We start from the raw sequence: 60,948 nt of genomic DNA, 5'->3' as shown, positions 1-60,948 counted from the left end.
CTGCATCTCCCAAACTCCGCGAATCATGCCGAACATCAGAAACCTCTTTAATGACTCCAATGTTTATCCTTTTACCCATCTTATGTAATTCACTTTTATTAATAATAATGGCACGTTTATTTTGTTGCATTTTGCACATTACAGACGACGCAATTGAACTTATTTAAGCCTATATATCTTACGTAATGTATAGGCTACCAATATTAATAACACGGGTTATTGTTCAAACTTTAATTTCTTCAATGCCACTGATAACTAACTGCGTTAAATCTAAGTTTAGCATGAAAGGAAATATGGCAGCAATGTGATGCAAAAGGGGGATGTGAGATGTGTTCATTTGTTTAACGCATAGGCCTGTGTGTAGATGTGTTGAATATCCCCACTGGCTTACCGTTTCACACATTTTTCTTTCGACTTAAGCAACATATCTTAAGTGATTATGAACGTATACAGCCTCAATGCGCAATCTATGAACATGAAAATGAACGAACGCCTTAACTCAACAGATAAACGATTTGCGTCCCTATAGTGTGCTTCCATTCATCATCCTATTAATGTAAGATTAACAACTGCTACAGTAGCTTTAAACCCCGACTTGCATGAACTTGTGAAGCGCGTCACCTCGAAATAACAACGATTACGCAACATTTCAAGGATGTGTTTTACTTTGTCTTTTGTTCTTTTTAAGCTTGTTTTAATACAATAACGGTAGTCTTTACATCTTACAGCATGTATCCACATGTAGTCAACTCTAGGGGTAATCTGATTTTCTCTGTCCCTCACTCGCACGCCGTTGCTTTTTGCAGAAGAACCAGTACTCACGTTTATAATTTCCCCCACAGAGACGTAATCCCTTTGATTATATCTAATACCTGCCAAAACCCAGATGGCATGCCCACCCATCGCTCGGAGTGATAATGCCACATTGTGAAATCTAGCCATTAATATTAATTTTCAGCCTGCGAATGTGCCTGAACTGCTGAAGCTTAAAATTCCTTAAAGAAGGCAAGGCTTGACTTACCAGGGATTTTAAGAGCATTCCCATTTCGCCTCTCTCCGTCCTTTGAGGTAAAACTTGCATTCAGTGGGATATGTAGACTTAAGGTGGTCAAAGCCTTTCACAGCCGACACGACAAGGCCTATAATTAATCTGGGTCAGCCTGATATCTTGTGTCAAATATTCGTCTTTGCGACATAAGTGAAGAAATGTTGTTTGCACTGATGTCTTTTATGGAGGTTTCTGTGCTTTTTGTGCGAATTACACATGCTTTCGAAGAGAAAATAATTTCGTTAATAATGCTCAAATTTCCTATAGTGACATTTTACATGTTAATTACTCAGCAGCGATTCACAGAGACTGTCCCAGAGGAACGCGTAAGAGGATAATATCATGATGATTACAACCATATCTGAGAGATACATGCCATTTCATTTAGAACTATCAACGAGGCAAGAAAACCCGATTTATTTCCATCCATGTGGGTCAGTGCATGGCCTTCTTTCTTGATCTGTCTGTATCAGTCCAAACTATAAGACATCCACACAAATCTGTGTGAATTAAGAAATTGCCACATCTGGCTAACAAACGGGCAGATAAAGAGGCAAATAAATAATAGGGCAAATATTTTTTAGGTTACTTTTTATTGTAATGAGCCATTGTCTCTGTATCTGAATTAAAGCAGTAAAACGTGGCTTAGTAACATCTGCACTGTAGTCGCGTAAGAAAGTTTCCATAAGAGTATACATTACACTTTTTTTCATTAGAAAAGACATTGTGCAATAATAATACAAAACTTTGCACTTGATATAACAAAAATATCAATGAAAAAAATAATAAATACAATTGTATCGAGTACGTAATTCGCAAAACGTTATCTAAGAAAGCTGCACACTTTTTTTCTTCTTTTGCACATTAATTTGTTTAGCACTAAATAACACAAATTGGTGTTAGAACAAGTACTAGACGTGTTTGCAAGACACTTTATCTATAAAAAGGTTCAATAATAAGTGACAGCTTAGTTAAACATTAGAAAAGTTGTAATACATTTGGCAAGATAATGCATTGGAATAGTGATTGAAAGAGTCCCGTTTGCAGTTGGACCTATTTTTGTGATAATAAATAAATGACAACCAGAAAGACACATAATGAGCATATCTATCCTGAAAGGTCTTTACAGTTAGGCAAAGATAGATGAATACACTATAGCGCGCGCGCTCTCTCTCATATACGCACACAAACTGCACGCGACGGTTTTTACTCAGTGCTAATCTCTCTGGTAAACCAGAGATGCCAATAAAGCCCCTCTTTCAATATGACATCGGCGCTGGACAACAGTTGCAGGGAAAACAGATCTGCTGATGAATTGCCAGAGCTAGTGGGAAAATGAGAGGAGTGAAGCATGAACAGGGCGTTGGGCGTTGATTTATCGCATAAGCCCTCGGTCATGTCCATATATTAAAATGTGCCCAAGGGGCCAGTCAGTCAATTTCCTTGAGCCACTACCCGTGGAAGGCAAGCACATGGCCAAAAGAAATTTAACTGTCCTATGGACCAATAATCTTTTTTTTGTTGTCTTAAATAGTGAACACCTTTACCATTTACTAGAAGGTAGCATTTTAATAAAGTTATCTTATAGGTTTGGCAATCTGGTTTTTGTGTCATCCACAGGGCCTCGCGCACTGAGCTGAAACGTTATTTTAAGCACGAATCTGTCATCGCACTTTCCTCTCACTCTTATTTCCAATCGCTTCCTCTGTCACTCTCTCACACAAAAGCACTTTTTCTGTACGAGCGAGCGCGCCTGACCGTGCATTGGAGAGATGGATATTGCAATGCATTTAACGTCTGGCTGATTTATGATGGGATCAGTCGCATTGTCATTTACATATTGAGATTCTGTTTGTACGCGGCGTTTTGTTGCTGCCTGATAGCTTCCATTCCTGAAGGAGGTGTAAACGCTCCGTTTGCGCTGATCAATGTCCGCCTGGGAGCAGGGACAGACTTTCAAGAAAAGTAAAAATGTAAACAAAAAAAAAAAAGGCGCTCCGTCAGCCAGTGGCCTGAGTGGGCAGGTGCCATGGTTAGTGTTATTAAAGAATTTTTTCGAGCAGCACCAAAAGCTACACAACGACCGATCAGTTAAAAGTAAACGCTATTTCCATACGTTGCGCTCCAACCTCACCACCGACATTTGCTATTCACGCGCGGGGAAATATTTCCTCAGTTTCAGACTACATGCTATTTCTAGCCACAACTTTTAAGTTTATCCCGACACATTTATTTTTTGACGAAATATTTCGAGTGAGGTTTAACAATGCAATCCTTATGTGGGATGCATGACATTCAGAGCTCAATCCCTCTCGAGAGGACCTAAAGGAATCCGTGGTGCATTTCTGTCAATCACGCTGCATGATCGCAGAAATATTAGACCCTTAAATATAAAGGTCCTAGTTAGAAACAAAAAGTGTGTTACAGCTTGACTCCGCATTCTCATGTTACTTTTTATTATCCAGAAAACCGTCTATGCTGGTGTTTTAACCCCAATGCAATTCTCTCTAAGCTTTTATAATAAGCAATTATTAATATAGCCAACCCAACAACCCTACATATTCCTTTTCTTAAAACACATTATTGTTGTTATTTTTAATAATTACATGATTATCTACGCGCTGCACTCTTAAACTTGCTGTAAATGTAGCTATCTCTCTTTGTGCCTGCTGGAGAATAGTGCGCTGCACTGAAACTAAGGCTTTATATACACATTTCAGATCGATACGGTGCTTTTAATATGCACTTGTTGAGAACAATGACCTGAAAAGGCATCGGCACAGTCAGTGTGGCACAGTCGAGCGAATCCATTGGCATTCCCAGATAGCCTTCGCGCAGAGTTGACCTTTTTACCCAGCGCAAACCTGACTCAACTTTCGCGTAAAGATCTGACACCTCGCGCCGAGGAAAAAAAAACACACACACACGCACCAACACAGCGATCAGTCTTGGTCCAGAAACAAAGATGTCAGCGTACAAGCCTGCAAAGCAATTTCACTCACTCGCTCGCCCGCTCGCTCACGGGTCACGTATTATCTCCAGCATTCGATTTCAGTTCCGATCGGTTCCCTATTGAATTGTGCCTTTTCCCCGCAGACTGTCACTTGTTCACGCAGCCTCTGCTTTGAGTCTCTGGAGCAGTCGCTATAGTCTAGTCGTACTTCTACTAGTTCGCAGGGGTGTCTCTCTCTCTTCCTCCCACCTCATGCATTGAACTAGCTTGTCATCGTTCGGTTATACGCTTCATGTCTCTTTAATTTCAAATGCATCGGCGCTGTTTACAGCATCTTTATATTTCTAAATCCACGCGGTTTACCGACACCCCCTCCTCCCGCCCCAGTCGCCATTCTCTATAATCTGAACACATCTGAAAGTTATTACCCCGTCCCCTTTCTTTCTAGTGAGCTGCTCCCACAATCTATTCGTCAGTGTGTTGTTATATTTTTACAATTACACTCTTGTAGTATTTAAGTCCCACCTACATCGCTCGCAAAGCGCGCGAGCTAGTATCCTATCCCGCTCTACGTGATGTCCCTTAAGTTTCTCTGGGCTTCTGTTCTGGAGGAATGTGGCAGCGCACGCGGCGGTTGAACCCACATGCCCCGACTCGGAACCTGTCTGTCCTGTTCATGCAACCCGATCGTGTCTCGCCGAGAAGCAGCTCGCCTCGCGCGCTACCTCTGACTGTTTGACCAGGAGTTGAGTGACTGTGTTTGAAGCACCATCAGTGTCCACTACGAAACCTTATATGCGAGGTCCCTCTCCCCTCTCTTTGTATATATAGCATGTCCGGCCCCCTTGAATCTCCTGTCCATTGGCTTTTCGTGCTCTGTTTTCCTGCGTCCACCCCCAGCGCGCGCGCGCACGCACGCACACACACCGCAGCGCACATTGCTTTCATTAAGCATATCTCCCCCCTCTCTCTCTTTCTCTGTGTGTGCGTGTCTCTCGCTCTCTCTCTCTCGCCTCTTGTCCGGCCCCCTGATCTTTCTGTCCATTGGCTTCTTCGGGTCTATTTTTCATGTCCAGCCCCTAATGAGTGTCCATTGGTTTTGTTATTTCCACTCCCTCCTCCCACTCCACGGCTTTGCCCTGCCCATGTTCTGTATGTCTATGTCCATCCATCTCCTGACGTTCAAGTTCGCAGGGACGTCACGTCCGCACTTGAACTTGCAGCTCAGGGGGGCTTTTGCCATTTTTTCATCTCTCTCTCTCTCTCTTTTCAAAAAAGCCATGACGGCTATCCCACAATCCATCTTCCCTGCGCCATCTTTGTATTATTTCTAATTTATTTTGGATGTCAAAGGCATTGATGAAGATATTTTCTCTGGAGTCTCCCTTCTAACCCGGCTCTCCCGATGTGAACCGAGCTGAAAGCCACCACCAACCACCATGTCTCGCCGCAAGCAAGGCAAACCCCAGCACTTAAGCAAACGGGATTTTTCGCGTAAGTAAAGACAAATATATGTTTTGCCCGTTGCGTTTACCTGTTTTTGGCTCCGTTCTGTAGTGTTGAGTTGCTGGAGAGGAGCGTAATTCTCAGTGAAGACACACTGGACACTGGACAGCGCAGATCAAGTGGACTTTAGAGAAGAGAGCGCTCCCATCTCTGAAATGCCTTTACGCGCACCTTCGTCCGCCGAAATGCCAGAAAAGTTTGCTTTCCATCGCTATACTTGGAGAAGTTCATGCCGACTCTGTGTTTAGGCGCATATGTCTTGGCTCTCGTGCCCTAGCCGCTTTGACCACTTAACAGCAAGCGCTCACATATACCGGACTGTGGTGGGTATATGCACGCTTGCTTTCGCTCGCTTATTTACGCTCACATCTCGTGGAATGTCCCGTAACGCTGTCTGTCTGTGATTCTGGGCAGGATTTCCCCCCTCTCGCACTATTTTTGGAAGATTTTCAAAGAGTGGAAGTGAATTTTGATTGGGAAAAATCTCGTGTCCGACTGTTTACAAGCGCCGCGTGCGCGTACTACCTACTGCCAGCAAATAGAGCACGCATAGTCGCCTGTGTGAGACCAACATTGCAGAGAAACCCTTCTGCACATAAATTCTGATCGAATTTTAAACATAAGCTTTTCTTGCATTTGAAGAAGCAAAACGCGATTCTGATCTACTTGTATGGGCTTTCGCTAGCAAGGCAGTAGGAGACGATTTTACGCTACGCTCTTTGCCGTTTCGAGTGCATTTACAAGGATAAATTCAATTTCACGTAGGCCTGATTTTGTCTTAAATGTCGGTGGCAAAGGTAAGACGAAACCTAAATGTAATGCAACTATTTAGATACAAATGCATCGAGAAAACCAGTCAGCATTGCTCTTTGTATGCATACATTTGTAGCACTGCTAGGCTATTCTTAGAATTATCTTTAGAATGATTTATTTTACTCTAAACGTGTATTGAAGTTCTGTGGCAAGTTGCATTTGTGCAAATCGAGTGTGCTTTGTAGGCTATTTTATGGACCTGAAATGTTGTCAGGAAGACGACGAAACGAAAACGTTTTGGCTCCAGTCTTTTAGAGATTTACCGTTTGATATCTCAAATGTAAAGCTGCAAAAGCATCAGTCCGCGTTTTATTAGATAAACATGTTTGACACAAATCCCGAGTTGTTGTAACATTGTAAAGTATCGTGTAACATTATTGGGTTTCCACACACACACAGGCTGTGGGATCTCAGCGCGGGTTACTCCGTGTGCTCGCTGCTGTTCGTGTCAGAAATCCACCGCTAGGGGGCAGACGACGATCATAAACTACACTCGAACCCGATCAGTTTCACCGCTATCTTTATCTATATTTGACCATATGTTAGCAAGAGCGAAACGTATTGTATATGAACTGTTTTTTTTACCCCGTCCTGACCTGGCATGACATGTAGAATTTTTATACCTTGTATTTTTGTAATAGATCAAGCAAACTAACAAAGGAGGATTAGGCTACAAATAGACCAAATGTCAATCATGATAAACTTTGCCATCTAATTCATAATTACACAGAAGGCAGTTATTTTTAAAGTGAAAGAGACACTAAAACGAATGAGCTGTTATGACAAACGTATTTTTTTTTAAAATTCAAAACCAGCTTTAAATGTCCACGTTCATACACAAAGAGACAGTCTACTTTTCAGAGAACTATTTGAAAATATTATAATTTTTTTGGCATTAAGCTTCTTTTGATTTTAGGCACTTGAATTGATTTGAAATATCTAAATATATTCTCAGTAAAAAAAAAAGAAAATAAATATAGTTTTTTTTATTGCCATCGCAGTGTAGTGGAATTTAAAACAGTTGGGAAAACTCAATGTGATACACTTTTCCACAGTTTCCACACTTTCTGAGCCAACTTATTATATATTTTTTTAAATATCTAGATTGTCGAATATTCCTTTGCAACATATTTACAGAATCATTGTTTATTTATACAAGGCCAGCCGTTTAAATATTATATAATTCAATAATAGGCTATACATATGGCTACGGATATCTTTAGATTGCAGCTGCGATAGTAAAATAAGTATATAATTGTTGTAGCTAAATTAAGTGTTGAATATAGGCTGCTGTTTTATTGTGACGTTTTTTACAGAGATATATATTTTGTAACTTTATAATAGCATACTCGCCTCGGTATTATTATTAAATAATATCTGAAGTTTTGCATATATCGATTATCTGTGTTGTATCACAATCACACATAACTGAGCTAGTTCTACTGCTGTTATCATTACGAATTCATTACGAATCGATATCACTATGAGAATTAAAATGGTTTGAGTTCACTTTAGTTTTAATCGCAAAGTACTTTCTTTTAGCCTATTTATTTGTATGGTGAGCATTTAAACTTTTTTTTTTTTTAAATGGCGAAGAGCTCCATATAGAAGGGATAATTATCACACTTCGTCTTTATTTCATGTGCAAATGTCTCGGATATTTTTCCTCATAAGCACGTCTGAGGTAGGCTACTCCACATCTGCCCCTCAATAGCTGCCCCAGACTGTCCTGAAGTAAATTTATCCGACCTGCACATGATCCCGACACCTTTTTATCAAAATCTGTACCAATCATCACCCACTAAAATTAAAATCTATTTTTTGATTCTCTGTGGTTTTAGGTTCATTAAAGCATGAAATTGGCAGCTTATAAAGAAGGTCAAGATTCTTAACCGTTAGCAAGCTAGTGTAACCTCTGCGCAAACGATTTCACTAAACAATCCTTATACAATAACTGCATGTGTGTGTGTGTGTGTGTGTGTGAACCTTGAAGCTAACTTTATCGTGTAATGGAAAAAGCTAATAGTCCTTACGGTGTGAAGCATGTATTGCTGCAGCTGTGACTGTGTTGGGTTTGCTGGATATCTACACGTGTTGTCCATGCAGTCATTTCACGATCCAGATGTGTGTATGGTTGAGTGAAACAAAGAGTCAGACTGAGATGAATTCACTGTAGTTTTAGACACACCGAATACAGATATAACACGATTATGTTGCTTTTACAGTAATATCATAATAGCTAAATCAAATGTTAATACGATGTCATGCCCTTGCTATTAGTTTTAGGGATTTTATGTTTTTCTACTTGTTCATTGAAGTTCAACTGGCAATGACTAATTGTTTTTTTTTTGTATGTTAATAATTATTATAATTTGTATAACTTGTGTGAGGTAATTACATTTATGGAACTGAAATTATAAACGAAATAAAAAAGGTGGGAGTTTGATGTGGAGCATAAATGTTTTTTTTTCTTTTTTCTTTTTGTCCTGATATATATGTGCTCCCTCGTCTTGACTGCGTTCATTACAGCACCCAGTCTCTAATATTCCCTCTGCTTTTTCGTTCCCTCTGTGTCGCATATGGATTCTTCCTGTGTGCAGCCGAGCCCCTGTCAGCCGTGGTCTCGGAGGAGAGGCAGGAACAGCGCGGGCTGGTACAGGTATCTCCAGAGGGAGACCAGGACCTGCTCACCTGTGGCCAGTGTCAGATGAACTTCCCCTTGGGAGACATCCTTATTTTCATTGAGCACAAAAGGAAGCAGTGCAATGGCACTTTGTGCATGGACAAAGCAGTGGATAAGCCCCCCTCGCCCTCGCACGGTGAGCTGAGGAGAGCGTCCAACCCCGTGGAGGTGGGCGTCCAGGTCACGCCGGAGGATGATGACTGCTTATCGACGTCTTCTCGAGGAATCTGTCCCAAACAGGAAAACATTACAGGTAACCTCATCCCATGTGATATTTATTCATTTTTTGTGTCTGTGTGAGGAAAATCTGTGGTGGAGCCGAGTTGTTGTGTGGGCCACATATCGTAGACACATGTCCTTCCTCCGTGGGGCGTCTCGTTCGCAGCTCTGGAGACGTATCAGAGTGCTGAATATTTAAAAGCTGTGGGGCAGGAAGGGGAAGGGGGTATATTCAATCAAACCTCAGAGTGAGAAGCCATTACGAAGACCAAAAGAGGAACCGGCATTACTTCATAGAGTAGGCTACAAAGATAAAAAAAAACAACAACATTTAAAATCTGATTTATTATCCCAAGATCATCGCTGCTTGGAATCAAGGATCTCCTTCAGTTGGACTCTGTGGGATTTGGATAATTAAGCTCAGATTCGAACTGTAGATCACACATTCCCACACATTTGCACTTTGTGTTTTTGAAGTCCTTTTTCTCTTGTAACTTGTCGTTCACTCCCCATAGTGGCAGACTTTGACTTAAAAGTTGCAAGTTTTGTTACCGGCCGCCAAAGTAGAGTGCAGAGGGTGTGTTCTTAATGGCACGGCGGGCCGCTCATCCCTACAGGGAGAAAAAGAGGGATTGAGAGGGGGAGATTTTGGCACTGGAGGGGCGGTTCGAGGAGTCCTTGCTGTGACAAGAGAGGCCATCCCCCTCGGTGTGTGTCCACTGGCTCATGGGAAATGCCTCTCTGTGCTGCACAGCCTCTCTCATGTGGTCTCGACAGATGTATCTTGATTTCGTTGTGGGTTCTTGCACAGCCACATCTTATCCGTAGAAATGCACGCCTGCACATTTTCACTTTCTGTCAAAAAAGGAAAGGAAATGGAAGGCCGTTTGGTTATTTTGGTTTGTCAGGGAACAATAAAATGCTAATTATTTGTTTTAGTTTTGTGGATGTGCATTTTAATTAGAGGTTGACTTTATGCACTGTATAAAACAGAGAAAATACAGTCATAAAAAACAGCTAACAAGCTAGCTCCTCATTTCCACTGTAAACAACTTAAAATAAAGAAAACGCTGGAATCTTATAGCAGCATAAGTCTAATCTTCCTTAAGCTGAGCGTTAAGTGAAATTAAGTTGTCGGCGTGCTATTATGTGTCCATAAGTGTCTCGGGCTGGTGGGGCGATTTAGAGTGGCTGTTTTTTAAATGTAGAAAATGTGAGAGTGAGACTTTCCAGTCTGTTTTTCTGGCCTGGCTTTACGTTTGGCCATTCTCTGGTCTGCCTCAAAGATCAGGTTCCAGGAAGCGTCTGGGTCCGGTTAGCCCCATCAAGAGTCATTTGGACTTGACCCTTTGCTCTGGGCTAATTATCAGCGGTTGAGTTCAAGTATCAAGTTGTTTTCCAACAGTTCCCTCTTGCATATTTTGAGATACAGAAAATGCATCCGTATAGTTTGTGTGCGTGCAAAATGTATGCAATAATCTGCTGTGAAACACTGTGCTGTGCTAGAGTACGTTTAAATTTGATCAGATATGGAGGCTGAACGGGGTCATTTGTGCCTGCTTGCCCTCTTTGTTTTAAGCATGTTGATGCAGTTTCAGCACAAATTATACAACCTTTATGCGAGCCGGCTATCGCACACGTCTCTTGTTTCTGTCAGCCGCTAAACTGGGTTATTAAACTCATTTACATCATAATGTATCAGGGTTCAGCTGATAGCGTTGGGTCACTGGTATTATGTGTGCTTGTTATTATTATTTTTTTTAAACAATTTTGTGGGAAGGACCATAACAGCTTCTCAGCATGTTACTGAATCTGCTGCCATGGCAGGTCAGACAGGGAAGAGATATTAATTAGCCATATTATAGACGATTTCAGACATAACACATTCAAGGTTAGTTATGACTGCAGCTTACCAAGAATATGTAAACTGGAATTCTTTGTGAGAGTGTGCGTGTATCTGTACCTGAGGTGGGCTAGAACATCGCAAAACTGAATTTGAAAGGGTGAAGTGAAAGGTGATAGTTCAAAACACTTAAAAAAAACATTTATAATTTGTATTTTTTTTAACTTATATTCTATCCATTATTTATTTTGTTTTACATATTATTTTAAAGATTTTTCATTTTATTCTTTTATTAAATAACTTTTATTTGTTTAAATTATTTTTTATTATTGTTATTTTTATATATTTTATTATTTATTTGATCTATTTTAGGAGGGATCATTATGGTGTAGTTCAGACGACCAAATAAGGAAATTGTTATGTGTGATGTAACAACTCCATTTCCATATAGAGCTGCTCAGTGTGAGGAAAAGCAGTTCCTGCCACAGAGGAATGGACTTGCTGTGTGAGCATAGAAAGTGGCAATACACACACACACGTGTGTGGCTGTGTATTACCCCAAATAGCACAATGTATCCTGGCGAGATGGCATTAGTAAAGAAGACTGAGACCCTTCCCTCTACCATGCTGTGATTTTTATACAGACATAATGTTTTTATTAAATTTTTAATCTCTAAATGAAATTTTGGAACCTCCTATTCCCTGAAAATGGCAAAAACTAGATGGGTTGTCACAAAAGTGTCTAGTTGAATTAACGCTGCTCCCAGAGCTTTGAATACGCTCTCTTGATATAATCTGCAACGTGTCCTTTGCCTCACAATGTAAGACGTCTGATGAAATGTAAAAATTATGCAGAGCAACATCCTATGATCTTCTGTTTCGCAACGCGTTGTCCAAAAACATGTCGATGGAACAGATTGAATTCGCTTTGGCTCACGATATGGGGCCATTTGGAGCTCTGAACTTTTTTTTATTTTTATCAAACGCTTTTCAAGACTCTGTCTTTCGCTATGGCAGCCCTTCAGAAATTATGACTGCTCTCCAATAAATCGGCAGATTAGATCGGACTAACACTGCCGCCATGCAGAACGGACCTCAATACAGATAATTGTTTTTTAAATGGCCTTTGCTGGGTGGGTTTTTAATGCCTCTAACTCTCCCGCTCGCTCGCTCGCCCATTTTGTCACTCTCTCCCTCTCTGCTATGCATATGGCTGTAGCAGTCAATGTAAATCAGGGGCATCCAATTAATATTGAATCAATTACACTGTGTGCGATTGTCTGGCATGTGAGCTGCCTGCAATTTTCTGTGCCAAAATGTGACCCAAATGAGTGGCTTAACAAAGACCCCAGCAATTTAAGCTTTTTTTCCCTTATTGTTTTTTTTTTTCTTCTTCCTTTTTTAAATCACATATTATCTGGAGCTTGACGATCTGTCATGATCATAATTATCATCAAAGCGCCCTTCTGGAGTTCAGCTGCGAGTGTGCTGACACTGATCGTTTTTTAAGAGGACTTGTGAGGAGCAGCGTTAGCTGACGTTCGGTCATCAATGAGAGCCGAGGCTACCACGACAGTTGCTTTTATTTTCTAAACCGCCCCGTGCAGCATAGTAGTGTGTGTTTCTGACAGACGTAATACAGGCGCATGTGGAAAAATGCATGTATACAGAGGCAGCTCAGTGTCACAAGATCATTCTATTTGTGCAGGTGTGTGTGTGTGTGTGTGTGCGCGCTGTCACGGCTTAATATGGGGCAACACCCAAACCTTGCATGTCCTTTTTTTTTACAATCAGGAAAATGAATTATCAGGAAGCGACAAAGAGACATGTCTTACCCGAATGGCGATGATTCCTTGGAAGCGGCTCTTTATGAATATGTATTCGAATTTAGGGGGGTGGAGGGGGTCTAATTTTCCAAACCTTTTTATTTTCTTTTCACGACAGGATTTCTTCACACACAAGACCCGTCGCCCCCTTCAAAGAGTACCGTGCTGTTGTATGCCCATGTGTTTGTATCTAGTCCCTTCAAATGCGTACCATCTCATGTCTGATCTTGGAAAAATAGCATTACTGAATGTGTGAGTGTGTGTGTGTGTTTGTGTGTGAGCGAGGTGTGCAGCTTTTCCAGAGGGATGAGGTGTAATAATAGCACAGAATGATGTTTAATTCTCTTGGAGCTGTTTTGCTGCATGTGGAGATGTGTCTCGCAGCATCCCTCGCAGAAACATTGTGATATTCTGCATCCCTGGGCTTGATTTGCATGATACAGTCGGCTCGGTGCTGTGGGGGTGGACGGCTTCTTTTCATTCGCCATTCTCATCTAATGGGCTACAGCACACATTTTTGGTTGGGTTGGGAATTTTGTGTTGCCTGGGAAAAAATGAGAAACAGGAGTATTTTTTTTGTCATTCGTCCAATACCATTTTTTTAAATATCCGATTGAAATTGAGAGGTATTAAATGAGAAATGTATATTTGAAGTCTTAAAACCCTAAAAATCATGTCCGTTTTACCTGTTTTTTTGCGGCAAAGCTGGCGTGCAAGGAAACAAAGGTATTTAGCAGCCAGACGGGCACTGCCTGGCACGGTGCCACCCGCTCCGTCTCAGTTCTCCCACCCCCGCACCCCTTCATACGCTCTTAGCACCCAATGACGCTCTCATCCCCCCCACCCCATCCCTCCCTCCTGCAGACAATGGCATCGCCTCCTCCATCACAAGAGGAGAAATACCCAGCTCTCTCTCCTTTCTGTCTGTCCTCATCTCCATAATGCCACCTGATCACGCCGTCTTTCCTGCACTTCCTCGAGCGATCGCTTTGTCTTTCCGCCGGATGTTAAGATGAAAAATAAAAGCTTGATGTAAAAACGCTCAGTATCTGTTGTCGTTCGCAGTCACGTGCAGGTCTAGAAGGTGTAGGGTTTGATTTTAGGTTCGTGAGAAGTGTGATTATGGCTCTACCGAGAGATTTTGTGATATTCAAGCTCCGCTCTGGTTTGAGCTCCTCGTTTTATGTGTGCCAACATGTACGCGTGTTTTGTATGTGGGTGGACGCGCACAGACCCACTGGGTCCTGTCGTATTACAGCTCTCAAATTGTGTCAGATGTTTTAGAGGAACGTGTCCATAAAAATGTTTATGTACTACAAAGCATATTTATAAATCTCTGCGGATTACAGACAGCGTCTATAAACACAGATAGGAATGGTGCAGAATTACTAGGCCGTGTGTGTGTGTGTGGCTGCGAGGGGCCTGTGAGTTTGTTTGTGGTTTTCTGCAGCCGTGCATGCGAGGTGTGTGTGTGTGTGAGTTGGCACTAGTACTGCAGGACATCCCTCAGTGGCCAATGCCAAAGAGAAATTGGCACAGAGCAGGGCTGGAGGCATCGGGTGGGCTTCAGGAGGGGTGTCCTCCACTACTCTGTTTACCTTTTACACACACACGCTGTCAGACACATGCGATGGCCTCGTCACTGCTCCGGAGCTAGGCTAGTTCATTTTTTACTTCTGTCTTCTTTCCTTTTGCTCTATCCCTCCTGGTATTACCGGGCGGACACAACTCCACTATGAGGTCACCTTGACCAGCTTTGCCCCCGCGCCAGCCGGGTCGCTCAATACGATCAATTCATCTGGGCTCTAATGGTTACAGATGGCAGGACTTGAGTCTCTACAGACACCTTGAGCGCTCAGTGTTTTTTCTTTCTTCTCCCTTCCTGTCTGTTTTGTCGCTCCTTCTATCATTCTGTCTCTCCTAATCTCTTAAGGGAGGTCCGCTTTCCACCTGTAGGGAAGAGAAATCACAAATGAGATCGCTTCAGTTTCTCAAAAGTTGCTCAAAACGACAATGAGATTAAATCTAGATTTTTGCCAAAATCCTGTGCTTCTCCGATTTTTCTTTTCAGAAAAAGACCCAAGGAATCTCATAGAAGAAATTTCAGATTGTGCTCAGATTTGCCAAGTTCTTATCTGAGCTATATTTTTAATTTGGTTTTAATTTATCCACATTCAGTTTCTTGTTTGTATGTAAACAATTATCTAATTTGGGTTTTTATTTTTCCTTAGTAATTGTAGCAAAACATCTGAGTAAAGGTCAACTTTGTCTCAGATGTTCCTCCTAAAATTCTTTTATCCCCCTTCTTAAAGTTGTTACTTGAAACTGAGCTATAAAAGAGCAGATTTTTCTCCAGTTTAACTGTGCTCAGATTTGCCAAGGTTTGCAATCAAATGAGATCTCAGATGGAACTATTCTTCCATAACTTAACTGTAATTTTTATTTGATTTTAATTTATCCTACAACCCCCCCCCCCCCCCCCCCCCCCTCTTAAAGTTGTCACCTGAGCTATAAAAGAGAAATCTTTGAAAGCAATGACATTTTCCTCAGGGAAGTGCCCTCAGATTTCTCACACAGGTGAAGACAGGGGTGTTATACCCATTTTCTGATCCGGTTATGTAAAAAAAAAAACCAAGTCAGTCTTAAGCAGGACAGGCCGTCTCTTGCAGGCTGGTGGATCACCGTCAAATCCTTTCACTCAGACTTTTACTTGAAGCCACTCCACACCCCTCACCCATGTGAGGTCCTCCAGAACGTGCGTGCCACGACTGGAGCTGCTGTCCGTATCTCCCTCTCCGTGTTTGTGTGTGATTTGGGTGGATGCCTGCACTGCTCATGTTGGTATTGGGTGCCTGCCTAGTTTTAGTGGGTTGTAGTGTTTGTGTATGTGTGTGCGCACGCATTTGGATGTGTGTATGTGGTTTAAAACTCTGCAGCGGTGATGGTATGCAGACGTGTTTTGCGTGATGAGGGCTCAGATCTCTCATAGATTAATAAACAATATTTTTTTTTGTTTAAAATTTATATATGTTAAGTTAATCAGATGATATCAAAGGAACAGCACATCCAAAAATGCATGACCAAAAAAATACATAATGTGATGCTTTCGAACAAATCAGCTCTTCACTGGACTGATGAGCTGCTGATATGCTCGCTTTTTTTCTTACTTTGTTTAGCATTTTTAAATTAAGCAAATCAAACAGTTTAACAATAGATTGATTTGTTATGTTTATATGATTCTTCTTCTTTTGTTTGATATTTGACATGATATTTGGTATGATAAGCTCACTCTAGCTTTGTATGCATGCATGTGTGTGTGCGCACGCGCTTATATACTGTATATAGATCCATATGAATGCTCAGAAATGTTCTGTTCTGTCAGTTTCAGTGGTGACTGTGCTCTAAATCTCTACTTTACTGTGCTGGAGAGACCCATGTGGGTCACAACCCCTCACCTAGAGCAGGACGGCCTGTCATACTCTTTCCCCTCCTACCTGCCAATAAGTTAATTGCTTTATTTTTAGATTTGAGTGGGATGAAGCCACCCAGAACCCAGCTGCAGCCCACACAGACTCAACCTTGCTGTGACAACAGAGGCTCTAATATTTGATCCATGTACAGTTAGACACAGATATCAACCTTTCATTTCATTGATGAAGACAAGGATTTGTCTTTCCATGAACGTTCGTGTGAAAACCTTATTTTGTTAGTATAATTAAGGAGAATTGAGTTTTTCTCAGGGCTATGTCTAGTACAAAATAAGGAAAATATTACCTTTTTTTGTTCAAAATTGTATTTTTGATGAATACAATGTATTTTTATTTTGCTAGTACTTTGATTTATTTTAACCACTTTCATTGTAAGTATAAAATCAGCACTGTAATCTGCATAATGAATGGCAAATTATTATGGCTCTATTTTAACAAATTATTATATCCTTCTCCACCAAAGCAAGTTCTTTTATTACCGCTGTTACCGCTCTACCTAATCAGATGTTTGCTATACCGCAAATATTGAACTGCTTTTTAAATGATCATTTACTCAATAAACCGCCAATTGCCAGAAAAGCGTTTCCTCTTTATGAATTAACCGATCTGAACAAGAGAGGACAGAGACAAATAAAGATTTCGAAGAGTCGAGTAAAGCTGAGAGCCAGCTTTGTTAAGCAGCCATTATTGTGTTGATTGGTCTCTGAGCTCACACCTAGACCCTCACTAGCCTCCATCAGGCCCACGGGGCTTACATACTCGCTTAGGCACACACACACGCTGGGCAGCTTTTCCTGTTAACAAACTTGAGGAAAATGGTGCAACATCTACTCGTAAAAACATGTGCTGGCGACACACACACACACACGCGCACGCACACCGCTACTTCCTGACTGAATCTTACTGATAATTTGCTCAGGCTCATTTGAATTTTAAGCACTTCTTTAATCTTCAAAGCCTAAATTGCTTTATGAATATGCATGGTGTGGGCAGACTTTAGTTCATTACCTAGTTGTAAATTCTAATGACCATTAGGTCTTCTCAGTAATTGCCAATTGTTTTGCATTTTTGATTGGCCTATTACCATACGCATTCTGAACACATCAGCACGGCCTGTCAGACCTTCTGCAGGGAGCTGTGTATGAGAAAGCATGCTTGTGTTTGTAAGTGTGTGTGTGTGTGTGTGTGCATGCTCACACAGGGGAGGGGGTCCTGTGGAAAAAAAAAGAAAAGAAGCAAAGGTATAAATTGCTTCTGTGCTTTGCTTTTTTTCATCCCGGATTTTGAGCGAGAAATGGAGGATGTAAATGAAAGCAGCATTTTGTATGTGAAGATTGAAAGTTCACTGGGAGATTTGACATATTTAATTTACTTGATGACTCTGCACACCCTCATTAATGCACTTTGCATACAGCGGCGCACTTAATCACTGCTGATCAGACCCAGCTCAGCCTGCCGCTGTAACACACTGCAGAGATAGCAGTCTCGTCTAACCACTCAAATTACACACACACACAGAGGACGATTCTACCTTCTGCATATGACAACATTCACACATTTCTTTCTGCTCCAAACCCACCGTAAACCCCCTTCCCAACGAGGAAGCAGATGTTGAGCACCTCCTCCTCCCCCAAACACACACACACACACTTGCTGGGATTCAAATGCTAGTGCCATTTTCTGAGAGTGATTTGTCTTACTAAGTGAGGCTCTCTGTTAACATGCTGAGGGAAATTAATTAAATCTTTCAGCAGGTTGCGTGTGTCCCTCCACATGTGGACATGTGGCTGTAATGCTTCCAGATCTCAAACATGCATTCGTACAGTCGGAGGAGCCCATATGGAAATACACACGTAGGGGGACACGCATTTCCCAAAAGAGAGACGGTCATATGTAATTGAACCAGGAAGATGATGAACCAAAAAAAAATGTCAATCAAATAAATGCATATTATAATAAATATATTATAATGAGCAGTTAGATGAAGAGAGTAAAAAGGTTAAATCAAATTATAATAATAATTTAAAAAAATATTTTTATTTTATTTTTATTTTTAGATTTAGCATATTATGTTTTTTGTTCTTTTTCCTTTCTCTCCTCGTCGTTTTTTGCCAAAAAATTGCTTTGAGGGTGCACTGAAACCTACATTGCAATGAAAAAGAATTCTTAATCAGAGAAAAAGTAAGTTGCATGGTTCATTCCTCGGACGGACACGCTGGTTTCAGGAGAGGAGGGGAGGGGGAGGGGGAGGAGAATGGACTCGGGCCGGTGGGACTCGGCAGGCACTGTTTCCTCCGGACTCCTTTAGCCCTACCCTGGCTGTGAGCACGCTTCAAAGTTGTTAATATTCAGCTGGGAAACCGTATCCAGAACACAAATAAATTATTAAGTGCATGAACTTTTTAGGCAGTAAGATGAACTGATGGGGCACATCTGTGAGATCCAGGGTCTTTTTTTATTTGTGTGTGTGTGTGTGTGTAGTGCGGTGTAGTATGGGTTTCTTTGCATGTATGCGTGTGTGTGTGTGTGTTTGTGTGCATGTGCGGAGTGGATCTGCCCTTTCCGACTTCCCAGCCTCTGGTCTCCGGCCAAGGGCATGCATAATTGATTCCAAACGCGCTATCATTTTCTTGATGTAATTGCCTTAGTAAGATATGATGAAATCTAATGGATAATTTATCGTCTCAAAATGGGTAAAGAAAGAACGAAACGGCTGTGCATGTTTAGGGGAAGAGCGTTTGCTGTCCGTTTGACTCCGTCCCGGGCGGCACATCTGATCTCTGTAATACGGGTTGATTAGTTCTCTTTTTCTCCTTGATTAGCGGACTCAAAAAGCAAATACTTTATCTATCTCTCCATCCTGAGGTCTTCTCTTCGGCCATCTGTGTCTAATTCCGCCTTGAATTCTGCTTTAAGCTCTTTTCCCTCTTTGTCACTATCTTTTTGCACCTGTACAGCAGAGAATGTGTTGTCATCCTTTGGGAATTATGTTTGTTGTTTGATTGAGACGTCTTGCTCTGGACTGCTTGCAGTCAGCTTGTGTGATCTGTTGTATGCCGCATGCATTCACTTGTGTGTGTGTGTGTGTGTGTGTGTAAGTGTGAGATGAGATCCTGGCAGAGGCTCTGGACTGTTTGTTTCACAGTGGGGGTTGTGAACCGTGTCTGTTTGTGCTCTGAACAGGAACCTATCCCTGATGGGTGCTGCTGTCTCTAGTCTGTTGCCTGAGCTCATACAACACACACACACGCGCACACATGCATGCATAAACATGCAGTGGGGCTTTACCTGTGTATTTGGACCATGCATGATATATAGACGACCTGCTCATGTTATGTCTGCCTTAATCCTTGTATCAGTTGTCAGCAGAATCCAGGAACCATCTGAAAAGTGGGAGGGGTCATATTATAAACTTTATCAGGCTTATGAATATTAATTAGTTGACGTAACATGTTGTCCCTGTTGTAAAGGGACATGTGTGGCATAGTAAATTAATGTTTACTTTCGTGCATTTATTGAATAGCACAATAACTGGTACCGTTTTTAAAACTCTGCAGTTTTTAATTTTTAAAATTAAATTATTTTTTTTAGTGCATAAACAGCAAAGTCAGATTCTCAAGTGAATGCCTCTTATGTGACTTTACAAAAACACACCCCGCAACCAGTGAAGTCTGATTCCCAAGTGAATAACTCTTATAAGTGGGTTCCTATTTGAATCCAGTGGAGCAGTTTCTAATTTAATTTGGCTCACTTACTGAATTTCAAGTAATTTTACCTTGTCTAACTTCATGAACCAAGAATTGATAGAGTGCTGTGTTGTGTTTAAGGCTCAGGAGATCAAAATCACTGTAGTTTCTGATTGGTTGTTCATATGACAATGTGTAGTTAAAGATACACATTAGGATTTTTTTTTCAGTGGGATTTTATATAAATGAACAAATTAATAAAATGTCACTTTTTTATTGGCTCTTTGTTGTTTTACATTAATTACATTTATTATTAAATCAGCATTTGTTAACTGTTGTTTTCAACTCAAATATATCCTCAAAAGTGGGTGAGGAACTTTCTAAACATTTCTGATTGTAGCATGGGTGACATGTCTTATACCACATGATTTATCAACTGCATAGAACATTGGGCAATATGACAAATGTAATACCTGACCGAGGAAAAGTATGAAAAGAATATATAATGCTGCCTTTGACTGCAAGACAAAAACTGAAGTAAAATCGCCCTCTGTTTGAAAATCCCTGCAAGCAAGGACTAAAATACTCTTAAGTCCACTTCTTTTGCCCCCTTTCTCCTGCACTTTCTCTCCCTCTCCCTGCCTTGTTCTTTTATACTTTTCCCTCTCTTGAGTTTCATTCCGTTGCATGTCATTCCAGGGAAAATCCAGGAGGCGAATGTGTCTTGACACGTCTGAGGCTAATGCTAACCATTCTTTTTATCTCTTATCTCCCCTGCTCTTTCTCTCACAAACTCTCATTTTCATCTTTAATGTCCACATAAAAATCTGACATTCAAAATCCATTTTAAACCTGGGAATAAATAATGTTTTTGTATTTTGAAAATTCTAAAACAAAGATACGTATATGATTTAAAATAAGAAATATTTCAGATTCCACACTAATAAATAAGCACATTTGTCACATTGATCATGTGATTCTTTGTGTGGACTGTCAGATGTTCTTTGCTGGTGATAAAGCATGTGATGTTCATGCAACATGAGTACTGCTGTCATTAAAACGAATACATCCTGACATTTTTTTTTTAAAATTCCATAATTCACTCAGGTTGTCAGTTGATTATGATTTGTAATTAAAAAATATTTGAATACATTACAAAAATGCAAACTAGAAGCATTTTCACGTTTTGCTATTTAATAAAACAGAGGAAGAGATGGACCCAGGTTGGAGAGGGCCTGGTCAAGCACATCTGTGCCTGTGAGGGGGCATCGGAACAGGGGGTGGCAGAATGGAGGGGGCATCCACACAAAGACAAAATTGTCCAGTGGGTCCATTAGCCTCCTTGGGCTCAGTGTGGTCAAACTGGCTGAGCCAGACAGGATGATAGATTGCTTTGTCAGAGTCCCAGGGTGAGCCCTGAACCTGAAGTACTTTGTTTATCTCCAACAAAAAGAAAAGGCTTTAGAATAATCTACGTCTGTTTCTTTTTTCGGAGAAAGAGAGAGCAGCGAGGGTTTGAGGGGGTGAGGGAGGCGCTGGTTGAAGGGGGAGAGCTGGGGGCCCTATGGTGGTTGTCCATTAACAGATGAACTTGGCCGAGGTCCAGCTGTTTGATGAGACAGTGTCATAGCCCACACTCACTCTAGCCTTTACAATTCCTCTCACCCTCCTCTCTCGCTCATCAGTCGTGCTGCCTGCTTGTTTTTTTCCTACCTCTCATTTTTATTCTCCTCTCTTTCTTGAGTTCTCTCTCTCTCTCTCTCTGTCTCTCTCTTACTGTACCTGCAGCCGATTGCTCAAATGCTTCCAGGTTCCTTTTTGCTAAAGGCAAAAACAATGCTACTTTTCTCTCCACCAGCTGCACACCCTCCAATGTCAGAACCAGTTTAGACCGGTTAGCTGGCCTTGTAGCCTGGGCTCCGTCATCATCTTCTTTAGCTTGGAGGACTTTTGAGAACAAAAACAAAACACCAAAAGAAAATGAAAGCGCAATTCTGATAATGCTCATGACCTGCGGGTCCCTGTTGGTGATTTAAAGGAAAGAAGGAGTTTAAATTAACAAGAAAAGGCGCTTTTAGGTTGAGAAAACCCGCCTTGAGGAAATCAATGTGTTCGAGGGGTCTTTTTTTATGACCGTTTTGGCCATTATGCTGAGCTCAGGCTATAACAGGCATTAAGTGGGACATGAAGGCCTTGTGTGTGTGTTTGGCTGGACAGGGTCACATGTCGAGCGAGCCATAGCAAGGGCATTTCCTCTGTGGAGTCTGTCACTGTCCGCCCAGTGCCTGATCGCCACTTGCTAAGCAGCTCGCTGAACCCAGGACCCCTGATGTATGACCCACTTACCCTCGGCCAACAGAGGACACCATCGATTTCTCCCTCTTCTCTGAGGGATGGTCAGTGAACCCTGGGCCGGCACTGACCCAGCAACAGTGATTCATCAGTTGTGACTGTGCTTCATAACTCAGTCCTAGTGTGATCTGAAACTTGGGCTAGGTCGTTTTATTTAGACATGCCTACTGGGTTCCCACAGGCATTAAAACCTGGAAATATCAGGGAATTTTAGGCCTTTAAAAATTGTAATGGAAATTATATTACATTCTGTAGTGAATATAAATTTGTCTAATTATGATTAGCTCTAAAATATTTAATATTATCCAGTTATATATATATACATATATACAGTATACATATATTACTGTTCTTTGGAACTTTCTATTCATAAAAGAATCCTGAGCATATTAGAATGATTTCTAAAGGATCATGTGACACTGAAGACTGCAGTAAAAGCTGCTGAAAATACAGCTTTGCCATCACAGGAATAAATTACATTTTTATAACAGTTATTATACTGTTATTATTACAGTATATTAAATTGTAATAATATTTCACAATATTACTTTTTTACTCTATTTTGTACTGTATTTTACTGTATTTTTTGTATCAATTACACACAGTCTGGTGAGCATAAGAGATGTCCCATAACCTGAAACTTTTAAACAGTATATTGATATTGGATATTTATTGTAATTTTTATTTTATTTTTATATGTCAACTTTTTTCCCTGATTCAAACAGTTTACGTTTATCTATAGCATATTTTAAATGGAAAATGTATCCTTCATCTTTCATAACGCACATTCATTAATCAAATTAACTTAGTATATAATAAGTAGTATAAAATAGAAATTATTTATTTTAGATTTTTTTAACCAATAATGTAGATGTATAATAATGGCCACCTATCAGCCATGACCATTATTGTCTTATTGGTATTGGCCAGAATTTGAATATTCTTGCAGTCTTATTCATCATGAAAGGTCACAAATGCATACCTCCTGTTGATTTGATAGAACAGATTTTGATTTTCGTTGATTTGTTGAATTCCGTTGTATATCAAACCTAAACACTGGAAAAAGTTTTTTTTGGAGGGGATGGGAGGGGGGGTCTGATACATAAACATTTGAAATATTCTACGTTAGAATGATCTTGTGAGGGCAAGGGTAGACAACTTCCTTCTTGAGCAATGTGCCATAAAAGCATTCTGTCTTATCTGAGGCACTTCCCCATCTCATGCTAGGTGCCGTATCAAAGGTGAGCTTGGACACAGGGAACAGAGGTCAGTACTGGTCTGCTCTGCAGTTAATCAGCCTTGCCAAACACACAGACACACACATGCACACACACACATCTGCCTTATTGACCAGCACAACTGCAACAGTTATCCAGTTGATCACGCTAGTGGCCACCAACTGTCAATCATAGGCTGGGGGTGTGAGGGGTGACTCTGCCCTAATGCTTTGAATGTTTTTGTTTGAATTAATTTTTGAAAGATTTTTCCAGACCAAAAATATATTTTTTCTTTTATATAGCTGTATTTGTGTGTGAGAGTGTGGGGTGTGTGTTTATGTACATTTTGCTATGCTCTTCAAAGCAATCAGTATGTCACCAGATGTTTATGACATAATCGCAGTTATGTTTATGCATTTTTATTAACTTGCACCAGTTTTAGTGGAATGATTTCCTGGTGAGTTTTATTTTTCCTCAAATATGTGTTTGCCGGAGGGCAGCCACATTTATTTGTGTGTGAGTGAGTGTGTGTGGCTGACCTGAATAGTCAGTCTAGAAATTTTCTCCAAGTACTCTTTTGGGAACTGGTTGTGAATATCTCCAGCTCTTCTCCTATATTCACGGGGACAGACCAGCAAATGTGAGTTTTCGGTCAAGTGTAAGCTTTGTATATGTGTGTGTGTTATCAGTCTTCATGAATACTATGTGTCTGTCTGTTATTAAAGGGATAGCTCACTCAAAAATGAAAATTCATTTTCATTTACTTACCCTCATGGCATTTTACACCTGTAGCCTAAGACTTCCTTTTTCATCTAAATATATTTTGAGAAACATTTCAACAGTTTTTCGTCCATATAATGCAAGTCACTGGGGTCAAAACATCACTGGACCCCATTGACTTTCATTGTATGGACCAAAAAAGAAAGTTTTTCAAAATATCTCCTTCTGTGTTCCACAGAAGAAATAAAGCCATGAAATTTGGAACGGCATGAGGTTGTGCAAATTACACTCTTTTTGTTATTGTTGAACTCTCCCTTTAAGCAAACCAGCATATACATATGTACAGTTCGGCACCCAGTGCAGTGTTTTGGTGGCAGATACACAGGTCACAGTATGTGTGCTACATGAGAAGGCTGGCATTTCAGAGCGTGTTCATGTTGCCGCTCATGTATGTGTGAGGAAGAGCGGACTGTGGTACATGTAACCCGATTGGGGTCAGAGATCTGAACCCCAGATGTAACCACAGGCCAGATACGGCTCAGCCCGGGCCAGACTGACAGGCTGGCCGGACATAGAGAGGCCAGAGCGGTACGTATAGGAGGACAGGCTCAACATAGACAACATGGAATTCATTACACCCTGCCCACCGTCTTAGCTGGCTTGGATTTCTAAGGATAGATGTGATCTGGCTATGTGTGTATTAAATAGCACAGAGCAAACTTGATACTATTTCTCGCAACTTTGGCCAACAGACTATTTCTGGACATGCTGTGCACACAGACACACGATGTCCAAGAAACTGCAAAAAAAACGTGCATCTCGTAATGTGTTTTATTTGATATTAGCATTACACTCCCTACACAAACAGGAACTTTCAAAAGCAAAATCCCACGACACCAACTGAAAAAATATAGTCCTCTACTTCCTCCTCTTTTCAACTGTCTCTTTCCCTCCACACTTCAGTTGCTCTCTTCAAAACCTTGTGAGCTGTGTTTTAAGGCATCGTCAACCCTCTCCTTATTCAAAGACGTTTTTCTCATTTTACCTCAATTTTGTCAAATTTTATTAAACTGTAAAATTACAATACTAATATTTATGACTGCCTTAATTTCTTTTTTAAACATTAAACCACCAAGCTTTTATTTTGGCAGAAAACCCTTAAATTTCTTAAAGCTATTAAATTGCTGTTAACAGTCAGTTTACAAGTTATTAGCTTAGCAACATGCTAACAACAAGAACTCAATTGAGATTTAAATCTCTCATATGGAGCACTCTTGTAATGCTACTTTAGAAGACAGCTGCAGTATTTGTGTGCGTGTGTTATTCTTTTAAAACGAAAGCAGAGGGTTCTGGGATGCCAAAAGAACACAGGGAAGTGAATAATCTTTACCGGCCTTAAACCTGCCGTCCCTTCAACTGCTTCTGTTCACGTCAGTGGAGAGAGAACAAGGTAATGGGGTCGCTGTGTTGGAGTTTGATGTATGGATTATGTTTACCGTGGCATATTTTGTTTGTGTGCGGGGGCCGTAAGATTGGGCTGTTTGATGAATGGACATGCCCTCCAGATTCACATCAGCACCTGCGCACCCTTCCTTTCCCTCCATCCTGAACACAGCAGCCAAAACTGCCCCCTCACACCCCTGGTGCACCTTCATTTATGGGGTTATAATTGGCTTGAATTAAAAAAAGTGCAGAGACAAAGAGGCTGCATCTTTTTTTCTTATTTTATGTTTATATAAATATAATTATGTTTATGTAACCCATTTCTGTTTTTTACTGTCCGTGCCATGAGACGATATAGTCGTGTTTATCTTGCATACAGGTTTACCCACTGTTAGATGTTTCTGTTTAGTTATGTAAACGTGTAGTTGTTCTGCTTACAGGGCCCAGAGTATCTGTGATGTTTGCTTTTGGGCTGTGTGAAGTCTTGTTAAAGTGCTTTTTATTAACAGTTTGCCTGGACAAGAGCTCTTTGGCACTGAGGCATTGAGTGAGAGTGAGAAAAAAAAAGGGAGAGAGAGACGTTTTCCACAGCTATTACTCCTGCAGAAGGACCATCAAAAGCCACATCAGTGCCCTTAATGGGGCCCAGTCCACAACTGATAGCTTCAACGTGTCCAACAAAACTATAATCCTGAATACTAAAATATCCAGACAGCTTTATGTGTGTAATTCATTAGGATATAGAACATGGAATATATAGAGAAATTAATCTGTGCAGCTGTAAAATGCAGGCTTTTAAAGGAATATCGTTCGCCCCAAAAGGAAAGTTTCGGTCACTGTTTTACTCTTATGTGTTTCCAAACCTGTAGGAATTTCTACTGTAGAAAGCATAAGAGAATTTTGAAATATATAATGAAAGTAAATCAGGATTGGGGCTTTTAAGAGTATTTATACTTTTTTGGGGGGATTTTTTTACTTTTGTTTTTAATTATTTTAAAATTAAGAATAAAATAATAAAATAAATAAAACCAATAAAGATTAATCTTAATCTTAAATTTCTTAATTTAAATTTCTACTTAGATTTCTTACATTTCTATTCTCTTGTGTGTGTGTTGTGTGTGTGTATATACAGTATAAATGTATTTATGCATGTACCCAGAGCTCCTGGGAACCATGTTTGTACATACTTGGCGAATAAAGCTTCTCTGATTTTGATTCTAAAAATCTTCTCCATTGGCAGTTAACCAATGTGATCAGTGAGACAGTTTGGCTGATTCTCGTCTTAAAATTCAGTCTGTTTGTCTTTTGAGTCAGAACTTTTCAATAAATTGTTTCATTACATTCCTGAACCCAAATCATCTGAATGATTCGTCCACAATCAATCAAATGAATTGGATGGAAACAATTCATAGAAGATATGATCAATAAAACTGTCACCAAGAAGCGCTAGGACTGATTTTCATTGAATAATAACTTGAGTCTGTTCATCACACAGATCATTTGTATGACTTTAGAAGACGTGGAATACACTGCATGAGTGGCAGGAACCACTTTTATGATGCTTTTGTGTTTTTAGAAGCTTGCCTTGACAGCTACAGTCTGCATTCACTTTCATTATATTGAAAAGAGCAGCCGGTACATTTTTCAGAAATGCTCCTTTAGAGAGTCCTACAGGTTAGGAGTGACATGAGGGTGAGTGAATGATGTCATTTTCATTTTTGACTGAACTATTCATTTAATTCTGAAATGTGGCGGAGTTTTTGGCGAGCGCAGCACAGGCTTTGTGGTTTGCATGAGAGCAGAGGCCGGTGGCACTCTGTGTGGGGTGGAGAGGTGAGCGTGTGAGTTTGATCTGCTCCATTGTCTTCCCTCTTCACACAGTGCTCTCCAGTGAGAAGTAATCAATAGCAGCAGTGGCTGACTCTCTGCCTTTGTCTGCGTCTCTCTGCAGCTACTGAGAGACAGTTTTGACATCTCGGCATGCCGCGGGCAAACTCTTACCCTCTCTCTCTCTTTTGCGTACACACATACACACACACATCATGCCAGCCTGGCTGCTCTTTGTTCAATGTTGTACTGCTCTGCCTTTCCGACACACACAGGGGCTTGTGTAGGAGTGTATCTCTCTCTCTCTCTCTCTCTCTCTCTCTCTCTCTCTCTTTTTTTAAACATTCCATTTTTATAACTCTGCGTTGTTAAACACATTACACTGATTCCATAAGCCGTGCTGTTCTGCTCTGGAGAGCTGACGCTTTGAACTCTGACCTCTGCCAGACTTTATAGCCTTTTAACGAAAAGTTGTTAATGCCTTTGATAAGTTGCGGGTCGGCTGCATGTGCGAGGGAGCGTGCGTGGACGGGCCGTGGGGGAGGAGACTGTGTGTGACCTCACTGCTGGAGTTGAGGTTGTATCAATAGCCAGAGAGTTACTCGCTCTTCAGTTATTTTTAACAGTACAGTAGTTCTTGCACAGGACGGGGGGGGGGGGAGCCGGACTGGAAAAAGTGCAGTTTTACTCTACTATGATGAGACGGGTGAAATTAAGATTGTACAGTCCTCATATGTTTGGTTCCTTTTGCCCATTTTTACCTGGCTGGATGTTTGTTTGTGTTGAGGATGAGTGCGGCTGCACCATAGAAGATTATTGATGTATTTGAATGTTAACTGTAAAAAAAAAGAAAAAAACGAAGAATGTTCAGAAATCAAGAATGAAATGTTGGCACAATATAACATGCAATTTGGTTGCAGAACATAAAATGTTTTCATCAATTTTTATGGTATATTTACTTTTTGCTAATAAACCTGCTGAGTCAGCCTCTTAAAATTCAGCACAAAATATATAATAATAAATACATATTGTCATCATTTTATAATATTTTATAAAGTTCCTTTGGATAAAAACATCTGAAATTCTAATTGTAATTAAATAATAAATATAATATTATATTTGAGCACTCAAATCAGTTTAATTCATTTAGCCTTTTTTATTAAGCCATCTTGAAATTTTAGGTTTTTATTTATTTATTTTTTATAATTTTTTTTTTTAAATGTTTATTTTATTTTATTTTATTTTATTTTATTTTATTTTATTTTATTTTATTTTATTTTATTTTATTTTATTTTATTTTATTTTATTTTATTTTATTTTATTTTATTTTATTTTATTTTATTTTATTTATTTTATTTTATTTTATTTTATTTTATTTTATTTTTATTTTTTATTTTTTATTTTTTATTTTAATTTTAATTTTATTTATTTTATTAGCATGCTTGATTCATGATGACCATTCTCTCATTCTGTGTGCAGCAACCTTTTGCCCTCTTTGCTTTCTCTCATCCCCTCTCCTGTTTTGTCTTCGTGTTTTCCTCTCATGGTCCCTGTGACCAGACGCAGATGTCTTTTTCTGCTTGACCAGGCAGCGATGTGCAGGACCTGTTAGCACCGGAGAGCCGAATTCTCAGGTGACCCCTGTGCCCTGCAGACTAAAGGACTGTTACTCTCTTCATATGTCTTACATGCCCTTGTACTTTATTTATTTATCTTTTACACAGAAACGAACAAAAGCGCTTTATTCTGTGACACTGAGTGTCCAAAGGCCCCGGTGGAGGTGAGCGTGTCACAGGAAGAGAGAGTAAACTGTAAGAGCAGTCCGCCGGGGTGAGCTCTGCATTCAGCTGGCGGTCAATAAACTGATCCATGTCCCCGCTGACCTTCAGAATGGGGTGACCCCAGCCTCACAACGCAGTCACACACAGATCTGACCAGCAGGCTGCAGATACAGCCCAGGCCACTGCAAACAGGAACACACATAGAGCTGTTATAGACTAAAGGGCGAGCACAGTTCATGATTGATTTTCTGTGGGTATTTGTGTGCATTAGTAAGTGCGTGTGTTTATTTTAAAGCAGGGACCAGAGTATTCTCCTGACCACAGGAACGGCCGCATCCCTGCACAGATGCCCCGCTGTTTATCGGCTCTGCACTGTATGCATAATTTAAATGGAGACCTTAGCCACACAAATTAGAGATGGGCCTCCGTTATCATTCATAATTCTCATCTGATAACCACTAATAACAGCCCTCTCCCTCCTCCGACGATGCTCGCTGCATAATGGTCCTAACAGCCTTAACCAAATTACCTCCAATACGTATATGCCACAAGGCTAATAAAGCCAAATAAATGTATCACAGGCCGGGTTGCCCAGTGCCTCCTAATGCACATAAATCCACGCTGGCTGGCTCTCATTACCCTGTGTGTGTAGCGGAGGCTAAATCCTGCCTCTATCATGTCCTCCTCCCCCAGTGACCACTAGCTGCCAAGTCAGAAAGGCAAGCTGCCAGTAATCAGCGCACAATTCCCCTCGCTCGTCAGCGTGCGCCGAGCGGCCCGCCGCTGTCATGGCCTAGTCCGAAATGCGTCGCTCTCAGTGGAGATGACAGAGGTTGTTTTGCTTAACAGGTTCACCACCGTGCTTCCTGTACAAGAGGAAAACTCACTTCTAATGTACTATATTTAAGCTTGGTTGTGAGACTAGTCTGTGAGAATTCTGTGCAAGTTTTGCAGTATAAAAAGAGCAGTATTAATTAGTGATCAACAAGTGTTAATCAAGTGTGACGTTTTCAAAATCTATTGACAGCCTTGTCAATGGATAGTAAACATTTTCTGTGTTCAGATTTATAGTTGATGCTGCCTTCCTAATGCACTACTGTTTGGGGTTTTTAATAAATAAAAAAAAGAAGTTATTATGCTCACTTAGGCTGCATTTAAAAAAAAGTGATGGCAAAGCTGAATTTTCAGCATCATTACTCCAGTCTTCAGTGTCACATGACCCTTCAGAAATCATACTAATATGCTGATTTGGTTCTCAAGAAGCATTTCTTATTATTATCACAATTGAAATAGTTGTGGTGCTCAATATTTTTTTGGAAACAAAAAACAGCATTTATTTGAAATTTTTTAATAAATTCAAAAAATGTTATGTCACATTTAAGTGTCATGCATCCTTGCTAAATAAAGGATACAAAAATCGTACTGACCCCAACATTTTGAATCTACTCCCTTATTTCCAACCGATGTGCAAAAAGGGAAAAAAGTAATAATAAAAATTAAAAAAAATCATCAGTTCAGGGCATTTATGTAAGTGAATATTTTGTAAAATAATTCTGATTCTGATAAAACTGATTATTTTTAATTGCAGCATTTTGTGTGCATATAATATGTAATATTTAAATTGAATTATATATATATATATATATATATATATATATATATAAAATTTCAAGATGGCTTAATAAAAAAGGCTAAATTAATTAAACTGATTTGAGTGCTCAAATATAATATCATATTTATTATTTAATTACAATTAGAATTTCAGATGTTTTTATCCAAAGGAACTTTATAAAATATATATATATATATATATAAAGGAACTTAAAACTTATATAATATATAAATATGGGCATTATATCAGCCATTGGTCCTGCTCTCAGGAAAAATCTTCGGACAACTAGTAGTGATGCAGTAGTCACTGCGCTGATGTTTACTGTGTTTGTATAGACTGAGTACATGTGGACACTGTTTGGTGTGTGCGTGTGTGTGTGTGTGTTTGGAGAACATCTGGACATGACAAGAATGCAGAAGTGAAAATCTCCCACAGCATACTAAATCACCCCCTCCATTCACTCCCCTTTATGTCTTCATCAGAGGCTGTGAGAGGCCCCCTGCCCGCTCTCTTCCTCCTGTCTTACTCTCTCTGTCCATCTCTCTGTTTCCAGCCTGCTTTGGGCAGATATGTTAGAGATGGGCATGAATACTTAAAATTGACAACAATGACTGATCATAAAAATGCATTAATCGCATGAGTTAAACTTCAAAACCTTCGCTCTGATTGTTATTCATTCACAGCTCTTAGGCGAACATGAAAAAAGGCACCTCGTTGCTTTTGTGATGTGTTATGATGGCATTTTGAGATCTGATTGGTATAGGGGCACACAACTGTAACACACTTACCTTTGTAACATGAGTCTGCGTGATCTGGAATTTAACTTAAGGGGCGCGTGAGTTAAAATGTTTCCCACAAGCATCTCACATAATTTTAAAGTGCGTTAAACTTTGGACATTTCAGATTTGCCGTGTTGACCAAGACAAAGTCTGGAAGTGACCTCAGAGTAAGACTAAGCGGTGCTTCCTGCATCATGGGCAATGGACCTGCAAAATATCTCTAATCTGCAAGTTTCGTCAATATAATCGCACCTTAACGGTGACTTTCAGTTTAGGAACGTTGCAAAAATGTATGTATGTATATACAGACGCATCGAAACCTCTCTAATGTGAAAGTTTGTCAAACCCAATAGTATCTCACTCCTCCTCTGTCCCTTTGTCCCTCTCGTGCTGTTTCTCGCTGAGGTTTTCCTGCCACACGTGTCCACTCCAGACAGCTTCACCTCTCGACACCTGAGGAAAGAAAAGCAGAAAACGGGTAGTGAAAAACAAAACCGAGAGAGCAGCATCTGTGAGCCCACTGATCCGGAACGTTTTTTTATGTTGTTGCCTCAATGATGTACAGTGAATCTGTTTATTTTTCAGTCGAAAGGGTGTTTCCTCCTCTCTATAAATACTCTCTCTCCTGTGCATGTGAAAGAAAGAAAGTACAATGATGTGTCCGTTGGGCTTTTGGCTCTTAAACACACAAGCAGTGGTTTTAGCGTGGTGCTCTATTGCTTTGAGCTCAGCCCTGACCTGCCAGGCTCTGTCTCAGATTCCCACGTATAGGGCGTGTTGAGACCTTGTGTAATGACACAGTACCACAGAAGCTGCTCAACCTGTCCCCCCCTTCTCCTCCTCCGATTTCCCCCCTTCTTCCATGCGCTAATCTTCTGCTCCCTGACCGGGTCCAAACCGTCACAGCTTGACGGACCTGTGACCGGAGAGCTGAGTCTCCATTCAGACAAATGGGGGCTTAAGTTGAAAAGGGGACATTTTTATATCATCTATAAATCCTCACTCTTTCTTTTGGATTGCACCTCCTTGCCTCCTACTTGCCCCAAGACTCGGGGACAAAAGCATGTAGGCCCATTGTTGCATGGCGGCTGAGGGCTGAAAGAGAGAACCTGGGTCATTGGTTTAGGATTGGCTAATCGGGGCAAGGAGAAGGGTGGAGCTTGAGGGGGCTACGTTGCAGGCGGCCTGTGAGAGGATCCCACCCATTAGGGAAGCTGGGACCGTCCACTCCCCTGTTTCCCAGGCACCCGGCGTCTCTCTACGGTTACACAAAATGTCTGCCGTGGCTCCCCTGTTGCCAGGGTCTATTATTAGCAAGTGTCAGTCAGTTATCTGAGAGTAGTGCTTTTAGCTGCCATTTAAGTGGCTGACACTCAGGTTTTGCAGCAGATTAAATGAAATTTTAGGCGCAGTTTGGCTTGGCTGCGAGCGGACAAAGGAGGCAGCTGTTGTTGGAAATGTAATCTGGCACCACCGGGAAAAGGGTGCCATGGCTGACGCTGTCCACCGACTCTCCCTCGACCTATCCACCGCCTTATTTCCAACAGAGGCAAAAAGTCCTGTTCCGTCCTCATTAAGCACACAGAGCACATTGATTTGAAAAGTTGACATGGTTTCTCCGTCAGTTGGACGTATTTTGAGATACACTCCACACCCTGCTGATGAGTGAGGCTGTCAAAACATCTTATTTTTTCCATTTCCTTCTCAACAGTTTCATATACTCGTAGTTACGCTCAGTTCTGTCAAGGTTCATGCGATTTTCCTCAGATTGATGCTCTTATGTCCGAGTAAGAAGCTTCAGACAGCTGAAGGAGCCTTTGTGATTGTGTGTATTCTGTAGGTCAGAGGGGATTTCCTGGTCTGCTTTACTGTACCGTGACTCTTACAATGTCACCACGCCCTGCCCAGTAGTGTTGCTTATCAAGTGACATGGCAAAGTTTCTTGCGGCCTTGTACTTCTACCTCTTTCTGTGTCTTTTCCCTCCAGAGGTGTGTGCAGTCATCTTTGACTAGAGTGGCCACTATAGGACTCATTCGGGGGTGATTCCCTGATTTAAACGAGTCATGTAAATGTTAACAGACTCCAAATAATGTGAATTTTTAAATGTAATTTTAAATGAATATTCTTGAAATAAATATTTTCAAAGTAATTAATGAATTTATTTATTCATTCATATTTATTTATTTATTAATTAGTTACTTAAAATATTTAATAACTATTGTTTTTGTTGAACAACATATAGAATCAGAATTTTGAATATTTTGGAATAACAAAATGAATATATATGCAGCTTATTTTGTTGAGATTAATTTTGAGAATGCTTTATTTTCTATAGTTTGTACTTTGTGTTATTTTGGTTCATTGTATTGAATGCTTCCCTGAGTCCTCTATTAATAGTAATTCCTTGAATTTTGGTTTTATTGCAGATTCCATCTCTGACTTAGGAGTCTTTGGAGATGACTTTATTGAGAATTTTGAGATAGCACCCCTATGGAAATGTCCCTTTTTTTCCTGTCTTTAATGTGTAATTTTGTGTTCATATCCAAGGTATACCCAGCCCTCTTACGTGTATGTGTGTGTGTGTGTGTGTGCACAGGGATCTGGTGTTTATTAGAGGCCACTCTCTGGCCTGTTCCATCTCAGATGAGACGCGTGAAAAAAGACAGTTGTAAACGAGCGCAGAAAGTAGAGGGGGTATGAACTGTGAACGGCATCAATTTTAGCCCGCCCGCTTCCTCACGCTACTGCGGGGCAGAGAGTATTGATGTCAGTCGCCGTTTGAAGCCAGTCTGAGCTAAGTGCTCTGTTCTGTGACTGGAATCTGATTGTCTGTTTTTAATGAAATGGATTAGTTCCACTTGTCCACTGTTAAAAGACTTCATTTCGCTCCGTTCAGACGGGCTTCTAAAAACGGGCCGTCTGATACTGTACAGTGTTGTGGTATTTACAAATACAGACCTAGTTTGCACCACAGGCTGAATATACATTATCTGTTTGGCTGGGAGCCACAGAGGGCAGAAACAACGAAGCTTGCGCTTGCTCTACTGGTGTTGCTTTATATAACTTTGTGTTCTGTAATGCAACGTGGGGTCGAGGACCGAGCTCAGGAGGGCAAGGTTGGGGTCAAAAATTAGAAGCTGAAACAGGATCATATGCACATAGTGAAGTCTCGCCTACACACGCTCAGCTAGAGAGAGACCGGTGTCTTTTGCTCATCTCAACTACTGGGAAAAAACCTGAAGTCGAGGGCTCAAACGGGTTTGGTGAGTCAATTTTCTAGAAACGGTAAACACACTGCATCATAATAAATGTCAGAGACACACACCTCTCTCTTTTCTCAAGTCGGTTTTTGGGAAGTCCGGGCACTTAAGATAAGCATCTGAGATATGTTGCGTCAATCTGTGCGACCTTACAGAAAGCTCTTCCCCCCTCCGTTCTCCTCACTTCCTTGTACCCTGCTTCACGCCACCCCTATGAGATCTCTGATCTATAGGACCCCGGACACATTTTTGGCAGAGTGTGTAGGTAATGTTCCAGCATGCTTTGAGTTGTGGCTCCTTGCCGTGTTAAAACCTGATTTATTGACTTTTGCCGTTGAAGAGGGCTTGCAGGTACATCTGCGGTAATTAAGATTTTTATATCAGTTGTGTAAGCGTCCCGGGTTGGAACAGGTCACATTTTTGCTCATGAATGGCTGGTTTTCTTGGTCTTCATACATAAAAAGGCCTTCATGCTGAGCTCAGAGCGTTTGCTTTGTGTCCAGCTCATACCACTAACTCTGTCTCCAAGCAGAAAAATGGACGGAGATGAAACAAATGGTAATATGTTCGTTTTTTGCAGAGGAGGGTTCGGACTGTGGCCGTACTGACTGGTTGTTAGAGGCGGAGTGTTTGCAGCCCCAGTGCTAGGCTGTCAGCTGTAACGTACGATGGGATGATATGGATTAGAACACTTGTATTGAATTATCTGTGCGTCTGCGAGTAAATGTGGGTAGAAGCGCTGCCATGAAGAATTAGACTGAGCAGCAAAAGCCACAGCCCTGCATGCATGGCATCCATCTTACCACCCCGTTATAAATGGTAAATGTTATACTGTAGTATTAACGTCTTCTTTCTTCTAACCGTACTAATGTCTGTCCCCTCACCCTTCAAACGCACTGAGAGATGCAATTATTTGCAGCATTTTCTCAGACTGTCATATAGCGTTGTGGAGTAACTATCTAAAAGCAGCAATTTTTTACACTTTCTAGTAGGGATGCACAATATATTGGCCACCATATCGGTATTGGCCGATACATTTTTAATATTAATGTTATCAGTCCGATAATAATGGATTATTTCCTTCAGCTGAGACACATCAGACCATGATGGTTTTGCACTTCTTGAAATAATAATTAGATATTTTTTTTGTAAGGAAAGTTGTCCATAGGAGTGTAAAATAAATTGAAAAACTTGCGCCGGTTCAAAGTAGGCTACTGTACTTTTTTTGATTGATTTATGTTAAAGTGTTTGGGACATGGCTTTTAATGGTGAGACTCTTGTTTTTGTAATCAGGAAACTTTCAAAAATTATATAAAAAATTGGATTTAGATTTATCTGCCAATATATTGGTTATCGGCTTTCAAATATAAAGAATTATCGGTTATCGATATCAGCCAAATTTTTCATATTGATGCATCCCTACTTTCTAGTAGTCAAAGTAGCTGCTACTCTTGACAATAGTCAAAACAATAATACTCATGACAAATGCTAAATTGCAGATCCCCTCCCCCTCCCTATTTTACTGTGTGCGTGACTTTGCCGCCAAGAAAGTTAAAGAAATAGTCACACTGCCATCTCGTATGTGTAACTTGGTTCATAATTTGGATAGTTCATGTCAGTTTTGATAAAATGTTGTTGTAGCTACAGTATCTGAATTGAAAACATGATGAACTGCAGTATTTAAAGAAACTGTGGTTTCTAGTTGTAGTAGTTGTATTTAGTGTAAATGTATCTTATATATATTTATAATAAAATAATTATATATTTTGTAATGTATTGTATAATATTATATTTCCATAATATTTGATCATTTATAGTATACTTTTATAATGTATTGTATTACATTTGAAATATTTTTATTTATATATTTGTTAGTAGTTTCGTGTAAAGCTGACTAGTTTTTTTTTTTTTTTAAGAGTAGCTTGACTTGAGTTTAAATACTTAAAATTTAGAGTAGCTTTTAAACTTTGGATGCAGTTTCAAAGTATCTTCCCCATCACCGCTGTATCAAACATATGAGGGAAGTGCTCTGGTGTCACAAAAACCTAAAGGTTTCTCACTTTTTCCTTCCTTCTCTCTCTTTCCCCCTCCCTCTTTCCCTCTATCTCTCTTTCTGCTAATGGCTGTGGCCTGCAAAGGGGGGCAGTAGAAGGGTCAGTCTGAATTTTTTATCCTGATAAAGTGCAGGGCCGAATGGCTTTGAGTCATGCGCTCTGTCCCGCATGAATAAAGCAAACACACACACACACATACACACAGACAAGTGCTTGTCCATTCACCTCTGCCTCACTGCCTCACCACGGGCATCTGATGTGCCTTATCAGGGTATTGACGCATGGCTCAAATTGTTTTATGACCATGTGGAAGCGGTTTGTTTCCTGGTCTGATCTTTGATGTCTGTCTCATTATCATTTTCACACCCCCACCCTCCCTCTTCTCAATTTTGCTTTCTTACTTTTATATACCTCTACAGCCTTGGCCCTTGGCCCTGATGGACATTCCACCTCTCTAGAACCAACATGTACTGTAAACCAAGATACTGAAAATGAGTCTAAGCAGCAGATTTCAAGCCCAAAGGTTAATGTGGAATGAGATAGACAGAGGCAATCTTTCCACCAGGGTCATTCATTCATACTTTATTGAACTCTTTAATACACTGGTCTACTTCATTGCCCTCTGGACACTAGCAATCCTAAATAACTCTATTTAAAGGCATACCTTAGAACTTAAAATATACTCACAAACTGTATTTGTCTATAGGGAAAGTCAATGGGGCTCAAAACAACATTGGACCCAATTGACAATCATTGTATGAAAAAACAAAAAGCGCCAAGACATTCTTCAGCCCCCTTCTTTTGTGTTACACAGAATAAAATATTGATGGCTGATTTGTAATTTTTGGGTGAACTATCCCTTTAAGTAATTTAGCTTGCAGGGAATTCCTATTTGGCATCAGATGAGTCACCAATTTATTATAAATTCAGCGGTATTTATGAGAAGCTTTAAATGAACATGTAATTTCCTGGTATACGCTTCAGTATTACGGCCCAGGCCGGCAAAACATACGTCTCCAGGGAGAGAGAGAGAGAGTGAGTGAGTGAGAGCAGACCCAGTGCGTACGAGCGATTGAGACGAGGGGCAGCTTTGGAGGCCGACCGCACTCTCACCAGCCGGCCATGCGCCAGTCGGGAGGAATGCAACAGCACTGACTTGGCCGCTCTTGAAACAGTGCTCTGTTTGTGTGTGGCCTCGTGTCCCTGCTGAGCTCGATAGATGTGCTGAGAGCTCCTTCTTAAAGGCATGAATGTCACATGTTCTCCCCAGACCCGGTGGACATGTCACACAGCTTGGGGCGGCAGTCAGGAGGGTGGTGTGATGTATCGGGTCAGCCGGAGTTCTGTAGGGTTTGGTGTCCTCGCGCTCGGAAAAGTTTTACATCTTCACCCGTTTTCACTCCAAAAGACACGTCTCTGGTATTAGTCGCTGTGGTTTCTACGGCAAATTTGAGGCATGTATGTTATGGCTATGCTGAGAGGTTTTGTAGTGAATCGGGGGCTTGCTGGAGAGTGAGTCACAGAGTTCCTTAGGGAATAAGATAGGGAGTGTTTGTTGGCTTTGACATGGTTGCTGGGTTTCGCTCTCTCTGGCCTTGGCTGACATTACCTCTAGTTCTTGCCCCGGCAGATCCAGCCCGTTCGTCCTGCCTGCCCGCCCCCCTCCTCCAGGCCGTACCGAAAGCTGAGAAAGGTAGGATCAACAAAGAAACCCAGATAGTGAAGGCTGAGGGGATTCTGGGAGTGGAGCGCGAAGACAAAAACAGGTCGGGAGAGACGTGAGAACAGGAATTCCACTGAAACCTGAAATGGCTTCAACGGAAAAGCCGAGGTTATTTATGCGATCGCACTCGAGGCTATTTTCCAGGAGGGTGCCATCCTGCTGTAGCCTGTTTAGCGGTGATAGGCCACACGCTATTAGCATCCGAGTCCTACCGGTATGAGGCCGAGTGAATTTATGTGAATAGCAATTTAATCTTCTGGTTTTAATGGGATATAAAACCCCTTCCCGGACAACTGTCCTCTAATAGGTCTTAAAAGTTGTTTGTTGGTGTCGAGATGGGGGTAATTAGTAGACCCATAGCTTTGGGAGAGGGCGTCGGTGGTCGGGCTCTGGCTCTTCCTGCGCGGCCGGCCGATCTTTTGGGCCTGGCTAAAAGGCGCTGGCCACTCCTCGAAGGGAAGCATTTGGAGGGCTTGTGACCGCTGCGCTCAAGGGGGTGGAAGGGAAATGAACGGCACAGCACTTAGAGTATCTCTGATGGGAACATTAGCCACATTAGGCTGCTCTCAAAATGCCCTAATGGAGCACTCACACTCCAGCACGCACACACCACTAAAAAAAGGATTGCAAATAGTTTTCTGGAACTTTTTAATGTGTGATTTATATATTTCTGTAATTTGCCAGCTGCCCTCTCCCTTGCCTCTTAAGTAAGATAAAAAATGAAACCAGGGCGGTCGGTAATTTCTCTGGACGAGATTGATGATAAGAGAAAGCGGTAAAGCAAAGGGATCTTCAACACCTCTCAATCTCCTTACATGCCCCGTCTTTAAATGAACTCCTGTGCAAAGAGCCTCGACTACATACTCCTGTCCGTAGCTTCCTCTTTTTCTTTCCCATTCTGCTTCGGCGTGCGAGGAGCTACTGTGGGCTTCCTTTAAAGGCGGTGTGTATGTGTTTTGGGGGTGTTTGTTTGGCGCTAGTGGCGGGGCCTTGGTGTTTGTGTAAATGTCAGAGGCTGTGTCGTTATTGACTGCTCTGTAACGGCTGTGTGCCTCTGTGTTCTCCTACACAACTAGCCCCAGGCGGCCTGCTGCTGCAACACTGCCTTTCTTCTGACGTTCATCAAACTGCTGCTTCTCTCTCTCCCTTTCCCGTTTTCTCCCGCCCAACCCCTGCTAGCCTCTCGCTTACTTTCCTGCTCTCTGGATATGTTTTTTTAGGGCAGTGCCCAGTAGATGTGTTCTTGTCCACTCTGAATAATTTAGAGAAATTTTTGTCCTCTTGTCAGACACAGGCCTGAGCCGTGAGGCAGAGTGAGTGATCTATCTGGTTGGACCTTTTCTCATCGCTTTTCATTTTCACCAAGCCTCACCAACGCAGGCTTCTCACTGTGTTCTAACGAAGTCTCATATTTTTTTTATTTCTTTTGGTTACACTTTTTATTGCGGTTCATGCCTTTGTATATTACAAAAGTAAATACAGTGTAAATTTAATGAACTGTTTAATGAACTATATCATTATATTTATATTGTATTTCTTTCTTTCTTTTACCCCCCCCGCCTCAGAATATAATTTGGAATTCAGTACAAAAACAATTTGCTTGTGTGATATTGTTAAAATATATATTTTTTAAAATATTATTGTAAAGTATGACTTTTAGGCACTAACATACATATTCTTATAAATCATTTTTACAGAATTGTACTTAATAAATTAAATAGCAATTATTCTCCCAAACAGCCCGGTTTGCTTTGGTTAAATGGTCTAAAGAAAAAAAAAAATGTAATAGGTAATGAATCTGTCAATGTTATCCGTTTTTCAATGTTACCATGTGGACGCTGCATGGGGAGATTTTCTCCGCTATTGATTTGAGTATTAGCTTGTGTTAGCGTAGAAGCTAGCTGCAGTCAGATCTCAGGGGTTTACCCATGTGTTACTCATGAACACACACACACACACACACACATACACATAGGCTCCTCACACCTCTCTCTGCATGTCTGTCAGCTCTTGTAGTGCAAGGGTCAGTGGCTCCAGGAGGCAGTAAGAGGCAGTTATGTGAATAAACTTTTTTTTATGGCTCTCTCACCCCCCTTACTGCCACCAGAATCATTGAGGGAATTTTACTGTTGACGAGGCAGCAGTTACAGTATATCTGCGTTAAAAATGTCCGTTTATTGATTGTTGCTCTAGGAAATGATGCGAAATGATGAGATAAAGTTGTATAACTAGCTAAAACCTATATGGTTTCTGTGTGTTTCCAGTCACCGCATTTATGGGCAGATAGTTTCACACATTCTGATTAAGGGTTTATTCTGAAAAATATATTTACAGTTATTAAATATTCCCATATCTCTGTTGCTGTTATAACGCTTTTGCACAGTAATTAAATCAATTCTCTCTCAGTTCTCTTACAAAAGTGCAATAAATGTAACTCTTGAGACTAATTTTCTATTCTAATATTCTCTGTATTCTATTTTATATCAGAATCAGGCTCAAAGTCCCATATGCCCCATTTCCTTTTCTCTTACTTTCTCTTTTTCTCTTCATCTTTCCTTGTTGTTTTGAGCGCTCTGGGCATCTGTGAGGCAGAAAGCTGCCTCTTGGTGAGGTGTGTTCGAATGTGTATGTGTGTGCTTATGAGAGAGGGTCAGTCTTGGCGAGGTTTCTTCTCCAGAGACTGCAGAGCAAAAAGGGCTCTGACTTACAGGTTTAACTTTTCCTTTTGTTCTTTTTTCTCTCTTTCTCCATCATCAACTCCCTCCTCCCCTTTCTGAACCCCTAAGGTTGAGTCAGTGCAGACCTGCAGCCAGATAGTGGAGGAAAAAAACATTTCCAAAGATAGTCTGGGCTGGGAAAAACAAACACCTGAACAACCCCCTTGTGCCGATGGACAAATGAATAAGAGCAAAAGAGAGAGATACCAGAGACAGTATAAAGGAGAGGAGCTTTACTAGAGAAATCGTTTAATATGGCAGATGTTAAAAAGGCCAATCAGTTTTTAGAATTGTCTGTATGTGCACATGCAAATGACATTTCACGAAAAACAGTAGGCTACTAAATAATGCTATCAGTCAAATTAATCTTTAACTTCATCTTGCGTTTTATCTAACTTTTTTTGAGTGCGGGTAGAGTGTCTCACTTTCGTTTGTTATTTCTAATGACATGATTTTGTGTGACAGTAGTAGCTACACTGCATCGTCATCTTTTTTATGCTTTATGAGTTAAGGTGTAATACTGCCACCTACTACTCTAAGTCAACTAGATAAATTCTGGCACTGTATTATTTATGATATTAATGTATGTATTAGTATGAACGCGATATCAATATTTAATTTTTTAAATATCACTGTCATTACCGTTATATTGTGACACCCCCAACATGACCCATCCTTAAAAAAGCAGAGTTTCTTGCGTTATTTAAGCAAAAGAAGCCAAAGATTGTATTGCTCAATTGAAGTATTGAAATGTAATCCATTCAAATACATTAGAGCTGTATATACAGTACTGCTAACATAGAAAATAGCGGCTTGTTAGAGGAAAAGTGTTTGTGTTTTATGCATGTGTGTCTTTTCAAGGGCGTGAGGCCAGTACCTGGTGTTTGCTAAGCTTTATGATGGTATAAGACTGATGAGTGATCTTCTGTGGCCGACAGCTGCTGCTGCTGACTGCCCTGGTCTGCATGTCCCTGCACATCCCTGTTCTTTCTGTGTATATGTGTGTGTGTGTGTTTTGTGTACAGGTGACCGCTGACCTATTGCGTGTGAAGGAACAGGAAAAAAATTACCGCTCTGAATTTATTTGAACACCTCCCATCACAAGTGTCAGCATTTGTGTGGTGGTAGGTTTATCTGAGCATAGGGATTCAAAAAGGATAAATGCAAACAAAATGCGGAATAAGAACCTTAAGAAACCTGAATGGAAGCTTTTCGGATACTGTACTTCATATACACTATACCACAGTGACAGAGCTGAAGCTAGCTGAATAATTAATGAAGTACAAGAGAACAGACTTCCAGCTGTTCAGCCACCGTAGGACACGCTATTCATGAATGTTTGAATGTCCTATAAGAAAATATATTCAAATTGAAAAAGCACAAAAAACCCTTAATGGAAATATGAATTGCCCAAGTTGAATACGATGGGGGACAGAAAGGGCGAAAACGCTGAGCGAGGTGCAATTATGTGAAAGCAAATGTTATGGAGCCTCAGAACTGGCTTTGGTCCTCTAATTAAAATGGCTGAAAATGTTTTGACAGTGTCTGAAGCCATGCCCCGGGCCCCAGCTCTGCGCAGCTCCAATTTCTCTTCCTTACAGATGCAGCGATACATTTATGCAGAACGTGCTGTGAATATCTCACTCACCCCACCTCCTCCCCTCTATTTCATTCCCTCGTTCTCTCTGCCTCTGAGAGAGACAATGAAGAAAAGAGGTCTCCATGATCTGCGCTTCAGAGGCTGCAGCCGAAGCTCCGGCCGTGCGCCGGTTTGCTGCATTGTTATAGGAATGATCTGTGTGTTTGAGCAACACTCATGCCGTTTTGGTGTTTGGAGTGCTAAGGCTTAATTCGTATTGAAAAGTATATTTCAAAAATTCTTTGGGGATACGTCAGACTGAAATCAATTTTATAACAATAATTCCAATAATAATGACTTTTTCTGCAGTAATTATTTTGGGCACAAAGCCTGTGTTCCTCCACAGGATTAAATGAATCTGGGTTTAATTAATTGATGCATTTGGAGCAGTGTAGTAGTTTTGCACAGTGATTAATTAGGCTATTTATGACAATGAACGTCACTCTCTCTTTCCATTCCTCCACAGTCTTGTCATTCTTTCTAGGGTCCCAGATGTGTGTGTGCGTGTGTGTGTGTGCATCTGGATGCAGGTTAGCCTGGTATTTTTCTGAGCATTTTTTTCTCTTTTCTTTATCTTAAAAAAAGAAAAAGAGCAAAGCACACAACCCTCGTATGCTGTAATTTGTGCTCTCTATAATTTTGACATTTTGGTTTTGGGTTAAGAGTAGTCTACAGTTGCTACCATCAGCAGTGAGGTTCTCTCCTCACAAGAGAGAGATGGAGAGAGAGGATGCACGCACGGTTTTACGCTCTGACGGTTATATAAAGGTTTGGCCATTTAATTACAATCATAAACACAGTTTAAGAGGCTCTCACTGTATTATTAAAATTATGTTTATGAGGTTATGCAGGAATTCATTTTTAAACAGTCCATTCCAGTGACTGTGGAAGCCTGATTCGCACATCCAAAGTGCAGGAACAGTCGGAGCAGCAGTTACAATAATCCTGGTGATGGAACCACGTTTTTGTTCATTGTTCACGGGTGTCTCCGCCAAGAGTTCTCCATCTGTCCCTCTGGGGCTTCTTCTCTCTAGGCATGTTCCCTAGTGGTAAAGCGGATCCTCAGCACAGCTCCTGGGCTGCTTCTACATGAAGTCATCATCAGGGTACACACTTTCCCTACATTCACATCCATAAGCAGAGGATGTTTGACTGCTGGGTTAGTGCTTTTTTAGGAAAGGGGGTTGTGAAGTGTGCATATATATGCAGTATTTTAACACTTTTGGTCACTTAAGTCAGATGTATGAATGTCATTGTATTAGAGAAAACAAACCAAGTGGCACCTGCAAATACATGATGCTAGAGTTTCCCTAAATGAGAACCGACTTCGTACATCCTCTAAAAATCTAATTCATACAATATTTTTTGATAAATATTTACAATTTTACAGTTTAAAAGTTTGGGGATTGTAGATATTTTTATGTCTTTGAAAGAAGTCTCATGCTCACCAAGGCTGATCAAAATACAATAAAAGAGAAATGTTGTGAAATATTATTACAATTTAAAACATCGGTTTTGTATATTAAAAGATTCAACGAATTCTGATTCGCTGCTCAAGAAACATTTCTTATTATCTTCAGTTTTGAAATCAGTTGTGCTGCTAAATATTTTTTTGGAAACCACGAGACCTTTTATTAGCATTCTTTGATGAATACAAAGTTCAAAAAGGACAGCATCTATTTTTAATATATAATTAATTGGTAACATTATAAATGTCTTTACTGTCATTTTTTATTCATTCAATGTGTCCTTCCTTGATGAATAATTTTTTTTTAAATGAAATATTTAAAACAATCTTACTGACCCCAAACTTTTGATTGGTGTATGCTTATCCTTTAAAACAAAAACTGCGTTGTGCTTTGTTAAAATAACTGCCAAAAATAAATGTTATATTGTATAGTGATTATGTCTGTATGATAAGCAGAGAAACAGTGCCAAAGCAGGGAAGTCACACTCTCTGGTGTTCAGTATTTCTCCCCAGCAAAAGTCAAACCATCTACAACACATGTGCACATGTCTTACATGTGCAAATATACATTTACACACAAATATAAAGTCCTGATTGGCCTCCTCGCCAAAACAATAACGCTTTCATATCCCGGCTCTTTAAAAGCATTGGGGGGTAATTGTGTTTTGTCTTCGTTCTTGTGTGGCAGATTGTAGAGCAGTGCCTAATGACACACCGAGAGGATTGTGAAATTAGCCTCATTGTTGCTCTTAAATGCTGAAATCAACTTCTTGTATTCAGCAATAACAGAATACGCGCACGCGTTATGCTCGGACCCGAGCAGCCGGGTTTGATTTGACCTGCTTGAGAGAGAAACGTATGCCACTCTCTGCAGTTATCATTAGCTGGGCAGGCCCTGTTTAGCCATGTGTATTTCTGATTGGAGGGGACACGTCTCTCCTCGCTGTAATAATGATAAGGAGAGGGGAGTCAGGTGTGTGGAAATCTCTCCTGCTCTTAATTGCGTTTGCTGTCCGGCAGGCAGGCAGACGGGAGACATAATGTTGTACATCGGAATGAGTTGATGCTGGGATTACTCACATAATGTGGAAAGGGAATTCCAGCAGGATTTTTAATTTTAACCCATATTTGTCCCCCCTCAGGATGATTGTACAAATAGTGAATGTACACTATTTTACACTATTCCTTATTAATGCTATAGTGTTGCATGTGTCACAGATTTTATGATGAGTTTATTAACTCCACACGTACATAAATAATAGTTTCTGTGAAATCACAGTATTTCTTTTAAGTAAGTGTTTTTTTCCCTCTCTCTGCAGTTAATCGGCGCATTACATCTCATTGTTTAGATATTACTGTGCATCCTTTCGGCAAGGCGTAGAGAAATGCATAATGTTTGGGTTTGGAGGACACACAGTGTGAGAAGTGTCTCAGAGTCTTTTGCAGGATTTTTATGGCACTTCCTCTGTCCAGCTTTGTCAGTGAACAAGTGTTGGTCAAACAGGCCTTTGTTTGTGGCCAGTCACTCGGCACACCACAAAGAGTCTGGAACCGGACAAAGAGCCGAGTGTGTGAGAGCGGTGCTGGGCCGACCCAGCCAGACTGCTTGGAGGAATACTGATACAAACCAGAGACACACATGACCTGAACACAGACACTCTTTAGAAGCTTCACTCTGGTCAGATTTAGCAAATATTTTCCTTTTTTATTGTGTTTTTAGATATTTTCATAAAAATAATTTTTTGGTATGTATTGACAAATTTTTTGGGAGATTCACATGTTCACATAAATGTGTGTATAATGTTTGTACTTTTAAAAATTAATTTATTACACTGTAGGACAATTCAAATTATCTAGCAAATGCAAAAAGTTGTGAAAAACCTAAAATGAATGGGGACTAGTTAACAAATTTTAGATATACACTACCATTCAAAAGTTTGGGTTCATTAAGATATTGTTTGTCCATCAAGGACACATTCAATTGATCAAAAGTGACAGTAAACATTTGTTTGAAAAATGTTTGTTTTAAATAAATGCTATTCTTTTGAACTTTACTCTTGAATCCTGGAAAGTAATGATGCTGGAAATTTAGCTTTGCCTTCAGTGAAATAAATTACGTTTAAAAATGTATTAAAATACAAAACAGATATTTTAAATTGTAATAACTTTTCACAATATTACTGTTTTTACTGTATTTTTAATCAAATATTCGCAGCCTTGGTGAGCGTAAGAGACTTCTTTCAAAAACATTAATGTTTGCCAACCCCAAACTTTTGAATGGCGGGAGTGTATGCTTTAAAATGTATATTTTATCATTTTAACCCTTTGATTGATTTACAAATGTATTTTAATCCTTGTAAACAGGATTCACATGCATTGTGCTTAATTTACTTTATGAAAATGTAATATGAAAATCGTAATTTCATAATTTTGATACTTGAGCAGGTGCAGAGGTGAAGGGACACCTCAAACACAAATATATGCAGAGGCTCTTGAAAGCATAAGCCGCTGATAAAATTCAAAAATGATATTACATGGCATTGTCCTTTCCCCCCCTGCATTCAGTAATCCTGTTACTGCATTGTTGCATTACTTCAATTACCATTATCTCTGAGAGCTGTCTTAACACAATCGTCAAGGACAAAACAAAAGGAGCCGCAGTCTCGGCTAGTGACAGCAGTGAAGCTGTCGAGATGGAAGGCTGAGAGTACAGCTCGCGAAATGCCAGCAACTGTCCAAATGACCTGCGCTTTCGCATGTAGGAGGTTTTGAATTGCTCTACGCAAGTGCGTTCATATCCGGTGCTTTTGTTTGCCGTGGACGCCGTTTGTGTGTGTGTGTGTGTGTGTGTGAGAGTAAGGGGGGTGGTTTTTAGTGGTGGGAGGAAGAACAATGGATGAATCTGCATGTCGGGGATATTGGGCTGCCCGAGCTGTTTTAATCTGGCATTCATCTTAGTCTGCCAGCGCCATCGATCCAGACGGCACACATAGAAATGCACCCCGCTCTCTTAACAAAGCCAACTGTAGACATTACTCCAAATATACACGCTCTCCATCTATACGTGTCAGTCATCCATGTGTGTCAGTCAAGATAAATCCATTCGTAATGCTCGTTTCATGCACTTAGCTGTATTTAACTGTATTTTAATGGAATTGGTATGACGGTAAAACAATTTTTCATTTGTAAATGCGCTTGTGTAACTAACACAATGCCTTTTGAATACCAACAAACAGGTTATGTGTGTGCGTGTTTGAGTGCACTTTTGCAATATTATGCGACTGACCTGTCCCCTAGGCGGATTTGATTCATTCTGCACCCCAGACGAGCTGTCTGAAATTTGCGTATGTCATAACTCGACACTTTTTGGTTATTTTTGCACTGTAAAGCTATCTGTTCTGGTGTGCTACAGTTTTCCTGCGCAAGATGCAGGACTCAGCAAGGGGGGGATTGGGTGGATGGGGGGCTCACAACATATTTCCTTCCTCCACGTCTCCGGTTTCACCATGGGCACCAGTCACTCTCTGCCAAGCCATCACCGCTCTGTAATACAGCCTTACTTTTTGTCAAGATCATTTAATGTGGCTTTATCTAACTGCAGTTTAATGCGTGTGTGTATGTGTGTGTGTGTGTGCCGATTTAGCTGGATTAGTCGGTCCTGTGAGGATGTGGTTGGCAGTTTGGGGGGGGGGGGGTGTTCTTGTTTTCCCGTGGCTCTGTGCTGTAACATTGCTCTGACATTTCCCTGTGTAAAAACTGCCAGCAATGCACTGAGCGCTCGCATCCGTCTGTAAGTAGCCGTGCCGCTGCCAGCTCCCGCAGACCAGTCCAACAACTGTCACCGGCAGTCTCTGCCTCGAACGCCATGGCTTGCCAGCTTGTCCGGACTGACCCGCTTTCGCTGCAAATTGGAGAGCTTTCTAATTAACTGAGGAATCGTTGAAAATTAGAGCAACGCCACTTTCCGACTTCTCACAAATGTTTAGAGTGTCACGACACAGATTATCATTACATTTAGCAAACTTGCGCACCCAGCGGTGGCCACATAAGTTGCACACATTAAACAGCTGAGAACCCACAAGTCCCTCGTCTGCTTCTATTGCTCATCCATCTCGAATGATCAGCGCTCGACTTCCCGTCTCAAAAAGACAGTCAATGACACAAAGAATACTCTTTCAACTCTCTTGAGAAAATTAAAATTAGACCAAAAGGAGGGGGAGGCTAATTTCTTTGGCAGGCTGCTGCTTTTAATTCCTCCCAGTAAAATCTTCAGAGTCTAATAGCAGATTATTGGAGCACCTGTCGGTGGCTCGCCGACTCCCGTCATCGGAACAGATTGTGACAGTTTTGTCAGAAGAAGAACCTGGCTGTGAGCGTGCCAAGCACGATGTCCGCATGGCACACGCCGGTGCCTGTGAGAGGCACGCCAGTCAATAATACTACAGCCTGCGTGAAGCTATCAATTATTGCCGCAATTATTTGTCTAGTTGGATATTCAAAATGTCATGTGAAAAAGATGATTACATATTCCGCTGAGCGTTGCCATGTGTAATGAAATCAAGCGGGCCCTTGTTAAACATGGAGATGCGGTAACCTGTCCTTCAGAGATCCCCATGGTTGGTGAGGAGATGGCGGACCCTCAAAATCTATTTAAAGACCTTCTGTAGACCCAGCGAAAGCGAATTGGGTTTTGTGTTCGACATGAGGCATCTCTCTCCAACTCGACAACAACAGATAGCCATTATGGTTGTAGCTGTGTGACAGGAGTGAAAAATACCCTTTGCATGATAATACAAAAATGTATACTGGGTTAAACCCTCTGCAGGTGGCAGCAATTAAATGTAATTTCTGCAGATTGTAATGATCCATAATTTAGCTGGCCTTTGCATCAACCCCCCTGATATAAAGTAGTGTGCAGTCTTGATTTGGTGCAGGGATTTCAGCTGTTGGTCATGAGTGAGCTTGTCGGGAGGTGCTTGTGGGTGGCAGGGCCACAGATCAGCAATGTGCTGTTATTTTTCTCTCTATTTACACCAGCCGTCACCTCCCTCACTGCCCATCTCTCTCAGCTGAAAGCTGGCATGTGATATCGTCACCATTGCTCTCTTATTCTGGGACCTTGGATTTTTATTATTATTTTTAAATGTCTGTCAATTCTGATTCACATTTCATTTTGACATCTGAATGGCTTTGTCTTTAGGCTATACCAGGGTGTGTGCAGGTTCTGTGGGTATTTGGAAAGATTTTGGTCTTTTAAATGTTACTTTTAATTCCTAACTTCTTACTATAGTGCACTTGTTTGTGAGAGATTTAGTACGAAGAGTACAGTTTTGAGAGTATACTTTAAATTTTATTTATTTCTGTGATCATTACTCCATTCTGCAGTGTCACATGATCCTTCAGAAATCATTCTAATATGCAGATATATTATCAATGTTGGAAAAGTGTATTTTTTTTACTGTATTTTAAAATATTACTATACTTTTGATTAAATAAATGCAGGCTTGATGAGCATAAGATACTTCTTTCAAAAACATTATATATATTATATATATCTCATATCTCATCTGGGGTTAATTTAAATAAAAATACATTTGCCATTAAGTCTTTCTCAAAAAAAGTTTATCTTGTCCCTCTTCACTCATGTCATTCTTAACAGCCATTCCTAAACACAATCATTTATTTGTCGCACACCTTGCTCATGTAGAGCGTGTGTGTGTTTTCGTTGGTCATGTTTAAGAAGTGCCAAGGAAGAGACAAAATGATGACAGCACAAAAGGTTGCAGTGATGTCCGGAGGTGGCTGTCCGCCACGCCACAGAGCCTTCCAGAACCACCCCCATTTGTGTGCATTAACAGGATTATCTGAGAAAACCCACAGTGGCTCTGGCCTGCCTTTCCTCCTCTGAGCAGCAGAAAGGCCTTGCCTCGTTACATGCTTTGCTGGCTATTGAAGACTTCAGAGAAAGCCCCTCTGAGGAAAACAAACGAGATGAAAGAGTGCACGCTGCCTGTTCGGCAACGTTCAGCACCTCTTTCAGCCTTTCTTCCTGCCATCTCTCCATTTTTCTGCTTTTTTTTCCTCTCCCCCTCTTTCTCTCGGGATGGTTGTAAACAGTACATGATAGCAGTTTAGAGACCTCTGGCTTGTGGGGGGAGTTAAATCCATCTCCCCTGTCCATTTTCGCTGTTTGTTGTTGTGGTTCCTGTGTGGATGATGGCTCTTTTCCTGACCGCTTGACCTTGCGTTTTTGGGAGCGTAGGTAGATATCTGTACCTTGCATGTAACATCCCTTTTAGTGCTGGTAATTTTAAAAGTTCAAACTGTCACTCATTACTTCATGAAAATATCCATTTCATTGCCATTTGCCAGTTAATCGTCTGTTTTTAACTAAAGGCATCCTGAACCCGCTGCTTGTTTACCTTTTGATGGTGCAGATGCCATTTGCATCACTTTTTTTATTCGGAAATTTAATCAGTGTAATTATCAAAAATGATTCTGTAGCTTTTGACAGCTTTCCATCTGGACTTGAGCATATTTATGAGAGAGATGTATGTTAATGAAGATGATTTTTTTCTTTTCTTTTTTAAGTTATAAAAGCATCTCTGGTCATCATTGGGTGTTATTTTGTTTACAGAGACAAGATAATCAAAAATAACAAGGCATTTGCATGAGAATATATGGAGAATATACAGTATTAGTTCCTCCAAAATGCAGAAACACAAATATTTCATAAATGGGTAAAATTGCATCAGGCTTCAGCACAGCGTGTTTAATGTTGAAAGGCTCTTGTTTCCAGCCTCCTTTATTATTTAATCTCTTAAATAAGGTGGCGTAGGAGTCAGAAACATTAAATGAGATTACAAACGCAATGGGAGGAAAATCACAGGTCATTGTCAAAGTGCCGTTGAAAGTCAATTATTGTTTTAAATGTTCCTTTGCTGTGACAATTGTCCACATACTTCACCATTTCAGTTGTAAGTGAGGAGATAGTCTCTATTTTTATTCTACTGGTAGCTTCCTTTATTTCCATTTTAAGCTATTTTTGTTTGAATACATCTTTTGTGAGATTGCATTTGAAGGAGAGACAATTTATTAAATAGAATTCTAATTTCAAGATAAAAAACAAAGCGTTGTGTGAGGTGTTTACAACAAATGTTCCTATTCTCCTCTAGCTTTGCACCGTTTTAAAACACCTGCACGTTGAGAAATGTAACCTTTAACACATCCTAACAATGTGTGATGCTTCCTCTGTTGCCCCCTTTACAGGATCTATTACTTTTCAGTCCTTCCAAATTTTGTTTACTGCATGCTTCCTGTTCATCTGTTTTTGTACGTGGATGAAAGCGTTCAGCTTGAGAGCACTATTGTTTGCTTTTACAGACCGGCTGTCAACCGCAAAGCAGAAGTGTATCACCCCATGCAAAGACCTGATCCAAACCCCAACACAGTCTTTCTCTGCTGGAATATCAGTGCTTTGTCTGGTCTTGTGTTGTGAAAAGCTCTGCTCCACTGGGTTCTGGCCTGTAGTGCTGTTTGGGAGCATGTTTATAATAAGAGCTGTGTTTACTGTTATGTGATACTTACTTTAGCCTGCTGAGGGGCTAAAGCTGTTGAAAGACTGTTAGAATGGGGGGCTGCAAAGGCCCGGGGTCTAGGCAGGTTCATAAATGATTAAGGCCCAATCTGTAGGGTTTTTGTACGTCCAAAATACACCAGGGAGCAACTGAGAAAGGGAATGTGAAAAAAAATGCATGTAGCAGATCTAGAGACCTATTAACCAAATGGTTTTGCTTTAAATGAGTTGCAGTTAATGTATTTGGTACAGTTGGTGAATTTACTCTTGTCTTATGTGTTTTGTAGGTAAAGATGAGCCCAGCAGCTACACTTGCACAACCTGTAAACAGCCGTTCAGCAGTGCCTGGTTTCTGCTGCAACATGCCCAGAACACTCATGGCTTCCGCATCTATCTTGAGAGCGAGCGTGGAAGTCCGCTCACGCCCCGTGTGGGAGCTCCTTCAGGAATGGGCGCAGATTGCTCCTCTCAGCCCCCCTTGCATGGCATCCATCTCCCAGAGGGAAGCCCATTCAACCTGCTGCGGATACCCAACTCTGGACGCGATGTACCCCCTCTCCGAGATGGTCGGTTTCCCCCTACGCCGCCTCTCTTTAGCCCTCCACCCCGCCATCACTTGGACCCTCATCGCATGGAGCACCTGAGCCCGGAGGAGCTGGCTTTGGCCACCCACCACCCGAGTGCCTTCGACAGGGTGCTTCGCCTCAACCCCATACCCATGGATCCCCCAGCTATGGACTTCTCTCGTAGGTTGAGGGAATTGGCTGGTAACACCTCAGGGTCAACTCCTCCTCACTCACCCAACCGGCCCAGCCCTATGCAACGGATACTACAACCATTCCAGTCAGGAACCAAGCCGCCCTTTCTATCTACCCCTCCCCTACCTTCCATGCAGTCCCCTTCTGGCTCCCAGTCCACCCCAACCCCTCTTACCCAACAGCCCAACACGCCCATGAAGTCCAAGTCTTGTGAGTTCTGTGGGAAGACCTTCAAGTTCCAGAGTAATTTAATAGTGCATCGACGCAGTCACACGGGTGAGAAACCGTACAAGTGCCACCTGTGCGACCATGCCTGCACGCAAGCCAGCAAGCTTAAGCGGCACATGAAGACACACATGAACAAGTCATCACCCATGACGGTCAAATCCGATGATGGCTTGTCCACAGCCAGCTCCCCTGAACCAGGAACCAGCGACTTAGTGGGTAGTGCCAGTAATGCCCTCAAGTCCGTGGTAGCCAAATTCAAAAGTGAAAACGATCATCTGATTCCAGAGAATGGAGAGGAAGAGGAGGAAGAGGAAGAGGAGGAGGAGGAAGAAGAGGAGGAAGAGGAAGAGGAGGAAGGAGAGGAGGAGGAGCTGGAAAGGGAGGGAGGTAGAAACAACTATCATTTCAGCCTCAACCTTGAGGCTGCACGGCACCACGAGAACAACGGCGGGCGTCTGGGCGCGGTTGAGGACGGGATGCCGCGCTCGCTGCCTGAGGTCATTCAGGGCATGGGCTTGGCTGCCAGCATGCAGCACTACAGCGAGGCGTTTCATCAACACAAGCGAGGAGCCCTAAACTCTGACAATGGTGCACATAGGAACATGTGTGATGAGGACTCGGCTATGGAATCAGACCGAGTTGACGAGGGTTGTGGCTCAGCTATAAATGGTCGAGGCTCATCCCCCAGCGAGTCTGCCTCTGTTGGTTTGTCCAAGAAGCTCTTACTGGGCAGTCCCAGCTCCCTTAGTCCTTTCTCCAAACGAATCAAGCTGGAGAAAGACTTTGACCTCTCTACCCCTACAATCCCCAACACTGAGAATGTCTATTCTCAGTGGTTGGCTGGCTATGCTGCCTCTCGGCAGCTCAAGGACCCCTTTCTGAATTTTGGGGATTCCAGACAATCGCCTTTCGCCTCGTCTTCAGAGCACTCCTCAGAGAACGGAAGCCTGCGCTTCTCTACGCCACCAGGGGACCTGGATGGTGGCATCTCGGGCCGCAGCGGGACTGGCAGTGGTGGCAGCACGCCACACCTTGGGGGTCCCGGTCGGCCCAGCTCGAAAGATGGCCGACGCAGTGACACCTGTGAGTTCTGCGGAAAAATATTTAAAAACTGCAGCAATCTGACAGTGCACCGGCGCAGCCACACGGGCGAGAGGCCTTATAAGTGTGAGCTCTGCAATTATGCCTGTGCCCAGAGCAGCAAGCTAACACGGCACATGAAAACACACGGGCAAGTGGGAAAGGACGTTTACAAATGTGAAATCTGTCAGATGCCTTTTAGTGTGTACAGCACCCTTGAGAAACACATGAAAAAATGGCACAGTGACCGCGCATTGAGCAACGAAATTAAAACTGAGTAGCGTTGAAGTGTGGTGACTCACTTGCCTGTTAACAGCGAATAACACCTTACCCCACTCCCACCCTCATCCTTGTAGATTTCCCTGTTTCGCTAGTCCAGTGGCGGCTAAGACAACGTGCTTGGCACCACCAGCACACCCTTTTCATTTACCGTTGAATGCATGATCTGTATCGGGGCAATACTATTGCATTGACGCAAACTTGGAGCCTTTCTCTTGTGCAATAATTTACATGTTGTGTACTTTTTCTTTTTTCTTTCCCATTTTGGAAAATTTGACAGCATGCATGATATATTTTGGCTAATTTTAAGAATAAATTGTCCCTGGTTGGTTAGTTGTTTAGTAAATGTGTTGCTGTTTTAACGTTCATTCTTTTAAAATGTTTTTTCTTTATTTTTCTTTTTTTATTTTACGATCTAAGAAAAAGAAAAGAAAAAACAACCATGCTGCATACATTCTGTAATACATATCATGTACAGTTTTGTGTTGTAACATGGAGGACTGCAGGCTATTGCTTAACCCTCTTTGGACGGGCTGGATATCGCACTTAAACTAATCTTTCAAAAAGATGTTCTGTCCACATAGGGTTAACATATTAATTTGCCCCTATTATGGAATAAAAGTAATGACAGCCTTTGAATTTCTTGAAAAGGAGACAGCATTAGGATTTGAATTTGTACTATCATTTGGTAAAACAAACAAAAAGAGTGCCTTGGATATCTTGAAATTGCATTGGTTAATCTCGTCTGCTGTAATTCTGGAGTCTCAGCTAGATACTACATAAGGATCGATTGGGTCCTTAAAAGGTTCTTGCATCAAGCACCTGACCGCTACAGTCAACTGTGACTTTAGAGAGAAGTAGTAGTAATCAAAAGGCTAAGGAAATTTCTAGTTAATCATCATTAGGTACCTATGTGAAATGTATCCTTCCATTGTGGTTTATGTCCTGGGCATGGCACAAGCAGTATATGGTGTGGGATTCAGTCTCGTTTACTTCTTCTATCTGAAGGTACTGTACTTGGCGGTACTAGTTTTCAATCCACAATCATTTGACCTTTCTGTGTTTGTTCAAGTCTTATCTTCAGTAGCACAACATTTTGACGTTTCTTTGATGACCATTGTTAGTGTGAACGTCCATTGTGAAGGAACACTTGAGGGCATTCGGACCCAACTAATGTAATGTACACTTGAGAATTGGTTATTAAGCAAGCATTGAAATATTTGCAGCTGTCAGTGATGATTAACTATGAATTGCCTACAGGTCTGAGTCAAAATCTTATTTCTTTATTATTGCCTATGTCTGAGCTCCCTAAAAGACTAAATGAACCTGAAAGACCGACCGAGCAAGAGAGAGGGAAAACCATACATGTCACTTTTGTTCCTTTGTTTTATATATGAGTTCCACACATAGTGTGGTATAAGTTGACATTCAAGGAGACTCTTTTTCATTGTTGCATTATGACATCAATGAGTTTAGACAACGTTTTTGGTGTTTAGACGGCACCTGCCACTCTGCCCTTCTTTTTATATTTGACATGCTAATTGGAGGTTTAGTAGTTGAGTATAAATTACAATTGCTTGCTTGTTGGACAACAAAGTGCACTGTTAAAGTTTCCCAGTTTACAGGTATTCACGAGAGGGAAAACTTCCAAAAGAATCGAACATGGTGTCATTATTTAATGTAAAAAAAGCCAACTCCTCCTCTCAACTCACGAAGATAAAGCCCAACTCTGATATAATATTATTGTGTCAAAGCACACAGTGCTTGACAAAGTACGGACAATTGAAACTTGCTGCTTTCATTGCAAGAACTTTTTTTTGTACAAATCTTTTTTTAAGTATGAAAATAAAATGACTTTTTTAAAAAGTAACATTTCATTATCTTAGGGGAAACTGTATTTAAGTTTGTTGTTTCTCTTTTCCTCTTTGTCTTGGTGGTGTTCAAGACTTGATCACATTATATATAAAATGGGAAAAAAGATGTGATTTTTTTCTGCTTTTTCTTTTTTCATCTTGGCTCTTCACAGCTCTTCAGGTCAAACTTGCATTGGGGAAAGGTTTAAGATTATATATAAAATATATAATAGAGAAACTTAAATATAGGAAAATGCACATCATGTCAGTTCCTATGCTAAAACACATTTATGGTCTACTTTCTTCTGTATTTCTAGAATGGTATTTGAATTAAATGTTCACCTAGTGTAGGTACTACAGTATTTATATTGAGGCTTGTATTTTTAACTGTTGCTTGTTCTCTCAAAAGGTATTATTGTACCTTTTTTGGTAGTGGAAAAAAACAACAAGCTGCCACGGTATATTTTTTTAATTTGGCAGGATAATATAGTGCGAATTATTTGTATGTTTAAAAAAAGAAAACAGAAAAAAATCAAATTAAAAAATTAAAGTATGTGGCATTGAACAAAGGAGGCCATTCAATGGTTTCCCCGAGGAGTCTTTGGGGAATGTCCACACTAGCTAAAACAGGTGGTTGTACATATCTTTTTTTCTGTTCTTCTTTTTTAAAATCTCCTCTGCTGCCATTCTGTATGCAGTACAGCAAGCTAATGTTGGGTTGTTCTGTAGTGTGCTTCTGTCTTTTCACCTGTCTCACCTGAATACATTCCAGCATCTTGAAAAAAGCTAACTTCATATGCAGTAAATACCAGTAAATAAACAAACAAAAAAAATCATTCAAATAAATGAATTCAAATAATCAATGTTTTGCAGGTGGTTTTTTTTTCATTGCCAAATATTAAATGGTGCTTTATATTTAGATTGGGACGACTTTCATATGCAAAGCATATTTAAAAATGAAATGGAACTAAAGGGGCAGCCCACTTAAGTTCATACTCTTTTGTAAATGGCAATGCGGAATATTTTGTTATCAGCCTTTTCTATTCCTGTTATGAGAGCTGTTTGTTGTAACTTGAACTTGAACTTTATCTTTTTCAATGGGAGTCACTATTTATTATTGCTTAAATACTCTGTTCAAAACGGAGACATAGAATGGATCCTTTTTTTGTTCATTTGTTTTCATTTTTTTATTTTATTTTTTAAAAGAAAATAATGACCAAAGGTCATTGACAGACTTGCTTTTTGTTGTTTTTGTTTCTGGTCTATGTTAAGTTTTATTGGAGAAACCACTGTCTGTGTTTTCTGGCAGTTGTCTACATTATCCTGTTCACCAACCAATTTTGTCCCTTTATTGAAAACAATTAATAAAAAAATTAAAGTATATCCGTGTCTGGTGACAAAGATTTCTCTCTGCATTTTTGTTTTAATTTTTTTCTGTGGAGGACATTTCTCTCTCTTACACACATACACTGTCTGGCGTGCTATCTTTCTGGGCACTCTCCATAGACGTAATGGTTTTTACAAACTGTATATTCTATCCCCTTACAATAACCCTTCCCCTAAACCTTCCCATCACACAAAACTTTTTTAAATTTTCAAAATAACTCATTCCTGTTTGATTTATTAACTTTTCTTTGGGGACCTCAATTTAGGTCCCCACAGTGACACGAGTCCCCATGAGTCTGTGTGCATTCAGGTTGAAGTCCCCACCGGGATAGAAAAAAAAAAAGCCCCCCCGAGCACACGCGTTGTGTTTTCATGGGGACTTTCCGTAGACATAATGGAACACACACACTGTCTGGCGTGCTATCTTTCTGGGGAATCTCCATAGACATAATGGTTTTTATACTGTACAATCTGTATCTTCTATCCCCTTACACTAACCCTTCCCCTAAACCTACCCATCACAGAAAACATTCTGCAATTTTACAGGAAAAAAACATCACTTAGTGTCATTTATAAGCTGTTTTTAGCCCAAAAATTTCCCCACAAGGACAAGGATTTCAGATTGTGCCATCTTTGTGGGGACATTTTGTCCCCACAATGTAGGGTTTACCAGGCCACACACACTCTTACACAAGCCATGATGGTGTTTAACTCTCTCTTGCTTGAACTCCGCTCTGTGTATGCATGTCAAATAATTAGGACGGTCGTCTTGAGCAGCTCTGCACTCGTGGCACCTCTCCCCTCCCCCCATTTCTTTGCCCGCTACTGTGTGTTTGGTGTGTTCAGCCCTTGGGCGTAGGAGGGCCTTCAGGCTGCTCTTCAGATATCTGAGGTCATGTGACCAAGTGACTTAAAAGTGTTACCTTACCAGTTCTTTAGGTCAGAAGAGCAGCTTAGCAGATTTACCACATACACAGCTACTCTTATATACAAGATCACTGCTAGAATCCACCTTTATTTCTTATATCTCTTTTATGTTTAATATGCTACAAGAATCAACAATAAGTTAGTTTTGTAACCTCACCACAAACCAAGTACTTTTTAAAAAAAAAGTGATGCACTCTCAAATTTTCTCCTTTGTCTAACACAAATCCATAAAACCCGGATGTGTTTCTTTAAGATTCCCCTTCAACCACTTGTGTTTAGAGAAGGCTATTGTGTTTTGGCAGGTGGGAAAGATGCAAAACTTCAACCCCATCCCTACCCAATCATTCCTATTTTATTCATATGGCTCTTAAGGACAACATGCCACCCTACTCGATCAATGCCACACTACAGAAAGACAAATAAAAGAAATCACTGACTTTTCTCTCCACGGCTGATCAATCTTCTTCACATAAACCCATGTACTTAAGATCACTCCAAAGTTTTACAGACTAAAATGCTGTTTTTTTTTATGATTCTGTTATTGTGTCTTCTTTGACTTTCTTCTGTGGAACAGAAAAGGAGATGTTAGTCTAAATAGCCAAGCTGCTCTTACCCATACAACGGAAGTCAATGGCTGCCAATCAATATTTTCAAGGTAAGATTTCCATTGATTAAAACATATTTCAAACTTTTTTTTATTTTTTTTTTATGCAAAGCTATATGATTTTGGAAGATCTGTAATTTGGTGTGAAAGTTATATGTCCTACTCTTTTTAATTAGTTAACTAATTTTACTTTTAGCAACTTTAGTTCCTGGTCTCCATCCCATTTCCTTGTATGGAAGCAAGCAGCTTGGACATTCTACTAAACTTCTCTTTTTGTGTTCCACAGAAAAAAAAGAAAGTCATACAGGTTTGGAACGATATGAAGGTGAGTAAATTTGTAAGAATTTTCCTCTTTGGATGAACTGTTCCTGTCCTACAACAATATACAACAAAGGACAACAAGATCGGAACACTGGCACTGTTATTATGTTCTCACTGTTATGAAAATCCATACAGGCATTACTCACTCAGTATCCTCAGATATCCTTATTTTCCCTTTTCCCAGCATTTTGTAGTTCAGAATTCTCCAGTGACTTGGAAAATGTGAGTCTCAAAACACTGAGGTGCATGGTTTGTTTTAGTTTTGTGTCTTTGTGGACTTGGCCGTGCAAATTGGTCTCCTGATCAAAAGTTCCTTGTGTTTATGGCCCGCTGGCAGGCATTCTGCTCTGGGCTATTCAGCACAAGGTTGCCAAAGCGGACTGTACCGCTGTCTAAACAGAGGTTGACTCAGTTGTTTAAACGTTACACGTTGTCAACTTTCTCATCGGTTTGAGAGTTTGCGGTACCACTAGACACGAATGCCTCATCGCCAATGCCCATCTTGTGTGTTGAACTAGCTTTGCATCACTTCCCTTACCCCAGCTTGGCTTTGCTCTATTAATTGTGCGGTGTGCAGAGGTGAGTGAGCACAAAGTAAGTGTACCTTAATGGACAATGACCACCTCGCGCCCGCTTTCAAAGTATGTGACAGTTAACCAAGCTTAGATTTACAGCACATCATCCGAACGCAAACTACTCGGCTCTTACAGAACGGCCTCACACTGCAATTTACACACAGACACAACCTCCACACCAATTTGATCTCAAGGAGACACAAAACATTGGAGACAATTCCTTACCCTTGGTCAAAAGGGGTTGGTTAAGAGGTTACGGGGACTAGATTAGCACTCAAACATCGCACCAAGCTCAACCTTTGACCCTGACAGGCCTGCTCAAAGGTTTGTGGGGTCAATTGGTCAAGTGTCATTTCATCCTCATTCCAGTGAGCCATATCTAACATGTTATTCTTCTCTCGCTCTCGTCTCACTTTTTCAGCGGCAGGCTGTCAAGCTCCTGGAGTCATTAGAAATGGACACCTGCTTGCTGAATGGGGGTCGAGCAATGCCACAAGAACTTGTATGCTGACTCCAATCTCATTAAAGGTGGAATCAGTCTCTTCATTGTTGTTTTTCCCCCTCAAGCACAGGACAACAGATAGATAGTTAGAAGCAACCATGTGTGTTCTATGATTAGATTTGTGAGGGATAATTAATCACAAATGGTGCAGGGGAGAAAAATACACACACACACACACTTAAACAGCAGCAGCAGCAGCAG

The 60,948-nt window shown here is 40.8% G+C and overlaps 1 protein-coding gene across 1 annotated transcript; it reads left to right on the top strand.

The window, feature by feature from the left end:
* Positions 1 to 5,181: 5,181 nt before the first annotated feature.
* bcl11aa (BCL11 transcription factor A a) lies at positions 5,182 to 57,824 on the top strand. The gene is made up of 3 exons (XM_079842500.1): positions 5,182 to 5,495; positions 8,921 to 9,256; positions 52,522 to 57,824. The coding sequence occupies exons 1-3, from the start codon at positions 5,441 to 5,443 to the stop codon at positions 54,579 to 54,581; spliced, it is 2,451 nt and encodes an 816-aa protein (XP_079698626.1). The 5' UTR covers positions 5,182 to 5,440; the 3' UTR covers positions 54,582 to 57,824.
* Positions 57,825 to 60,948: the final 3,124 nt, after the last annotated feature.

The sequence above is a fragment of the Gobio gobio genome (assembly GCF_949357685.1).
Source record: "Gobio gobio genome assembly, chromosome: 18".
NCBI lineage: Eukaryota > Metazoa > Chordata > Actinopteri > Cypriniformes > Gobionidae > Gobio > Gobio gobio.
This window is presented reverse-complemented; position numbering and strand designations above follow the sequence as displayed.

Coding starts and splice junctions, on each gene's coding strand:
- bcl11aa (XM_079842500.1), top strand. CDS start 5,441: ATGTCTCGCCGCAAGCAAGGCAAACCCCAGCACTTAAGCAAACGGGAT. Junction 5,496..8,920: donor AAGCAAACGGGATTTTTCGC/GTAAGTAAAGAC, acceptor TCCTGTGTGCAG/CCGAGCCCCTGTCAGCCGTG. Junction 9,257..52,521: donor CAAACAGGAAAACATTACAG/GTAACCTCATCC, acceptor TGTGTTTTGTAG/GTAAAGATGAGCCCAGCAGC.